This window comes from Rattus norvegicus, chromosome 9, assembly GCF_036323735.1.
Source record: "Rattus norvegicus strain BN/NHsdMcwi chromosome 9, GRCr8, whole genome shotgun sequence".
Lineage (NCBI taxonomy): Eukaryota > Metazoa > Chordata > Mammalia > Rodentia > Muridae > Rattus > Rattus norvegicus.
Window position 1 is genome coordinate 48,431,297 of NC_086027.1, and position 72,089 is coordinate 48,503,385.

Here is a 72,089-nt window from a genome sequence, read left to right on the forward strand (position 1 = left end):
ATCTCAGGTTAGCCCCGATACTCCTGCCTGCACAGTCCACGCACTCAGGCTCCACACGACTTGGCTTCCTTACAGCAATGCATATTTTATTTCCATGTTACTGGATCCATCCAGAATCATGTTCAGATGTCCTGGCAATACTATTGCACGGGATATAGAATATTTGGGTGTGTTTTAGGGGATTTGCGGGGTAGGATGGTCATGGGAGTGGATTATAACATCAAATATTTTTCTTTAGCTCTCAAAATAAATTATACCAAAGTCTCTAAATTTTGCATTCTTATGCTTCTACCATGACTGAAAAGTCTCTCTTTTCATTTTGGTTTCTGTGAGACACACTGCAGTGACCTCCTCTTTCTAATATATAAAGAATTTTAATTGAACTCACATTTGCTTTTTTCTCTTTCTTTCTTTTCTTCCTTCCTTCTTCCTCTTCCTCTTCCTCCTCCTCTTCTTCTTCATCTTCTTCTTCTTCTTCATCATCTTCTTCTTCATCATCTTCTCTTCCTCCTCCTCCTCGTCTCCCTCCTCCTCCCCCTCCTCCTCGTCTCCCTCCTCCTCTCCCTCCTCCTCTTCCTCCTCTTCTTTCTTCTAAAAGTAAACTAGTCCAAAAGTCAAAACAAAATTGAAAGTGCTCAGAATCAATTTTTGCTCAAATCACATTCTCAAATGGCTTGGGCATAGGAACCAGTCACTGCATCCTGGTCTAACAACTTCCCGCCTGTGGCCACTAAGAGCACCTAAGAAGGGCTGAGGCAAAGGTAGGATCTGCTTGGGAGGTGCCTCAGTAAAGCCTGAGCATACACACTAGAGAGTCATGAGCCCTTGGCTGCATCTCAGGCGGCTGCATCTCAGGCGCCTGCCTGCTTATCCCACCAGGATGCTAGGAAGCATGGATGCTGAAGAAAAGAACTGGGACGGAGTCCTGCTCAGGGCTTACAGTTCTACCCAGATAGCTTGTTTATTTTGTTTCTTCCGAGACAGGCCCTGCTCAGTGGTCCAGGAGAGTCTCAACTGTACCACGCACCACCTCTCTCCCTTCACTCTGCTCTACTCCTAACCTGAGCTAACCACTATTTTGTTCTTTCTCTGCCCATGAAGTGTTATGTTCTAGATATTCCGTGTAAGCAGAAGCACACAGTAGTTACACCTTTGTGACTGGCCTATTTTACTTAGCAGGATGTTGCTAAGATCACCTGCTTTCATCAGTGGAAGGTGAAGGCCTGTGTCTAACCCTTGCTAGCATGTCTGGGAAATTCCTTACCAGTTTGCTGAGCAGCTGCAGAGCACCTCTGCAGTGTTGCTGTAACTTCCTTTTGAATGCGTTTTGCCTGGTTGTTTTCAGAGCTGTAGAAGAGTATTTTAGGGATACCTGCTGTTTAAACACTTTATCTTCCAGAGGAGGGTCACAGGGGCTCAGGGATTCAGACTATACAGAGTTAAGCCTTGAACTTGGCTCTTCGGATTCCTGCCCCAGGGCTTACAGGCCCACTTAAGCTTTTATTGTCATTTATTTTTATTTTGTTTCTTTCTGAGACAGAGTCTCACTAAGTAGTTTGGGCTGGCCTGGAATTTGCTGTCAGGCTCCTCGCTGCTGGGATTGCTGGAATGTATGACCATTCTCAGCAATATCCAGACATTTTTGGACTGGATTAAGAAACCACATGGTACTGCGAGGTGGCTCAGAGAATGAGGGCGCCGGCCACTAAACCTGACGACATGAGTTTATTTCCTGGAACTCACATGGTAGAAGGAAAGAATCAGCTCCTACAGATTCTCCTTTGACCTCCACATGTGTGCCATGGAGTGGCACAGACAGAGACAGACAGACAGATAGACAGACAGACAGATACAGAGAGACAGAGACACATTCATACACACACATGCATACGCATAGAAAGAGGCGTGGGGGAGAGAAAGAAAGAGACAGAGACATAGACACAGACACAAAGAGAGAGACAGAGTCACACGCACACACACACACGCACACATACATGGGGAAGCGGGAGGAAGAGACAGATAGAGACACAGACACACACTCACACTTGCAGAGAGAGAGAGAGAGAGAGAGAGAGAGAGAGAGAGAGAGACGCACAGAAAGACTAAACAAATAAGTAAATGAGAAAAAGAAGAGAAGGAAGATTATTACTGCTATTTCATTGTTGCAGCAGACACAGCTGTATACTCATGGAAAACAAGAAATATCCAGTCCCAGATCCTAGAACTGAGCTGGCCAGGGAGGAAATCCTCACTGCTGATCAGGAATGACATTGCAAGGCACAACTTCTCCTTATTAAAACTGAAATTCTATCTAGAACATTTATTTATATTGAGAGAAGTTGAAGGAGGCCATGGTTCACAAATCTTGGTTTCCATGTCCAGGCACTGTGACATTTTCCAGACCACCGAAGAAGAGGCATGCTCTCATAGTCTGGCAGAATGCCTTATCACTAGACAGCCTGTGAATGCTATTAATAGAGCTTGCTGTTGGCTGACTAAAACCCGGCTGCTTCACTGTGGCAGTGTGCAGTGTAAACAGCTACCATCGTTAAGTGGGTGGTTTAGTGGTGTTGAGGACATTTGTAGCAGGTAGCAACCACCGCCAGCCTCTCTAGGATCCTTACTTCCTCTCAAATGAAATCTCCCTCCACGTTATACTTAATTATTCGCCATTAGCCTCCTAACTAGGCACTTATATATTCTAGATAGTCTGTATGAGTGGGGGGCCTCGTAATTCCCTCCCTTTATAAGTCTGAGTCATATTTTATTACAAGGCTATATATACACCATAATTTGCATGTACATGCATCTGATGAAGAACACACATTGCCTCCATCAATGTTGCTGTAAACACGGGCGTGCTATAATATCTGTGGAGTTCTTGCTTTTAGTCCTTTGGGTGTACACACCTCAGTGGAATGCCCAGTGGGTAAGTCCATGTTTAGTAATGTGACAAACTGAACTCTTCTCTTCTAAAGAAATTTTACTTTTTTTTTCTTTTTCTTTTCTTTCGGAGCTGGGGACCGAACCCAGGGCCTTGCGTTTGCTAGGCAAGCGCTCTACCACTGAGCTAAATCCCCAACCCGCAATTTTACTTTTTTACATCCCCACCACCAACAGAGCCAATAGGTGAGCACCTCAGTTCCTTCAGATCTTTATCAATGTTTGCTGTTTCCCACAATGCTGTTTGGTTTTAGGGAACTAATCTAATTTCTTAGAGCTTTCCCACTTTTATACTACTTTTAATATACCATAGAAGTAGAAATGTAACAGGCTTTCCGGAGGTCTTCACATTAGCCTGACTGTTTTGGGTTTTTTCCCCCTAGATTTATTTATTTATTTTATAATGAGTACGCTGTCACTGTCTTCAGACACACGGGAAATGGGCATCGGATCCCATTACAGATGGTGGTGAGCCATATGTGATGCTGGGAATTGAACTCAGGACCTCTGGAAAAGAAGTCAGTGCTCTTAACCGCTGGACCATCTCTCCAGCCCCCTAGCCTGACTTTCTTGGTTCACATCTACCATCCTGTTCCCTGCTCTCTGCTGTGATTCACTGGTCACCCTGTTCATTTAAAGTAGCTCTCGAAAGCACAGTGCAGGGATGGCGAGATGGCTCAGCACTTGAGAAACAATACCTCTCTTCTAGAGGACCTGAGTTCAGATCCCAGCATTCCTTACTATGAGGAGGCTCACAGCTATCTGTAACTCCAGCTCCAGGGGATTCTGTGTCCTCTTCTGGCCTTCATGGGCACCTGTACTTATGTGACCATGCACTCTCTCTCTCTCTCTCTCACACACACACACACACACACACACACATGCGCGCGCACACACACACACACACACACACACACACACACACACGATACATATAGTTCTTTTTTTACTTAAAAAAAAAAAGCCATGGCTCCTTGTTGAGCATTCTTTCTATAGAGCCAAGCAAGCCCATCTCCACACCATGTCCTGGTAACTTGTTAGCTGGCAGGCATCAGAACAGTGCTTCCCTGTTACCTCTGGGATTTTCCTCTGAGCAGCTGATCTCCATTCTGCCTGTTTTGATACTTAAGTTTTCTACATCAATGTCTACCCAGGCAATAACAATTACACCATAACCATTAGAGAAGAACCTAGAGTGTCACTGAAAGGCATATCTTAATTCTAGAGAGGTTAAAGGAAGCAAAGAGCATGCTTTAGAAGTGATGACACGTATTGATAAACCACACAGAGATACATCTGTGCATGGATCAACGGACATGAAGACTGTGCTGGAGCCTGATGCCTCATTTTGAAATTGTGATTTAGGTATTTAGTGATCAGAGTCAGGATCTGCAAGGACAGACATGGAGAAGACATCGAGTTCACAGAGTGGTGCTTTGAAGAGAGTTGGTCCTGTTCTTCTAGCCCTCTTGTGAAAAGGAGGCTTACGTGTTCCATGAGTACTAAGAATTACTGTGAAAAGGAGGCTTACTAAGAATTACTGATAGTTACAGAGGAGACAGATGGCCATTGCTTGTGTACTGAAGGCGTCTGCTTGTATGTTCCTGGAAGGGTCACATCTTGTTCTAGCAATGCTTTGGGGACAGGTTAACCTTTTAATTCTTTCTTGAATTCTCTTCTGGGTTCCTTTGGCATGAATAACCTTGTAAAGAAGCATGCCACTGTGAGGGCCACATTTAAAATGTTCTTAAGGTGTCAGAAGGAGTCACTGAAAATAGAGAAACGCATAGAACAATTGCAAACAACAAACGCAAACAAACAGAATACTGGCCCCTAGAGAAGGGAATTTATAAAATCCATTTGACCCATACATTATGAGTTTATTTTAATTCACTACTGGAAAATATAATGAAGGTAGAAATTCATGATAACACATTGTCGTACATTACAACACATTGTAACCATGAAGCTACTCAAACCACTGGAATTCAGTTTTTACTAGGTCGGAGTGTCTAATTACATCTACAATTTGATGGTAAAATTATATTCTTTCTTTTTTTTTTTTCGGAGCTGGGGACCGAACCCAGGGCTTTGAGCTTGCTAGGCAAGCGCTCTACCACTGAGCTAAATCCCCAACCCGTAAAATTATATTCTTAAAGATGTCTTATAGAGCATGGGGAAATCAATTTGGTACTGACCCGAAAGCTTTCATAATGGTGGAAGGTGCTATCCATGGTATAGAGGAGAAGGTCAACGACCTTACCCAGCTGCAAATCCTGAGAGCTCCAATAACTCCTGGCCTGGAAAGACACATCCACTGATGTAATCGTGTCACAGAGACCGAGGGAGTAACCAACAAGGGCTCAAGGATCATTGTGGAAGAGGGGGTGGAAAGACCATAAGAGCCAGGGGCTGTGAATTACTGTAAGGAAACTGTCTTCTGCACACAGGGGCCATTTGCGCATATGAACCTATGCCAGCTGTGACAGTTGTGTAGAAGACCTGTGCACACTTCAACCAGATGTGTGTATGGTGGTTCTACTTTTCTGGTTCATTGATCTGTCTTGTGAGACTAGGGTTTTTATTGTTGTTTATTTGGTTTTTTGGTTTTTTGTTTTTGTTTTTGTTTTTGCTTTCTTACCCACAAGGAAAGAAAGCAAGAAATGTAGAAATGTTTCTTCCAATGGGACTTATAATCAGCAAGAAACTTTCGTAGAAAACCCCATTCCTCCATTGTCTGATTAGCAAATATAGTAGTCATTTCCTTATCCATAGTTTTGATTTCAAAGAATTGAGTTACTTCAGGTCAATTGCTGACTGAAATTATTATATGGAAAATCCCAGAGGTAAATAATTGACCAGTTTTAAATGGCATATTCTTTTGAGAATCCTGATGAATTTCCACACCCTCTCACTCCATCCTGCCAGGACAATAACCATCTTTTGTGCAGCATATCCACACTGTGTATGTTACCCAACACTAACCACTTAGCATCATGTCCATTCTCAGATTAACTGTTGTAATGTTATAGTGTCCTGTCTCATAACCGTTGCTCTATTGTAGCATCGTGACCTGTAACTGTTCGATATTGTAGCATTGTGTATCAATAGCCTCAATTTACTTCACAGTGGCCCAAAGGAAAAGAATAGGGCTCCGGCAGTTCAGATGTACCACAGAGAGCTAACATGATTTATTCAGCGAAAAGATATGTCCTCACTTCAGTAGTGTGGAAGAAACAAAAATCAAATGTTGAAGTTGCTAAGACCTATGGCACAGTAAGATGTGGAAAGAAGAAACTCATTTGCATAATCTTTGTCGCAATTATTCAATTTTATTATTAACCACTATTGTCAACTCTTTACTATTAATTATTAATCACAGTTGGACAAGACGTAGTTGTATAGCAAACATCAGTGATATTCAAGTCTCAGGCAACGCTTGGAGTATTAACTACCCAATTGAGTATTTCTGCCAGAAATGGGGTTATCGTGCCAGGCTTAGATCCTGCTAGGGAGGAGCTTTCTCTCCCATTCAGTCTTAAAGAAGTATGGCTGGTGGTGAGCCAACCAGCAATGCCTACCACACTAGACCAACGAGATCCTGTATCTCTCACACTGCTTGCACAGTCAGCCTCATCTGCTGCCATGTCCCCCTCTCATAATGTTCCTCAGCTGAACCAAACCTTCGCCACTTCTCAGATGGCTTTGTTTGAAGTGCCCAGTCACATTCTTGTACCTGAACTGCTTCTTTCATTGGCCCTCCTATTCTGGCCCTAATACATACACCTCCCTTCTCCCCTAGCTCTGACTCCTTAACCTGGTCAACTGACTTATCTTCAGACCAGCAGTTTAAAGGAATGGAAACAGTGTGTGTGTGTGTGTGTGTGTGTGTGTGTGAGAGAGAGAGTGTGAGTGAGTGTGTATATGAGACTGTGTGAGTGTGAGTGTGTGAGTGTGTGAGTGTGTGTGAGTGTTTGTGTGTGAGTGTGAGTGTGTGTGAGTGTGAGTGTATGAGTGTGTGTGAGTGAGTGTGTGTATGAGAGTATGTGTGAGTGTGAATGTATGAGTGTGAGTGTATGAGTGTGTGTGAGAGTGAGTGTGTGAGTGTGTGAGTGTGTGTGAGTGTGAGTGTGTGAGTGTGTGTGTGAGTGTGTGTGAGAGTGTGTGTGTGAGTGAGTGTGTGTGAGAGTGTGTGTGAGTGTGAGTGTGTGAGTGTGTGTGAGTGTGAGTGTTTGTGTGTGAGTGTGAGTGTTTGTGTGTGAGTGTGAGTGTGTGAGTGTGTGTGAGTGTGAGTGTTTGTGTGTGAGTGTGAGTGTTTGTGTGTGAGTGTGAGTGTGAGTGTGTGTGAGAGAGTGTGTGAGTGTGAGTGTGTGTGAGTGTGTGTGTGTGTGAATTGTGTGTGAATTGTGTGTGAGTGTGTGTGTGAGAGTGTGTGTGAGTGTGTGTGAGTGTGTGAGTGTGTGTATGAGAGTGTGTGTGAGTGTGAGTGTGTGAGTGTGAGTGTTTGTGTGTGAGTGTGTATGAGAGTGTGAGTGTGTGTGAGTGTGTGAGTGTGTGTGAGTGAGTGTGTGTATGAGAGTATTGTGAGTGTGAGTGTGTGAGTGTGAGTGTGTGAGTGTGTGTGAGTGTGTGAGTGTGTGTGAATGTGTGTGAGTGTGTGTGAGAGTGTGTGTGAGTGTGTGAGTGTGTGAGTGAGAGTGTGTGATTGTGTGTGAGTGTGTGTGAGTGTGTGAGTGTGTGAGTGAGAGTGTGTGATTGTGTGTGAGTGTGTGTGAGTGTGTGAGTGTGTGTGTGAATGTGTGTGAATGTGTGTGTGTGTGTGTGTGTGTGTGTGTGTGTGTGTGTTGAGGGTTGACAGTGCTCTGAGGCTGCAATTATTTGAAGTTTCCAAGACTGGCTTTAGTGACCTTGACTGTCCCCTCCCAGTTTCGATTGCGTATTTTGCTGCATGTTTACCAAGCGACACCGAGCACACATGTTCTTGTCAGCTCTCTCAACACTTAGATAATACATTCCTCAAGGGTCATGAGCTCATTTGTCTTCTTCCTAGGTCTGTCCTTATCATTGAAACCAGCCTCCCATGTAGGAGCTGAGGCTGCCCCAGAGAGAAAGGTATTGCCATGCTTTCAGTTAGTTTGGAGATTTGGCTTTGATTCATTTGCCTTAGTGGATTTGTCAGTGATTTCTATACATGTGAAAGTTATGGTTTCATTTCCAGCAATTATCATGCAAATGCATGTGTGGATCCAGTCACCTGTGTAAATCAGCGATGCTCCCCAAGACAGGGGTCATCTGCAGTCAATACTGGGAGTCAAAAGCCACCAGAAGTACTGATTTGGAAATTTTGTTTTTGTATGAGTTGCTTTTTATTTTAGCTGATAAAATCAGGGTAAGTGTTGATGTGAAAGGATGTGACCCAGAAGGTGTGAGAGCAAGCATAGCCAGCTGTGGGCATCAGGAGAATGAGGCGACTGGTGGCTCTCATCTCAGAAGACCCCAAAGCAGAGAGCATATAGAAAGTTCACTTAGGCTAAAACATCTCAGTCATCGAGAAGTGGTCTGCGCTGTCATTGAGACTCTTCATAGGTCCTATAGCTTTCATCATGGTGTGAATGATGTTGCCCCATAGGCTCATGTCACTTGGTCCCCAGCTGGTGGCGCTATTTGGGAGGTAGAGCCTTGCTGTCGATGTACAGTGATACAGGTGGATATTCAGACTTCATGGCCTTGTTCCCACTTGCTTCCGGGCCTCAGGCTGTCTTCTCTATCCTGATGAATCATATCTCGTCTGGAAATGCCAAATAAACTCTTTCTCCTCAAACTTGCTTTCTATAGGGTGTACTGTCACAGCCAAATAAAAGAAACTAACCCATGTCTCAAAACATTGTCACCAGCTGGGGGCCAAGGGTTCAAACACAAGTGCTCACAGGACAGTTCATATTAAAATATCACAACTCTGTTTTTGTTTTATTTTCAGTTTCCAAGTGTATTAGCTGGCATTTACAAATGTATAAGCGTAAAATCTATAAGAGTATAATTTATAAGAGTAGCTATACAGAAGCAGCAGAAACTGTCTCTGTGATGGATTCAGGTTTCTGTGTCCCCCTGAAATAAAGAGACTTTCACAAATGCCCTCCTCCCTAAGCACAACTTCTTAGAAGATAAAGTGTGGATTATCTGGCTTTGCTATTTACAAATGTAAAACACAGAAGATTTTTGAAGATTATTATGTTTGTCACACATTACAGGGAAGGTGAATCATATGGGGTCAGTTTCTGTACATTAGGGAATCAAGAAATGGTAGATGTGGGAGTGGATGGGGGGACTCAAGTGTCTGTCATTCAACTGTGAGCTTAGGATGCTAAATCTGAAACAGTGTCCACTGTGGCTTAGATGGTCAATCTTAAAAACTGAACGTATTCTACATGGACCAAATTCTATCTGGCTCAAAAATGAGACCAAAATATGGTTCTGTATTTTATTACCTTGCTACTATAAATGTATGGGTCAGATATGGTGCCTGTCTCCAGCTAGGGACAGACTGGCAGGTATGTATTTAACATGCAATCATGTTCCAGGGCTCAGGGTTCTGTAGCAGTACTGAAAATGCAGAAGATACTTTCTAACCATCTACATTGGGGAGCACAGAATTAACACACAGCATTGTGCAACTGGTCCCTGGCCAAGAGCAAGTGTCTTCTGTTGCACTCAGCACACACAGTAAAACACAGTTGAAGCTACAAACTTTGAAAGTAACGAGTGTCCTTTTAAAAGGCTCCAGTGAGATCTTTTAAAGTGTTTGCCAGGCTGGAGAGATAGGTCAGTATCCCAGCACCCATACTGCCTGTCAATCTAGCACTAGGGGATCCACCACCCTCTTCTGGCCTCTGAAGGTACATGCATGTACACACACAGACATGCATGCATGCACACACACAGACACACATGCATGCACACACACAGACACGCATGCATGCACACACGCACTGCACACTAATAACATAAATCTTTAAAAATTATGTTTTAAGGGGTTGGGGATTTAGCTCAGTGGTAGAGCGCTTGCCTAGGAAGCGCAAGGCCCTGGGTTCGGTCCCCAGCTCCAAAAAAAAGAACCAAAAAAAAAAATTATGTTTTAAAAGGTGTTTTTGACCTGGACAATTTGATTTATGTTCACTTCTCTACTAGTTTATGTTAATGCAGGTCAGACTCATGGAAGATATTCTTTGTATACTATCATTTTTTAAATATACAGAGCCATAAAATGAATAGTTTTTATCTATGTTACATGCAGCTCCAAAGGATAAAGGATGTCTGGGATCCACTGGTTGGGATGGAGCTGTGGCAACTCCTTCACATGTGGAGTTGATGGACGTATGGCCTCTAGAAAGGCTTCTGATCTTGGCAAATACAGAGCCTTTGTGACTTAATTTCTCAAAGACTATAATAAGATGAACCACCCTCCTGCCCCTTGCTTGTTCATAAGTTAAAGAGGCCATAGCAAGGATATGCCCTGGTTCTTGAATCTCATAGAGTAGAGTCTGAGAGAGGAGAAAGCAGGGAGTAGGCTTGAACCCATTGCCAAAGGAGGGACTTTCTGCACAGAACACTGATAGGACCAAGAACAGCGATTACAAATGGAACCTCATGAAGCCAAGAAGCCTTTGTATGGCAAAGGACACCATCATCATTCCGGCAAAATGGTGGTCTGCAGAACAGGAAAATATCTACCAATTATATGTCTAATGGAAGATCAGCGCCTTGCCCAGTCCTTATGGGAGAAGCTTCTTTGTGTAGTAAGTGGGAACTAACCCAGACTCACAACTGGACAATGTGTGGAGAGAGAGAGAGAGAGAGAGAGAGAGAGAGAGAGAGAGAGAGAGAGAGAGAGAGAGAGTCAGTTACAGACACAGAGAGAAAGACAGACACAGATACAAAGACACAGAGAAACAGAGAGACACAGAGAGACAGAGACAGAGACATACAAAGAGAGACACAGAGGGAGACAGAGTCAGTCTTCAGAGCACTCAGTCCTAAATGGAATGTCTTCATCAAAGCCTTCCCCTCAGTGCTCAGGGAGCTGTGCAGAAGAGAAGGCCAAAAGGCTGTGAAGAGCCAAGAGTGATGGATGACCCCGAGGAAACAGGAGTGATACACACATGAATTCACAGAGACGATGGCAGTGTGCACAGGGCCCACACAGGCGCAAGCCAGATGGGGTCCCCACACTGAAGGAAGTAAGGGGACATGGACTTCCACTGCTAACCAAGGGAAAATCAGTGTTCTCTAACAGTCTCAGTGAGTATATTAACCACACCCCAGGCATGCCCCAGGCCCAGCAGTAGAAACCATCACAAAATGGGCTCCATGGCACTTTCGGGGACTTCTTGTCTCAGTTTACTTTGGGGCATTTTTTTTTATCTTCTTGGTCTTTTGTTTATTTTGATTCATGTTTCTATGGTTTTGCAGGTGTTTCTTGCTTTGTTTTTTAAAAGACAGAGAAACAGTGTAAAGTTTGGTTTGTTGGGAGGGAAAGGGGCAGGAAGCAGGATCAAAACATATTGTATGAATTTTTTCAATTAAAAAAAATGTCCAGGTGTTTTGTTAAATAATACAAAAGGATACACCATCCCATGCTAGTGCTGGCTACTCTCTGGCCCCGGCGGCCTCGCTGCCTCCATGGCTAGCCCCAAGCAGAGACTGCCAATCTCATGGCTCTCTTGCTGGGGACTCTGCTCACATTCCCAGCATCCTCCCCTGTGGTTACAGTCACAATTCCCAGTAACCCAGTAAAATCAAAACTCTAGAGGCTTATAATTTATCAATCAGATTTATATCAATAAATTCTCACCCCACAAAATGTCCACACAAAAAACTCAGAGCCAATTGATATTGATATAAACTACCCACCTAGATAAGACAAATGGTCCTGTGATTATCCATCCCTTGTAAGATATTCATAGCTACCTGTGGCTATTTAAAGCCGCACACATCTGGGTGGTCCTTTTCTTCCTCCATCTCCCTTCCCTCCCTGCTCTCCTATTTCTCCCACCTCTCAAAAACTTTATGCCCGCCTGCCCGCCCTCCTTTTCTACTGTCCAATCACAGGCTCTAGCCTTGTCTTTCACCTGCCCTTCCTTGCTTACAGACAGCAATCTACATCCAGGTACACTGGAAAGCACTTAAAGACAAAGGCCCATTCTTTTGCTCTCTGGTGTGTCCTGGGCATCAGGGATGCACGCTAGCTTGGACTGAGATACCAGAAACTGGAAAGGACAGGCTGGGGCTTTCACCATTAGCTCAGGGAGCACTAGCCCTGCCTACCAAAGTCAGCTCGAATAGATTCAACAGGAAGTATATGCAGGTACAGTCCCTAGCTGATGTTGGCGGCACCTCGAAGATCCGGGGGCCGTGAACTCTGTTCATTCAGTAAAGACGGCACAAAGATGGGGAGCCTGACTGTAGCCACCTGAGCTGGGAGGCTTATCTCGCATCCAAGTTAGTTGCCCTGAAACAAGAGGGCATTTACAGTCCTAGTCTCCGTAAAGTGGGTTTCATTGGTCCCCAGCCCTCCCTCTCCATCTTGATTCTCAGTCCCTAGCCCCAGTGTCCTTCCAGAGAGCTTACAGCATTCTGAGGCTGCTCGCATGCTGCTCTTCGGAGCCCTTTACCTCTGAGACCAGGAACATTACCATTGTTTTGATAGCTTCCCATGCCTCTGCCCCCTGAGAGGATGGATGTGATGTAGCCTTTGTGGAACTTTTGCTTTGGTTGGAATCTTGATCTCCCTGGCTAAAGCTGATCAATCAGAGAGATGTCTCTGATTGCCAATGTTGGGTCCACCTCTCTGACTCTACATAAATCCAACCATCAGCATCAGTTAGGGCAAGGGCTCTTTCTGTGTTGAGATTTAAAAGGATTAAAGTCTCAAATGTTTTGAGTTTCACAATGAACTTAATCCTGTAAGGATCATTTTCCTCCTCTCTCATTCTGTTACACACACACACACCCCACATGCACATACTTACACACACACACACACACACACATACACCACATACACACACTTACACTCACACGCACAAGAACACACATATACTCACACACATACACATATACACCACATATACTCATGCACACACACAATACTCCTGTACACATATATACACATATACATACACACACATACACATATACATTTACACCACATACACACATGTACACACACTCATACATATACACCACATACACACACTTACACTCACATGCACAAGAACACACATATACTCACACACATACACATATACACCACATAACACACTCATGCACACACACAATACTCCTATACACATATATACACATATACATATGCACACATACACATATACATTTACACCACATACACACATGTACACACACTCATGTGCGTGCATGCACACACACACACACACACACATAGACACACACATAGACACACACACACAGAGCTCGATAACTGCTTTCACTTAAATCATGCCCTCTCGTAGATTCCAAATAGAAACTAAAAAGCAGTAGCCTTTTTATCCCCCCTGGTATGGCCTGTGTCCAAGAGAGCAGAGCTGAATTATTTCTTTCCTATATGTGGGCAGCCTGCGGTGCCCAGTTCTGGGGTTACCACAACACCCAAATTCTTGTAAACTCCTCTTCCAATTGCAGATCCTTGAATGCATAGCAGGATTAGATAAATATGTTGTTTCTTCAAATCCTCCTGTGTTTAACTCTAGACCACGACAAATAAGGAGTTTTGAACTCAAACCTATTAAAGAGATTTATGTGTGACTCTAAAAATAGAGGAAGATTCATTCCATTCTTTTCTTTCAAGAAACTGTATGTGCTTTGCCAAATATGTCTCAGGAAATGTCTTTCCACTTGCTGTCATATTTGCTATACCCCTGGCAGGGCAGATTAAACATTCAACAATCACAACATGAGGGGAATCATCAGGAAAATGCCATCTTAGCTCAGAAACACACAGATATATTGCTTTAGGGAATGAAGATTTTAGCGGACCATAGTGGCACAAACCTTCAATCCCAGCATTCGGGAGGCAGAGGCAGGCAGATCTCTGTGAGATCCAGGCCAGCCTGATCTATACGGCAGGATAGCCAGGGCTATGTGAGACCCTATCTCAAAATAACAATTCAGCTCTGCTCTCTAGGACACAGGCCATACCATGGGGGATAAAAATATGGATTTTTAAGTGACTTTTCAGTAAAGCAACTAAGGCATGATTTATGAATTGGACTAGCTCCATAGTATAGATGGTGGCAGCTGACAGGACAGGGACCTATCTATGAGTGGGCCTGGCTGTGGCTCCAGCAATCAGTAGACCTTGCCTGTGTGTGAGAGGCCAAAGCCCCGAGACTGGAACTCGACTCCTCTCCTAGCATCTTGTGCTTTGCAGTGTTGTGAGTCCAAGGCGAACAGTAGACAGTGGGATGTACCTGGAAATGGCCATCAGAGAGCCCTTGCCTTGAGAACGATGTGCAGTGTTTGTGTGGTAATCAAAAGTACAGTTGAGAAGAAGAAATCTTCATGTGCTAGAAAATTCCCATGTTGAATGAGAAGCTTCCTTTTGGTTGCACATTTGATCCCACCCTCTTTAAGGCTCCGTGGCCTTCGCCATGAGGTAAGGTCTAATGTTCTTCTTCTCTAGGCTCACCACTGGAATCCATTTACACAAGAGCCACAGAAGCCACCATGGTCATTTGCCTGGAATTAGTGGTGTCTGGTTTATGTTATAAACTCCCTAACTTCCACCTTCAACACTTCCCTTCCCAGGGCCTCGGTTGGTGGCTGCTGGGCCTTGGATGTGGTTTGCCCCCCCAAATTTATACATTAGAAATATTGTCCCCAGTATGACCATATTGAATTGTAATGGCTCTTTAAAGGTTGGGAACTAGCAAGAAAGGATTAGATTACAAGGGCATCATGCTCTGAAAGGATTGATGCCTGTCTAATGCATCTGCAAAGCTACCTCAAGAGTAGATTTTCATAAACCAGGCTTCTCATTCCTAGCTCTTGCTTTCTCACCTGTGACCTCTTTTATAAGAATGCATAAATGCACTTTTATAAGTGGCGTTTATGTTGGGGTCCTGTCAGAAGTTGGAGTTGGTACCATGGTCTTAGACCTCCAGGAATGGGAAATAAATAAATCTATTTTCTTCACAAACAACTCAGCCTCAAGTATCCACACAAGACAGGCTGAGATAGTGGTTATGCTTGAAACTCAATGAGGAAGGCAGTCGTCCAACTCGGAAACACACAGCTGAGTTTGCGCTTTAAAATGGCTAGTCTTACGCAAAATTCTGTCTCAATTAAAACAAAAGCTATGACATCTCTCACCGCTGTGACCAAAATACCTGTTAAGAAGCAGCTGAAGGAGAGATGTGCTTTGTTTGACTCTCGTGGTTTGAGGAGATGCAGTCCACTGTTGAAGGGGAAATAAGATACAGGAGGGTCTGTGGCAGTAGGAGCACACGTGACCTGCATGTTCACATGTCTGCAGATCATAAGTCACAGACCACGTGGGGATATGCTGTAAACTTCAACCTCTACCTTGGTAGTCCTCTAGACTAAGTGTTCCTGTTCACCCTGAAAGAGAACCACAAGCTCAGAGCCATGCAGTCCAATACATTAGCCTATTGGGAACACTTCCCCTACAGATCGCAACATTCTAACCCTCCCACTAGGATTCCCGCAAACTTATAATGCAAACTGTCTTCAGTTCAATGCTTCAGAAGTTCAAAGTCTGTTCTGAAGCTGTCTTAGGGTTTCATAGCTGCGAAGAGACACCATGGTCGAGGCAACTCTTACGAATGTTTGCTTGGGGCTGGCTTACAGTTTCAGAGGTTCAGTGCATTATCATCATGGTAGGAAACATGGCACCCTACCGGGTCACATGGCGCTGGAGGAGCTGAGAGTTCTACATCTTGATCCGAAGGCAGCAAGGAGACTCTTTTCTGCATTCGAGTAGATTTGAGCATAGGACCTCAAAGCCGTCCCCACAGGGATGTACTTCTTCCAACAGCCACATCCACCCCAAGGCCACACCTCCTAACCCCAGTGCCACTTCCCAGTGCCAAGCATATTCAAAGCACCACAGAAGCCAAAGTCTGACCCTTAATTGCGAGCCCTTATGACAGCAGCTAAATCACACATTTCCAACATACACAATAAACATGCACATTGTAAAGAAAGGAACAGAGGTGTAGAAAGCAGGACCAAAGGCCAGCAGAGAAAGTGTTAAATCCTGTAGATCCATGTCTAAAACCTGGGACTCTTGGTGGCATTATCTGCAGTCCATGGGTCAATATTACCCATGACATAAGTGACCTCTCTCTAAGGTATGCCACACTCAATGCCATAGACCTGGCATCCCTGTGGTCATCGGTGTAACCTGTAACACTTTTCAGATGTTCAATGCAGGTCATCTGATTCTGCTGCATGATTCCAGGCCTGAAAACTTGGTCAAGTGCCAACAATCTCCTTACTCCTGCATAACCAGCACTTCATTCAAATTTCTCTGTCAGTTCAAGACATAGCCTAGAGCCCTTCAACCATGGATACAGCAGCCTCTGTGTGGTGGAGCAGCCTCCGTGTGGTAGAGCAGCCTCTGTGTGGTGGAGCAGCCTCCGTGTGGTAGAGCAGCCTCCGTGTGGTGGAGCAGCCTCTGTGTGGTGGAGCAGCCTCTGTGTGGTGGAGCAGCCTCTCTGTGGTAAAGCAGCCTCTGTGTCTTTATGGTTTTGTTGTCGGCCCTGGAGGTTTGTTTTATGCAAATATTTTCGATGAAATTTTTTCAATTGCATTTACAGTGTTCCTGTGTGTAGTGCTGAGTGGGCGGGGTCGGTCTTCGAGATACTTTTCTCATTGTCCCAGCTCAGAGTTCAAGTTTCCTTCTTCCCGATGCTATCTTTTTTAACAGTTACTACTATTCTGTCTACTCATGCTCCAACCTCAACTTCAATAGAGGTCACATGTCTTTCCTCATCAAAGTGCACATTTTCTCATGTCATTCTACTCCCCTTTCTGCGTTCCATCATTGTAAAATCTAGGTAAATGCTATAAGCAATAATCGTCCAATGGCCTGAATGTTACACAGTCTTGAAATTTCCTGTCAAGCAAATTGGCTCATCATTTTAAAACTCATCCCCATCCAAGTTTTCTGAACTCAACCCAGATCCTTCCAGGATATATTTGCCCTCAGCCCAGTTCCTAGCTGAATTCCTACTCTCTTCTGAAACGTAGTGAGAATAATATTTTCCACCCTCCTTTCTCCGGGCATTTTGATCTTCTGAACTCTTAACCAGGATCATGAATTAAAAGGGAGCAGTTCTCAACCTTCCCAACACTGAGACCCTTTACCACAGTTCCTCCAGTTGTGGGGGCTTCCAACCACAAAATTATTTTTGTTGATACACCGTAGCTAATTTCGCTACCGTTACCAATTGTTATGTAAATCTTTTCGAAGACAGAGTTGTCAAAGGGGTCCCGACCCACAGGTTGAGAACCACTGCTGTAAGACTTCTCACAGCCCTAGCTCTCCCACATTCTTCCTAAGAACCAATTCTAGCAGTGTGGTAACCATACAGACAGTCACTGGGCAAGCCTACTCCTCCGAATTTTCTGCATTGCTTACTTTGCAAATTACTCTGTCCAAAACTTGAAAATGAACAACTTGGGAGAGGAGACGATTTTAGCTTTTGGCTTGCGGGATACAACCTGTCACAGTGGGGAAGGCATGGTGGCAGACATCATTGGGACACAGGAGCGTGCTGCTTCTGCTCGCTCACGTCCCTGCAGATCAGGAAACAGAGAGTTGAAAGAAATTCAGGCCAGGCCAGAAAACCTCAAATGCCCGTTCTCAGTGTGGTTCTGCCTCCTAAAGGTTTTACAACCTTCCAAAATATTGGCACCAGCTAGGAACCAACTAGTACAACACATGAGCCTACAGGGGCCCTTTCACATTTCAACCATTAATTCCTCTTGCCAAGCCCCTCCTCTGGGCGGGGCCAGCTCCCTGCCTCCCTTCCTTGGACACAGCCAGGCCTCTATTTGGGGTGTCAACATTTTCTCTTATGAATATCAGCACTGCGGGACTGACTCTAATAGGAAGAGAAGAAGAATATGACATTTTTATCTTACTAACTCATGGAGTAGAGGACCTTGGGTACCAAGAAATGTTTGTGTTTTTCATGATCCACTGGTATCTATGGAATTCTATCCCTAACATGACTAAAGCTCCGAGGACCAAGGGCACCTAAGAGTAGAACAGGTAGACAGATGTTTCTGGTTCTGGGCATTAAGTATGTTGCAAATCAACTGGAATTTTCTGCATTGCTCACGGGGGTACTCATAGCGGTCTACAAAGCACTTTTGCCACAATCTCTTACTTGTTTTAACAACTGCTCCAGGAAACAGATTCCACCCTCATCTTCACAGACGAGAAAGCTGATAGTCCAGATGTTAACTAACTTTGTTCTGAGACGCAGAGAAGCCAAGAGTTGAACGCAGGCCTTCCAGTTCTTTGTGGGAACTCCCAGGTGGAATCCTATGAACTGTGCCAATGTTTTCCTCAGCCGAGCTCTACAGTTGTGGCAGAAACCTCCTTAGCATGCTGGTAATCTGTTTATATTGCTTTAACTGGGGGGTTAGGGGTAGCATAGTTCACACATATCCTGCTCCAAGAGAGCCACTGTTCTCCACGAGGCTGACCAGAGCTCTGCAGTTCCTGCAACGCAAGATCCTGGGGGCAACCAGTGGAGCACAGCTGGGTCATAGGCAGTCAGCGCACTGAGCTCTGAACTTGCACAACTCAGAAGGACGCCTGGTTCCCAGGCCTCAGCTCAGTGTTCCTGTCTGTCTAATGGAGGGCGACAGAGGATGAAACAAGGAAACTGTAAAATATTCAATGCTGCGTCCACAAATGTTATTGCCATACACACATAAACAGCTGTACTCCATGAAGACCATCCCCAGTAACAGGTAAACTGGAAATTGCATCAGGTAAATTCTATGTATTTTGTGCTTCGTGTGCAACTAACTTACTCTAAGTTGGATGCTCTTAATCTTCCGTACCTATGCACAGATCAGATCCTACTCAGTGATTAAGATACCATCATATTGAATGACAGATGTCATTCTAGTTGAGTTTCTTTCAATACTTAGGTACAAAAGAAATTCACAGGAGGTTTAGTCATAAAATATTTTTATCTTTATTTCAAGTATTTTCATATGTATATATAAATAGCAGATATATCTATGTTTGTATATGCATATATTTCTGCATGTGTTCACATGTATATATCAATAGACATATACGGATATGCTGATATTTGTGTACATATACATATACATAAATCTGACATTTGATATGTATATGACATTTCAGTAAAACTGTGTTTTATAACTTTAAAATTATATATATATATGTATGTGCTAAAGTTTTAATATTAAAAATCTACTAAAGTACAATAAGCTAATAGTTTAAAAAGACTAAATAAAATGTTTATCTGTCAAAGAAAGATATTTAAGTATATATAAGACTTGGCAATGTTTCTTAATCTGATTTTTTTTCTCAGTGTTTTCTGAGGAAAAATTGAGGTGAGATAGTCTTCTAGAATACTCCTCAAACGAATTCTGAAGGGAAGCCACATTTGTTTATGACGGCCCATTGGAGAAGCCGCCATTTTTAATAAACCTGACTAATGGCTAAGTGTGAATAAAAGAGATGTGAGTAACCAGGCAGAATTTATGTCGTCCTAAAGCTGGAATAAAAATCTACGGCATGGAAAATGCCTTTCCAGGCCTGGTTGAGTTCTTAAATAAGCAGGGGCTGCGCTCAGGATTCAGCATCCAGTCGCACAGAAAAGCCTATTAAAATTAACAAAATAGTTTGAGAGACCGTTCTCGGCGTTATGAATTGGCAAATGGCAGCGAGCAGCTGATCAGGTGACCGGTTCGACTCTTAATAGCCAATTGTAAAGGAAATGGACCCCAGCTGCTTCCCGACACTGGTGGATGTCGATGTGGGGACGGAGGCGTGGGGTACATCTCAATGTAAGGATCAGTAGTTCTCCAGGGAACAAACACGAAAGCCTGTCAGAACGGACCAATCTCTGACAGAGTGCTTTCTGGTATCAGGATTAGGTCTGGCACCTGGAGGGGCAGTTTATATGAGAAAGGATCTTAGGGTGGGCAATCCCAACAATGGGGTAAGAATTGCCGGTTTAATCATTACCAGACAGCTTAATGCTTCGGAGTTGTTTCGTTTTCTCCTTAAGCCATTGTATTAACCATGGCTTCCCCACTCCCTGTGTCTCCTGACGTTTTTACATGTTGTGAGGGATGGCACATCCACATCTCCCTTAGTTAAGCTATCATGTCCAACAGCACTGCCCCTTCATCCAGAGCCAGGCGACAGGCAGGCAGCAAGAACCTCTGTTCGCTGAAATCGCTCAAACTGCTCAAATCTGAGCCTGTTTATCTTCCCTCACCCACTTCTCCCCTCAGAAGTCACCACCATAAACCTCTGGTTCCAGAGCCACAGCTGCCAGACCCCACACCCTCTGTCATCTCCTTGGCACCAGGGAATCCCCACCCACCCGAAGTCAAGATGTTCAGCAAGCTGACCAAGGCTAAAGCCACCAAAAAGTGACCTCGGTGGGCTTTGTCCAATGTCTTCACAGTATTCGACCAGCCCTAGATCCAGGAGTTTAAAGAGGCCTTCAACATGACTGACCAGAACTGTGGCAGCTTCGTTGACAAGGAGGACATGTACGTGCTGACCTCTCTAGGGAAGAACACTGTGGAGGAGCAGCTGGAGGATCGTCAACCTCTCCATGTTATTCACTGTTCATGTGGACAAGCTGAGCAGCGTGTACAATTGGGACACCATCTGCAAGGCCTCCCCCTGTTTTAATGAGGAAGGCCTTGGGTTCCATCCATAAGGACTGTGCTAAAAAGGCCCACTCATCCTCAAAGGCAACAGTTTATCGCATGAGGAGGGGACAAGGTGTACTACAAGGCACTCATTGGTAAGAAAGGCAATGAGACAGGGCACCAAAGACAAAGAAGACAGGCAGCTCCTAGCCTTTCAGTTGCTCAGGCCCCACCCCAGTCAACGCCCCTGCCCCCCAGCAATGTACCAGCTCTACATCATAGCCACAGCCATCTCCATGAGGAGTTAGGGTCCCAACTCCCAGGGAAGGAAATGAGCCTCCAAATTCACCTGCTCCTGGCACTAGAAAGGGTCTCTGACCCCCCCCCCCCCGAAGGAAGAACCATAGTCTGCCAGAGAAACCAAGGAGGGACCAGCAGGTGTAGGATGTCGTACAGGTGAAGGCAGGTACAAGATAGAATGAGGCCTGTCATTGGACGAGAAGGAAGGATGGGCGGGAGAAAAGTTTTAGGAAGGGGAGGAGACTGAATGGGAAGCTGCCGAGAGAACATGGAAGCCGATGTTAAGATTCCCCTCTACACCTTTACAGGTTGTTGTGAGTGTTCTTAAGGGGTGGATGTGGACAGGGCTTTGTGTGTCTAGATGAGCAAATTAGATCTTATCAATTGGATCAGAGGTTATTGTGTTGTGTGTTCCTTCATGTGGCGATTTAAGTTTAAGAGAGTTTATGGTGGTTGAGACACTGGGCCGCCACGGAATTGAGATGCGTATTTCTGGCATGGTGGCAACCTGCCTTGGGAACTGGATGGGTAGAGGGATTGCTGCCAGGCTCAGCGAGAAGCCATGGGCAGTGGGATATGGGATGGAGCAGAGCAGGTGAGAGGCTTTGCTGACTGAGATGAAGACGTCTACCAGATATCTTGGGGCACTACAGTGCCGGATCTAGTGCAGGGTAAAAGACAGCTTTTATTTTTTATAATTTTACAGCAACAAGCAGGCATGAAGGAGGTGACGCTGCAGATATGGGTCACGCCTTCACATTCCCAAAGCTGCCTTTGGGAAGAAAGCAGCCACGTCCCCGTGCTGAGCCCCAGCTCTCAGCATCTCCACAAAGATGCTCATATCTGCCCCTTTAAAGGATGGCAGTCCTCACATGCCTGTCTGGTCACCAGAGCACACTCTCCCCACCTGGGGATGCTGAGAATGTACACACAGAGGGTGACTGTCGGAGGGGATTCAGTCTCAATAAAAGGCTGAGCTCAGCAAAACAACAACAAAATCCCCCTGGTTCACAGTTTCCTTCCTGAAAGGTGCTGGTGTGTCAGCTGTGGCTCTGGGTGGCATCTCCCCCTTTGAGGATCCTTCTGATGGCTGATCAGTTTCTGATCTTGCCTTTTCCATACCTGAATAAGAGTGAAACCTTCACGTTTAAAAACAATCTACATCAAAACATCCTCAGTCTCAAATAGTATGCATGAAGGAAACTTCAGTGCGTTAAGGGAGAGCAAAACTGAGAAGCTGACTTCGAACCGTGTAAGACAAAGTGTCTGGTGGCTGCTGAGACACCACGCCCCATTCCTGTGTAGGGGAACATTGGCAGATGTCTGAGCAGAGAGCCAGAGGTTGGACATAGTCTCGTGCGACCCTGAATCCACATTGTGCCGTTGGTTACACTGTGGAGGCGGGAAGCCCCATGAGGGAGGCTGCTGTGGCTGCCTAGCGAGAGGCTAAGACCAGGTTGATGAGCTGAAAGGGACCCTGCAATCGGAAAGGACAGAATTGCTTACTAATGAGATGGGGGAGCAACAGACGAAGAAGCCAACTGACCCAGCATTTTCAAACTTTGGACTCGTGTAGGCAGTAGGACTCAGGTAGAGGGACGCCGGAAATAGGAAGTCGTGGGCTTCCTCGAGCCCTCTCTGCAAACCCTAGTGAGAGAAGCCAGTATGCTCCCTCCCAACAAGCACTTTTTGTAATTCTTCCAGGTTCTGTGCCAAGAAGGATAAAGTGCTAAGTGGGCAAAGTAACCGCCTACTGCAAGCTAACAGTCCGGGAAGAGGTACGATTACAGGCACGATGCTCTGTCACTAGAGAACGTCGTGGCCCGGGACAAAAGCTCACCCACGTCTGCATCGCCAGTAGCTTGCTGTGCGTTTACCCACGAGAGCATGTCCACACCTGCCTCGTCAACCTCACTGCCCCTAGCACCAAGACACGGTGCGAGGTTTCGGCAGGCAAGCCAGAGTTGGTTCTAATCCACCTAGAAATCCATTCACTCTTGTTTTCCCTTAAGTTTACCGATGTCTGTTGTTGAAGAGCCTCATACATGACAGGACCAGTGTTTTTGACTTTCTAGCAAGTGTAGAAAATACACTTTCAGTTGTTACTTATCCCCAGTACCCAGACCAAGTTGCCCTTCAGCATGGCTCCAGGGATCCTCATCGCTTACCCGATGTTAGGTTTGCTTTCTTTCTGTCTGCCAGATAATCTCTTCCTTGACACAAAATCTGGTAGTCACAGGTCAGTAGGAAACAGCAACTTGGTCACAAATTGGAGTATATTCATGGCACACTATAACATGTTGGAAGCTTTTCCCACTGTCCACCTTCCTACACCCTCTCAAGTTGGAGGCCGGCATCTGTGCTTACGTGGGTAAAAGCTGTGGGTATTCGCTTGATTGGCCTAAGTGCTTTGAGCAGCTCCATCTAGCTTCTCCCATTAGGGGTGAATTTAGGTAGATTCGAGATGGGTGGAGGGGCGGGGGGCAAACGGAAGGTAAAAGGTTTCATCACTTAATAATGCCAATTTTATCATCACTTAGCATAACAACTTCCATTAGGGTAATAAGACATTAAGTATATGTTGATTGCAAATAAGCCGGTTACATTTGCTAATTGTAAGAAGACTGATTTTTTTTTTCTTCTCGCTATCCAAGTTGTAATTTCAAACCATCTCCGTTTCCTAAGAACAGGGCACATCAAAGGAAGGTGGCGCATGGGCCATAGAGACAGAAAATGAGATTTTGGAGGTATTTGGCAAGTGACTGATTGCATGACGAAAATAAATGAGAATTCGTCTCCGGAAATGAAGGATGTAAACGGCTCGCCCTAGCCGATTCGTTCTCGCCTTCTCTCCCTCGGGGTCAAATTAATATGTTTACTACCGATAAGCTGATTTAGATCTCCGAGGATGTTGGTGCTACATACAGTCGCTCGGTACTGGGATCTCCCCTGAACACTTCCACTGAGATGAAGTCGCCGGCCTCCGCACTTCAGGAATTGTCCATCACTGTGAAGTGCTGGTCTGAGGAAAAGTGAGGCTTAGGGACATGAAGTTGTTTAGGATTGTCACAAGCAATCCTGTACATACAACTAGCCAGCTCTCAGTGGCAGCCACCGCTCTGTGGGAGTAACATCCCCTCTGCTACAAGTGAGGTGCATCTAGACTGTCGGTCCACATGGGCCAAATTCAAATGGTTTGTTTCCGATGTGATAAAATACACCCCTGACTGTTTTCGAAGATCCTAAATTATAAACGTCTGGAACCCCTGAGTAGAAAGCAGACTTTTCTGAGCATTGCTGGCCAAACCTCCCAAGGAACAGCCACACCAGAACCTGGGTCTTTTTAAGAGTGGCTCTCAGTGTTCTATCTGCTAAGCTAGGGCTGATTTGAAGGGGCAGCCTAGCTCACCTATCTCTTGCCTCTGCACGACTCCTATCAGATCAATGTGCGGAAGCGCCCAGGCAGCCCCAGGTGTGGGGTACACTTTAATGCCTGCAGGGTTACTGCAACACTACTATTGCCAAGAACCCTGATAGGCAAGTACAAGGGCCACCTGCCTACTAAACACACTTGGCCACGTCTCCCAAGTTTCTCTGGCTTCCTTTCTAGAGCTAATGAAGTGTGAGCATAAATTTTTGCCTCCCTGCAAGTTTCCAGAGCTCGGTAAAAAGCTTAGAGTATGTCAGATTCTAACACTCCCAATGACCCACGGACGCTGCTACTGTGTGCAGGGTTTACCAAGCTCAAGGTCTAAAAAGTGGAGATCCAGAAGGTCCGAGCCCAAGAAAGTCCAGAAACTTCTTAAAACAAGGGTTTTCCTTGATTTTGATCATTTTCATTCACATAAAGTAATTAAATGTGTGCATCATTTTTAGAGATTTCCAGAGACCTGGTAGAAGCAAGGTTTCTGTACTTCTCGGGGAGCTTGACCCTGGATAGAGATGGTCCCTACTCTTGTCCCCAGTCCCTTCAGACTGCAAGTTGTATTGTAAGAATCTAAAACCAGGGGCTAGAGAGAAGGCTCTGTGGCCACTGGCTGTTTTTCCAGAGGTCTGGGTTTGATTCCTAGCAAACATGTGACAGCTCACGACTGTTGTCACTTCAGTTCCAGGGGATCTAGCATTCTCTTTTGACCGCTATAAGCACCGGGCATACATATGGTACACGACATATATGCAGGCAAAACACTCCAATACTTTAAGGAAATGTGTACAAAGGAGGTACACCCGCCTGTGTGGCTCAAACTGCCTGTAGCAACAGCCTTACGGAAGCCTATATTCTCTTTGGTCTCCATGGGTGCTGAACTCATGTGTGCACTTCATTAAGCATTAAAAAGTTGCCTGAATGCCAGGCAGTGGTGGTACATGCCCTTAATCCCAGCACTCAGGAGGGAGAGGCAGGCAGATCTCTGAGTTTGAGGCCAACCTGGTCTATAGTGTGAGTTCAGGACAGCCAAGGCTACACAGAGAAACCCTGTCTTGAAAAAACAAAAATAAACAAACAAAAAGCTCCATGGCTTCCCCAGGTGGTTTTGGTGGTGGTGAGGATAGTGGTGGAGGTGGAGGTGGTGGTGGAGGAGGTGGAGGAGGAGGTGGAGGTGGAGGAGGTGGAGGTGGAGGAGGAGGTGGAGGAGGTGGAGGTGGAGGAGGTGGAGGTGGAGGTGGAGGAGGTGGAGATGGAGGTGGAGATGGAGGTGGAGGAGGTGGAGGAGGTGGAGGTGGAGGAGGAGGTGGAGGTGGAGGTGGAGGAGGTGGAGGAGGTGGAGGTGGAGGAGGTGGAGGAGGTGGAGGAGGTGGAGGTGGAGGTGGAGGAGGTGGAGATGGAGGTGGAGATGGAGGTGGAGGAGGTGGAGGAGGTGGAGGTGGAGGAGGAGGTGGAGGTGGAGGTGGAGGAGGTGGAGGAGGTGGAGGTGGAGGAGGTGGAGGAGGTGGAGATGGAGGTGGAGGAGGTGGAGGAGGTGGAGGAGGTGGAGGTGGAGGTGGAGGAGGTGGAGGTGGAGGAGGTGGAGGTGGAGGTGGAGGAGGTGGAGGTGGAGGTGGAGGAGGTGGAGGAGGTGGAGGTGGAGGAGGTGGTGGAGGTGGAGGAGGTGGAGGTGGAGGAGGAGGTGGAGGTGGAGGTGGAGGAGGTGGAGGTGGAGGAGGAGGTGGAGGTGGAGGTGGAGGAGGAGGTGGAGGAGGTGGAGGAGGTGGAGATGGAGGTGGAGGAGGTGGAGGTGGAGGTGGTGGAGGTGGAGGTGGAGGTGGAGGTGGAGGAGGTGGAGGAGGTGGAGATGGAGGTGGAGGAGGTGGAGGTGGAGGTGGAGGAGGTGGAGGAGGTGGAGATGGAGGAGGTGGAGGTGGAGGTGGAGGAGGTGGAGGTGGAGGTGGAGGTGGAGGAGGTGGAGGAGGTGGAGGAGGTGGAGATGGAGGTGGAGGAGGTGGAGGTGGAGGTGGAGGAGGTGGAGGAGGTGGAGGTGGAGGTGGAGGAGGTGGAGGAGGTGGAGGAGGTGGAGGAGGTGGAGGTGGAGGTGGAGGAGGTGGAGGTGGAGGTGGAGGAGGTGGAGGAGGTGGAGGTGGAGGTGGAGGAGGTGGAGGTGGAGGAGGTGGAGGTGGAGGTGGAGGAGGTGGAGGTGGAGGTGGAGGAGGTGGAGGTGGAGGTGGAGGTGGAGGTGGAGGAGGTGGAGGAGGTGGAGGTGGAGGAGGTGGAGGAGGTGGAGGTGGAGGTGGAGGTGGAGGTGGTGGAGGTGGAGGTGGAGGTGGAGGTGGAGGAGGTGGAGGAGGTGGAGATGGAGGTGGAGGAGGTGGTGGAGGTGGAGGAGGTGGAGGTGGAGGAGGTGGAGGTGGAGGAGGTGGAGGTGGAGGAGGTGGAGGTGGAGGAGGTGGAGGAGGTGGAGATGGAGGAGGTGGAGGTGGAGGTGGAGGTGGAGGAGGTGGAGGAGGTGGAGGTGGAGGAGGTGGAGGAGGTGGAGATGGAGGTGGAGATGGAGGTGGAGGTGGTGGAGGTGGAGGTGGAGGAGGTGGAGGAGGTGGAGGAGGTGGAGATGGAGGTGGAGATGGAGGTGGAGGTGGTGGAGGTGGAGGTGGAGGTGGAGGAGGTGGAGGAGGTGGAGATGGAGGTGGAGGTGGTCATGGAGGTGGAGGTGGAGGAGGAGGTGGAGGTGGAGGAGGTGGAGGAGGTGGAGGTGGAGGAGGTGGAGGAGGTGGAGATGGAGGTGGAGGAGGTGGAGGAGGTGGAGGAGGTGGAGGTGGAGGTGGAGGAGGTGGAGGTGGAGGTGGAGGAGGTGGAGGTGGAGGAGGTGGAGGAGGTGGAGGTGGAGGAGGTGGAGGAGGTGGAGGAGGTGGAGATGGAGGTGGTGGAGGTGGAGGTGGTGGTGGAGGGAGAAATGGTGGTGGAAGTGATGTGTGCAATCTCTCCTTTGCCACCTTTTTGGGTGGTGACAGTCTTGCCATGTGGAACAGGGCTCAAAAGCACAACGCAGACCCTGCTGTTCCAACACTGACAATCTTTATATTAACAAGAACAGAGTCTAATTATTCTAAATTCTGCCAAAATTAGACCCAACTGTTCAATTTTCCACGTGTTCTTCTTAATTAGGAATGAAATGAAAGAGAAAATGAAACCATCAAAATTATATAAATAAAAGCAGATGGAATCCAGTTTGGGGAGGTCTGCTCTGTAATAACATTCCCTTTAATAAAATTCATTGGTTAATTTGATTGATAAAAGCAGCGCTGAAATTAAATAAGAATTAACATACACTTGGGTAAATATTTGTAGCTTTCTTCATGTGCTGCCCTGATAAAGGTAATTTAGCTTAAAAGCAGCCGTCATCTCTCTCCATAACTGAGAAGGCATTACTAATTGTGTGTGTTAATACGGTACAATATGGGATTGAATAGGGATTTTATCTTAATAACATCTCCATTAAATTAGAGACAGTGTTGTATAACAAGAAAGATAAGTCTGTTTATTCCAAACGAGCAGAGCCAATGAACAACTGTGGGGGATGCTGGGATTACCATTTGGGCATTCCAGCAAACAACACCATTCATCGCTACTGTTGCAAGCTAGGATTTTGGGGGATAATCCAGTTTCATTGTCAGAAGTGATACTTTAATTACCGTGTAAGAGACTCTGCTCTTTCCCTTTCCCTGTCTGGAGAGTATTTCTGAAAAGAAGAGTGGGAAACGACCAAGCCCTGTTGCCATGGCAGAAGCAGCCCTCTGGGTAACTTTACCAGCCCTGTGGACACTGGGGTGTGACTGCCCAAGCTCCTTCAGAGGAGGCTGAGAAACAAGGTTAGCTGACTACAGGAATGGCGGTGGCGCAGGGCTCCAGTGCTGCACTGCCACAAAGTATCCTGGCTGTCACTTGCATGCCCAGCCTACCCTCCTGCTCCATGGGTGCCATGCTGTCCTCAGCAGTGGTCTCACCTGGACAGAATGCCAGGATCTCCCCCATCACCCCACCTCTGCTCCAAACAGAATGCTAGGGAGCAGAAGCCCAGCCCTGAAGGAGCAGGGAAGTCATCCAGAAAACCCAGTTCCCCTCCACACTTGAGCCTGGGAAAGTGTCACTCTGGTTAACGCAGCATGGGTACTACAAGCTTGCCCTGGAGGGCCCGGAGGGCATAGTATTGAACCATAGTTGTTTTGTCTGCTACTTTGTTTGTTTGTGTGTCTTTTTGTTTTAAATAACATGTCAAAATTTTCCTATTCAGAAACTGCAGCTCTGCCCTGAACAGAAAGCCACAGTGAATTGACAGGACACGCTCTCTGCTGTCACCTACCTGCCTCGAGGAATACCCACAGCCCCACATGCATGTACAGGACTTAAATGCATTTCCTAGCTTTGCCTCTAAGCAAGCACACACATGCACACACACACACACACACATGTGCACAAGCACACACACATGACACATACCACACACATGTGCATGCACATGAACACACACACACAGACACACACACCTTCTGACAAAAGATAGCATCAATAATCAGAGCCAATATTCAGGACAAGCTCAGCATGCAAACTGTTTGGGAGTCAGTACAAGCCTCCTCCAGAATCCGCTGTCAAGGGAGTCAGTCTCCAGCAGTAGACGCCAACCCTATTTTTATACCAGCCCTACTGAATTCTTGATATCCAGCAAAGAAGGGAGGAAATCACAGCTTAACATAAAATGGAAGATGTAACGAAACCTCACCAACAGCTTAGTATCATAAGGAGACAGATGGAAAACTTCTCTCCAAAGATGGCTGCTTCTAGAATTCCAGAAGGAGCTCGGGGTAGATTGGCCGGTGGGAGGCTGCGAAGCTCAGGTCTGAATTTCAATGAGATAGGAACACTTTTTAGTTTAAATGCAAGATTTCATTTATCTCTCTTCTAGGAAACAGGGAGATCACACCATTCATCGGTTTCATCTAGGACTGAAAAAGCAACAGTCCAAACCATAGGCTCTCCCTCAGTGTCTGAATCCATCAAAGAACAGAAGAAGCTGCTGGCGCTTTGTTTCCTGTAGAAGCACCACAATGCCATCACCTGTTCAGGAGCAGGAAGGAAGAACATTCCAGGGTGTTATCAGGGAGCCAGACTGTTTGGATGAAGAAATTATTTCCATGAATAAAAACACTGCCAGCTATTGGCTCACAAATGGGTTGAGAGGCCAATAGCTACTTCTCAGGGTCCCAGGGGTCTAACATCCCAAAATGCAACGCGGTCGGCATGGTTCAGAACCCGGAAGAGAGTGCTGCCGAGCTCTACTATGTCATAAGACAGCCCAGATTATGCAAACCTCGTTGTCCTCATGGGAAAAGAAACCAGACTCCCACAAAACACAGGTCATCTCATTTATGCCAAATCTGGGCCATTTGGCTCTCTGGACCTTCCTTCCCAAGGTGTCCTTCAGTGAAGGACAGGAGGTCCTCTGTAAGAGGCAGATATAAGCCTCGTACTTCTCTCCTCAAACCCCATCCCATCAACAAAGAGCTTCGCGTGTGGACTGCGGCACCTCAGTGGTTTATCCAGTACCCATCATCCTGTCAACATGACTTCAATATTAGAATGGCTCCACGGTCCTCAAGGCAAAATTTGCATAAAATACCCTGATTAGGGTTTGGGGATTGTCCAAAGTACATCTCTTGGATGACATTCTTTGGGGGATTTATGCTAATAGGTCGTCCAAATCTTCACCATAATTATGGGCCGTCGCATCCTGTGGCCCGGTTCCTCTAAAGCCTAACTCACTTTTTATGTGAGTCATGCATTTCAAAACAATGAACGCTCGCTTCTCCTGGAAGTGCTACAGACAATGGGTTGTTCCAACCTACCCAGCATGCTGCACCCGACTTTTTAACCCACTACGCATTAGAGTACAAATGAATCGTGGGCATGAACAGCCAAGTGCAAATTCCAAATGTTAAAAGATAGAGTCGGAAAAAAAGTGAACTTACCTCTGAATTACAAGAAAGCATAGGAAATGGTATGTCAAAAATACATTCCCTCCCCCTTTAAACGAAGAGAAGCAGCACCATGAGAAATTAATAACCGAACGCTGTGATGGTGTCAGTTATTCTGATGTCGGGCTTGAGGATCATTCATGGGGAGATGCTGGAAGGGGGAGATGGATTCCCCATCTTTTGGCGTTTCTGTGACCATGGCATGTAGGTAAGGGTAGTGATGGTGTTCCAGACAATAGAACATCTCGGGGCTTTGTTCTCAACGTGTCAGAGTAATTGCTCCTTATGTATTCTTTATCTAGAATCTTAAAATTCGTCACATAGACATCTCTCTAACTTGCCTTATAGGATCTTATTTTTGGAGTCTTTCCAGGGAAAAATGTAGGTATAACCATTTCCTATGAACTTCAGAATACGCGTCTCACGGAAAAGGACATTACCATACAAGACACATTTAAAGACAGTTCAAGGGCGACTACAAACCCAACAGCTTAAGAGATCTATCTAGTTATCCTGTAGCTTGTGTGGTATGAGGAATCTGGCCATGCCTAGCTGAGCTCTCTACACAGGGCTGTAGAAGGCTAGAGTCAGGTTGTCAGCCAGGGTCACGTTTCCATCTGACGCTTGACTGGGGAGGAATCTGTCTGTCTGGATAGAGCTCAGTCCTTACAGCTGTAAGCCATATACTGGAGGCTGCCTTCAGTAGCTGGAGGTCACATCTCTCTCTCCCAATGTACCCAACCCACACATGGTAACTTGACTTTTCAAAACCAGCAAGGGAGTAAGAGACCCCAGCAAGATGGTACTACAGACTCATGTTATACCAGAGTCATGCATGGTGTGTATGTAGCCATCAACCTCCAGTTAGAGAGGAGAAAGTCTATTCTTTAAAAGGTGTCACACAAGGAACCCCCAAAACTGCATCCAGGGATTGAGGCTGGCACTGTTCTCAGTATAACCGATGACAGCTTGTCTTATGCTGGTAATATTAATTTGATCATTTGATGAAGGTAAATTATAACATGCGTTTCATCCATTAAATTTACCAATTTTTCCCATTGCAATTACTCAGTCGCAGCCGGTTCCTTGAAATAAGTGACTCTTAGGCTGGCCCAATGCTCACACACTGTGCTGGTTGCTAAACTGTGATTTTTGAAACCATGTATGTTACTCCAGGTTCTCCAAAGGACAGAACAGAGAGTGGGAAAAGGTACACTAATATGTTAAAATGGTTTTATTAGACTGCTTTACAGGAAGGTGTCTGGGTAGTTCAGCCTGACTGTTCTACATCAAGAGGCTGAGAATCTATAGTTGTTCAGCCCATGAGGCTGGGCATCTCAGCAGCCCCAGTCGTATACTAGACCCCTGGAGGGCTGCCAACCTTCCATCTAAATGAGAACCCTGAAGAAGTTGGCTCCAATTCCAGTAAAGGAATGCCTCAGTACTAGCATAGATGAACTTGTCGGCCAGCTTAAGGGCAAGCAGGCAAAAAGCAAAACTTCCTTCCTTCATATGTTTTTGTTTTTGTTTTGATGCAGGCTGCCACCAGAAAGTGTGGCCCAGAATAAGGGTGGGTCTTCTTGCTCCAGATAAGCTGATTAAGAAAAATCCCTCACGGGAATGCCTGAGCAAGTGCCACTTGGTCTTAGTTCATTTCAGATGCACTCTAGTTGACAACCAAGATCAACCACCTCCACCCCACAATCCACGTTTGTTGACATTCTGCAGTGAGGAAGGGTTTCCCATCCTCCTGTACGTTTACACATTCCTAATGTTCACTGAGGAGTCAGGTTGTGCTGCAAGATGGGGTTTAACGTGTGCCCAGATGTGGGTGCAGGAGTTATGCTATTCCAATGGATTAAAATAGAATAATGTCACATTTTTACTTTGGTGCTCAAATTGCTCCAGATTTGGTCAGTGGCAACCTTTACAGATTGGCTTCTGTGCTTTAAGTCTGTTGAGCGTGCCCTGACAATTCTCCCAGTACTTCCTGGTTGCAGACTGACCGGTTCCATCCTGTCTGTCTCTGCCATTTTCCCAGGTGTCTCTGGTCTCTGGTTCTGGGGAGTGATAGTCACAGACCAAGATCAGTGTGTGTGTCAGAAAGTTTGAGGTAGCAGTACGGGGTCAGTACAGTGGTTGAGACTCTGGATAACTGTTCTAAAGTCCTTGAGAGACTAAGAGGTAACCCAGGGACGAAGTTTCTCATGCAAATAGAGTAACATCTAACTGATTTCATTCTTTCTACTCACTGACTCTATTTATAGATTGATAATAAAACAGTCAGGGGGGTTTAGATGTCCTTTATAAAGTATACACTTGGGTAATATAGAGGATTCATGGCCTTGAGGCCATGCAGGCCATTGTCTATTAGGCCAATGAGACCCCTAGAACCCCAGTAAATGGGCGATCATAGAACCTGGTCTAGAAGCCAGTTTTCCAGGCTTCCTCCAGAGTCCTCAGTCCCACTTGAGATACACAAGACAATCCGTCTCTTTGGATTGAAGCTTTCCACAACCCCTCTGTGTCTTGCCTTGCTGAGGAGCTGAACATCCTGATCAAGCCCGTGTGGATATCCATTCCTTGCTAACAGTTATCAGTGTGGAGTCTGGTGGGTAGTCTCTTGTCAACAGAGTCCTGCTAGGTCTTGTGAGCTCTGAGCATTCTCATGGCTGGTTTCCAATCTGTCCAGCACACTTTTAAAATCGCTGACCACTTGTATGAAGCTTGTAATGTAGTAGTGGGGGGGGTATGTAGGTATCCAATTTTGCCCTGAGGTTCTCTGGGTCTTTCCCTGTGAGAGTCTGTGGTATTGTTTCCTCACTTTTTCAAAACTAAAGTTTTCTTTAAAAAAAAAAATCTGAATAAAACGGAGTTACAGAGATTTTAATCTGTGCCCAGATTCCCCACCACCACCACCCCCACATATTTCGGCTGTAATCACCTCAGCCACCTTGGAAGGGGGACTATGGTTATCTTTTCCTTTCCAGATGAAAAACTTGGTACAAAGGAGACAAGCAGCTTTGTCTGAAGCCACACTAAGGATGTGGCCCTGAGAGAGCTGGATAATGGTCCCTGATCTGTGGCAAAGCAAAATCTTCTATCCTAGGGAACTCAAAGGAGTTGACACCCTAAAAGGCTGAGGCAAGAGGTCTAAGAACTCACTGGGCTTCTCAGCCCCTGGGTTGACATGAGTTCCCAGACACAAGAATGCTCCTTGGTGCTTCTCCTGATCTGTTTCCCAGCCTGTCTCTCTCCCTATCCATTAACCCCCAAGAGAGCTCCTCGCTGGCGTCAAGCCCCCTCCGCTTATAGGAGTAACTTCTTGGACTCCCTGCCTCTCTAAAAGGACTTATTTCTACTTTCCTGCTTCTAATTTTCAGCACATTTTTCTGGTGGAGCCAGACCTCAGTTTGGCTAGAGGCAGACAGTGAGGCACCCTGGAGGTTTCCCCTTGCATATTTTGGAAGTGAGCCCAGGGACTGCTAAGGGCAGTCTCACCCTCTGCTGTGAGTGCTGTGCTCCATAGACTTCGACTCCGATCCCAGCATCTGTCCTGGGAAGTACTTAGGGGCAGTGCCTAGGAATGGAAACACTACCACTCAGGGCCCAGCCAAGTTTAATCTGCACTGTGGGACAGACATTCAAGTAAAAACATTTTAATGACTCATAATCGGGCTTACAGCAGGGGTTCTAGAAAGTGATTAAGAAATGACAAAGTTAGAGCCAGGTTCTGACACGAGGCCGGCCTTGTTGGCTGTGGGACTCAGGTGCCTCACCTAACTTGGAGAGAGGTTAAACATTTGTGACACCCTCTCACAGGGGCCACTTCATTCTGAAGCTAATGAAGGTCGTGCATTTTGAATTTCATTTTATACAATTTGTTTGAGAGGGCACCTTTCCTTACACATACTTGAAAGACACAGACTCCCTTTGGCCCTGTGTACCTGTTTTTGTGAGGAATCGGATATAATAGCACCAGTAGCCACGGCTCCCACAACTCGGATCCAAAAATTCTTTGGAAGAAAACCATCGCTGCTGTATTTCTCCAGCACAAACTTAACCTTTTCACAACTGTCTGCTCCCCTGAAACCATGTAGGTAAAAGTGCTTGGGAATGGCCAAGTTTTGTTTGAATGTTGGGGGGAATGAGCCTTGCTTTGGGGACTTGCTCCTCCAGCATGGTAGATCAAGCAAGAGCGTTCCAAAGGCAGAGATGCCCAGACTCAACTCCAAGCCCACTGACTATCTGGGAGTTGGATCCAGACCTTGGCACTGAGTTTATGTCTCAGATGATGCTCCCATGCAGTCAAGGCTGAAAATCCATGTTTCAGCAATCGTCCTGGACCTCCCAGACCTTGAGCTTCTGTAGCTTTAAGCTGTTTTCCCTGCCGTTCATTTTGTGCTTAACAGTTGCTTCCTGGTCGTTTGTCTGATTGTTTCTCCCTTCCGAATTGGAGGTAAGGGCCTCAACAACATCTTCCCTCCCATCTCTCCAACACCATCAGGCACTGAAGCATCTCCAAGACTGAGATCAGGAGAAGGCAGTTGTCAGCTTGTGTGAGAAGACTTTCTTCTGGGGAAACATAACACACAAAGGAACTGACCCCAGATAGGGAGCCCAAGACCAGAGTAAGGATACCACCAAAGTCCAACTTGGTGAAGCAGTAAGTTTTATTGAGGTTACTTACAGGAAGTATGGGTGAGGGGTTACTTACAGGAGCAGAAGTGACTCAAAGACAGCTATATTGACAGGGCCCACCCTGGCACAGGAGACAGCTTGCATAGCTGGGAACCTGAAGCACACTGCATAGTCTGTGGTCAGCTCAATAGGTTGGCGAGTGTCCTTTCTAAGTGACTCGGTTGGTGTAAACCTCTTTTAGGCAGCTCTGTTGGTTTCTGCTTCTTCCAGGCAGGTGGTCTTGTCTCAAGAGACTTCTTTGCAGCTTTGCTTGTCTGAGAATAACTCTCAGCTATCTATTGCTTAGTCTTTGGAGGGAGAGTCCTAATGAATTTGTTCAGCCTCAGGGACTTCCTGGAGCTATTTTGAGTTGTCTTCTGGCATAAGGAGCCAATCTTGGAGGAAACTACACAATCATGTGCTGAGGTTTAGCTTTGCGGGGCCGCTGGTTCAAAGTCTAATTGTGTTTTAGGAACCCCCATCTTGCCTAAGACCCATAAAACACCTGCAAAGGAATAGGATCATCTGGCCTCTATTCTACAGGGTGAGGAGAAGCTTAAAGAAATGAAGTGTCTTGCCCAAGGTGATGGGGCTACCTAACACTGGAGCTGTGTTGTTCACCCCCCCCAGTCATGTCTCCTGAAGACATATGTTTGTCTCTGAAGCATGGTGCTCTATGTCTTTGTCAAAGAAAGGAACTGTGTTGGGTACAAGGTTGAAGTTGCAGCTCAAGTGGTGAATACGAGGGTCAAAGTTGCCCTACTGTCTCACTGCTAAGCCTGCCTGCTTTTCTGAGGTCTCGCTCAAGAAAGGATTGATTTTCCCTTTTCTTCTTTCCTTCTCTTTCAATACTCAGCAAAGCCTCAAGGTGCTTGCACTGACTGTCTTTCTTTCTCTGAAGACCTACCCACCCCTAAATACATCTGCTTAACATTGCTAACCTACCTGCTTTCTTAGACCCCTGATTCAAAAAGTCAAGGCTATCTCTTCTTCTGATCCATCTCTCTCTTCCTGGCAACTGCTGGAATCTATACCTTGTTTGCCCTACGACTCTTCTCTCAAACCCAAATAAAATGTTCTTTGAGTTGCCAAACAAACAGAAAAAAAGAAAAGAAAGAAAGAAATTTATAGCTTCATCACTCAGTTCCTGACATAATTCCTGCTCTCTGTAGGGTCAGGCTTAGCTCAGCTATGAAGTTTGGGTGTTTTCCTGTGTTCTACCTGATATAAATTAATATTAAAATGACCAGTGCTTGCTTAGAAGCTGATTGGAGGCTTTCCTTTTTCTAGAATGAAATCATCATTCTCTAATCATATCATTTGAAAGTTCCAGATACTCTCTCCAACCTCCTGCATTTCTTTTCAGTACAACCTCTATAAACTACTATTTGAAAAACCATCTACCTGAAATAACAAGGCTGGACAGGAAAAGCATCTAAACCTGGGGAGTCTCTTCATTTTGCTGGGACAAGGACGGCAAACTAGTTCAAGAAGATTCAGGCAGTGGTATAAATCACCCCTTTGATGATGCTTGTATCTGTGAAATATATACCTTTCCACACTCCCATGTTCTAGCCTCATACAACTCGGAACTTAAAACTTGCCTCGTGCCTGTGACTTGAATCAACAATGCAAAGTTTATCTTCTAAGATGTTGTTCTTTAGTGTTTTGGGAGAATGGCATGAGGCATGTTTTAAAAATGTCCTTTGGTGGATGAGTGCTGAGGCCAAAGCATGGCTCAGAAATCTAGCATGAAGAAATCTAACATATTATACATCGTGAAATACAGATAATAGACTTAGTATCATAGACCAAGCTACTGCAGCACTGCCCAATCCTGCCTGCTTCCTTTCCTATGAGTCTCCAGTCTTATCTCCATCAGTGGAGGATTTCTGAACTCTTCTTCGTCTCCCAGGATCAGCGTCCAGGAGAAAAACAGGACAGAGAGTAGGTAAGAGTAGAGTAGGTAGCATCTCAGCTATGAAGCTGTGTTGAAGGCCTCAGCTAACCCCACATTGAGCTCTGGAGTGAAATGGGCTCCTATCTCTGTTCTAATCATTTACCTGGGAGTGTCTTGAAAGCCATGAACAATCTTCCAGTGCGAAGATTTGACATGGTTTGTCCTTCAGAGGTTCAAGTTTTATATGGTAAACCTTGTCTCTAGGATGGCAGACTGGGGTGGTAGAACTCTTGAAATGTAGGACCCCGTGGATGGCATTAGGTCATAGAGTCCTAGCCCTCAGAAGGGATTAATGAAGACCCAACATGACTATGCAAGCTTTCAGAAGAGTATGTTATTATATACAAGCCTGGTGTGTCCCTTAAAGTCTTCCTCCCCATTCTTGGCTCCTCATTCTTATTCATGCTCCCTAAGACTGTGTTACCATTCCTCCAGACATTCACCAGAGCCAAGGAGATTCTGGTGTAGGGCTCTCAAACTTCCAGACCTAAATGAACCAATTTGCTTCTTAACATGCTCAACTTCTTCATAGCAACATAAAATGGATCCAGACACCCAACATTTGAAGGTATCAACCTTTCAGTCATGAAGGAGACCTGTCAACCATGAAGATGACCTGGGGGTGGTCTTTCACAGTCTATCATGGTTCTCATTACTGTTCAGCTTTCTCGCTTTGGGATTTGGTGTAACTACACATCATAACCTTCCCTGTGTCTGAGGAAATCTAGAGCCTTTCTTCGTGATGTTTGCTACCCCCAAAGTCATCCAAATGGGCTCTGCTGGTGTTCTGTACAAGAGCCATGTGATACTTGAAAGCAATGATCTTCATGTGGGACCACAGCAAAGACGTGGCAGATGCATTCCTGAGGGCTCTTCTGAGACGCTGTGTAAACTAAACTCTATTGAAGACATTTCTATCCTCTCCACGGTACCCTTAGAAAGTTTCCAGTCAACCTTTATAATTAGCCACTAAGTAGACCCTGTGTAGCTATCATTCCACTTTCCAGACAAAGAGAATTAAAAACACTCAGAAGGTCAAATAAGTTGCTAAAGGTCTTGACTAGCCAGTGGTGGAGCCAGGACACAAACAAAGGAACTCTGATCCCAAATATCTCATGAACTTCAGGAACACTCACCGTGAAAGCGGGAGCCGGGTCACAACTGAGAGACGCAAACTGGCTACCATGGCCTTGTCTCGGGAGTCAAGGTCTTGGCCAGCTCTGCTTGGAGGCAGAGGCTTTACACCTTGCGTCAGCAGGAGGTTTTGGCCATTCCTACCCTGGCATCCTAACACTCCATGGTTTCTTGAAAGAGGGTCCTCAGTGAATACTCTATGCATCACATTGGCCAGTCTAAATCATGTTTTGCTTACGAAGGAATGGAGGTGCAGAGAAACGCAGTCACATGGCCAAGGTCATTCCATACAATGTTCTTTGCATGCTCAGGAAATATCATTCTCTTACTGTGTGTGTTTACGAACCTCCCCAGATGTCTGCATAAAAACACAACGATACACTTCTCCTCATTTCCCACAAGGGCTTTACTCCAACGTGGATGTTTTCGCAAGCACAGGCAGGAGATCCCAAGATCACAGAAAAGCTAATTAGCAGATATATAAATGTCCTCGACTACATCTGGCATCCTCCAAGTCTTAACTATGGTTAGAGGATCATACCCCACCTCCCTGGGATTCTGATATATAGAGGACGAAGAGACTGAATCACATTGCTAGAACAGCTGATGGGGTGGGACATGGAGTTTACATTTCCGTGAGACCCTCCCTCCAATCTCAGTTCACTGCTCGTGACACTGAAAGGCCCCCTTGCCAGCCAGGGAAAATGGAAACGGGGATGACAAAGGCCCGGTGATAAAGGTGATATTATGTTTCATGCTTGCTTATAAAAGTTTGACCACCCCACTTTTATCCAGGTGTCCTATCCTGCCTTCCAAGGTCACTGCTTCTCAGTCCTGCCTGCCAGCAGGACATATTTTATTCTTGTCTTTCTCCCACACTCACCCTTGCATCCTACCCCTCCCCCACCTCCATGCTTCTAAAGCAGTCATTTGCTCAGGCACTAAAACCCCGAGTACACCAGAAAGACACAATTCTGATTATTTTAGCTGTAGTACGAACCAAGCCCTTAGGTAGGCAATGACCTACATAGTGCTCAATATGGAAATGTAAGAATATTTATCTTTAAAAGCTCACTGACCTACTTCCGTGGCCACTGTCACAGGTGCTCTTGGGTGAGGTAAGGCTCTGCATGACTCCGAACAGGGCACATGCGAAAATCATTAGCGTTTCTCTTATGTAGTAATCCAGTCCAAGCATACAGCACCGGCCTCCAGCAACTCGTGCGCTCCTACGGCATGCCTTAATTCATTTGTCAGAAGGTGGCCTACATTAAAACAGAACATTCTCAAGCGCGGCCTCCTGGCATACCAATCTCGTGTATCCTCCACCAGATGTGGCCTCTGGGGGCAAATGTCTATGCTAAGCATCCTCAGGTTGGATTTACGGAAGGAATGCTTGTTGTCCTCTTAGGAAGTGCTGTAAAATAATTCTTAGATCATTATGTCATACTGGAAAGCACTAGATGTGATATAAAATCTCTTTGAGGTAAGTAGGTGAATTCTGTCCACACAGGTACAGGAGTTCAGGAGTACGAGGTAGAGTTCATTTGATTGCACATTACCTTGGATAATTGTGCCCTGTACTTTCTCCTCAGAATTGGGATGACATTTCTGTTGCTTTCACTCCCCTATGCTGCTTTCTATTATTGTGATAAAACACCATGACCAAGGGCAACTTGAAAAGGAAAAGTTTACACATCCCAATCCCAGTCCATCCTGAAGGAAAGTCAGGGAAGACACTCAAGGCAGGAACCTGGAGGCAGGAACTGAAGTATAGGGAGGGACACTGCTTACTGGCTTGGTCCTCATTGTTTGCTGAGTCTACTTTCTTTCATACCCCAGGATCACTTAGCAAGGGATGACACCACCCACAGTGGGCTGAGCCTTCCTGCACATAAATCACCAGTCAAGAAAATACCCTAGAGGGTTGGGGATTCAGCTCAGTGGTAGAGCGCTTGCCTAGAAAGCGCAAGGCCCTGGGTTCGGGCCTCAGCTTCAGAAAAAAGAAAGAAAGAAAGAAAGAAAATATCCCAGAGAATTGCCTGCTAGAATCAATCTTCAATCTGATAGAGGCATTTTCTCAATTGAGTTTCCCTCTTCCCAGATGACCCTAAACTTATGTCAGGCTGACAAGCTCCAACCAGCATATTCGCTGTCTAGAAAGACCAACTAAATCCATATTCACATTCCACTAACTACAAACTCGGTCCGAGAGTGAGTGAGTCTTCTCACAGTTTCGACTCACAATTTCAGGAACTGAAGTCAACACTGAGATTCAAGGAAAGCTCCCGCCCATACGTTGCCCTTTGCTTCCCGACTTCCAGGGAAATTTTTAAAAGATACCCAATCTCTTGATATTTCTGTTTGTGTAGTTGTAGGTTGAATATGAACTGTCCTCACCCCCAACCTCCCAACCCCCCACGGGGCTCATTTTCTAAACCCTCAGCCCAGCTGAGGCACTATTCTGAAGGCATGAAGCTTTTGGGATGTGACTACAGTTGACAGAAATAGGTCACTAGGGAGAAACTCTGAAGGTTATTTCCACCCCCGGTCCCTGCCTGCTTGCTATGGCTTTTGGTGGCTACACGTGAGTAACACCTCTTACCCTGAACTCTAAGAGAGGAAGTGATCTCTCAACCATGCCTTCTTAACCACAATGAGCGGAAACCCTCTGAAACCCTGGACCAAAATAAACGTTCCTCCCTCGTTTGATCAGAAAGTTCATCCTAGGGAAGAACCACCAAAGGTAAGAATGGAGCGAGCTTGATGTCAGTCATCCCAATGGGTACTTGTCTCTCAAATGCACGCTTTCTAAGTGTATTTTAAAGTGTATTTGAATTGCTGAGGTTCTTCAGGTAGGGGGCTGGGGGATGGGAAGTATATCGGACTCTGAATCCCACCAATGGTTAGCTCTTTACTTCTGGGAATTGAAGGACAGTCTTCTGAGTGGAAAGTGTATGATCTGAATTGGACATTTCCCAGTACGAATCCTGAAATGGCGGCCCTCAGGATCAATTTCTGGACCTTCTGCCTGTTGAGAGTTGTCCTCTCATGACCTTGATGGGGACACTGGTTCTATCACCCTGACTAAGACTCTGTGCCCTGATGTTGCATTAAACCAGGAGACAGCAGTGGGGCCACCCTTCTAGTCACCATTCTAAGTGACGTGGCTTTCTCAGCTTTAGTTTTAGGCTGTCAATCACAGGCAAATAGAAACGATTGTTTGGTTTTTTTCTATGTTGCTTTTTTATCCTGTAACTTCACTAAACTTTAGATGTTTTACCTTTTTTTCTTTCTAACCTAGATGCCTTTCTTCTCTGTCTGTTGCTTGATTGTTGTGCCCAGAGCCTTGAGCACAACTGTAAACAGATGTGATGTGAGCCATCATCCATGTCATGTCCTGGATAGTATGGGGAGCTTTTCCCCTTGAAGTATGAAGCTGACTCTGAGTTTCTATAGGTGCCCTTTATGAATCTGAGATCCTCCTCTTCTGTCCTCATTTTGATGAATGTTTTTATAATAAATAGAGTGTTGAATACTGCCAAAAGTACTCCTTGCTTCTATGGACATGGCCGTGTGGGTTTTGTTCTTTAGCCATAATCTGTAAGGCACAGATCTGGTTTTGACGGTAAAACAACCATGCATCCTTAGAACAAGTCCCAGCCCTCTGGTGTGCTCAGTTTTATGTGCCAGCATGACAGGGCCAGTACATGATCAGATACTTGGCGAAACATTAGTTATGCTTATGTCTCTGAGGGTTCCTCTGGAGGAGGTTAAAGTTTGAATGTGTACAACAGCCAAAGCTGATTTCCCTCCCCACTGTGGGTGGGCCCCATTCAACTCATCCAAGTCTTGAATGGGATAAGAGGCTTAGCAAGAAAGACATTCCTTTCTCAACCTCATGAGTGGAGACATCTGCCTTTTGTTGCTGCTGGACTTGGAGTTGCCTCAGACTGGAACCATTCCATTGACTCTCCCCAGTTCTGCCTTCTCAAGTCTTCATGCTGTGCATGGGGCAGCTAAGCTTAGACCTTCTTGAACCATGGTTACTAACGTCCTACCTCCAAGGAACATTCTTTCCCCACTCTTTCTTCTCCTAGTTTATTCCTAAGGGCATCATTTGTCAAACTGTCTCCAGATAATTGGACTTTCCTTGTCCTGAGGTCATATAAGTCTCTGTCTGAAGAATGTTAGTGCATAGAGGGAAGGGCCTTCTGGCTTCCTCTCCTGACCAAGTCACACCTGCTCTTAGCTAGGTGTCTGTGGTCTCTAAATTTCTTTCTGTTTTTACCCTTGCCTACCTGGTGTTCTTTCTCATTGCACGACCGAGGGAAGCCGAGGGAAGCCACACCTCTCAGCTGCTGACAGCCTCAGTCCTTTCTTAAGCATACTGGAGATACTCATGCCCCTCCATTTGAAATCCCCTCCATCTGGATCATTCGCTTCCCCCACAAAGAGCACACAGATTCACCCCTTTACTTCAAATGCTTAGCTAAGTGTTACATTGAAAGTGAGGACATTCCAAAGACTCATATCCGATGGTCACCACTCGGTTCAATTCTTTTTCCTCTTCTGAGTAGACCGCAGGGTGCATGAGGGTCGGTGCCTCGCTATTTGGTCTTCGCAGGGATTGCGCTCAAGCGTGTCCTCACAAAACCTTGCGTGCCGTGGCTTGGGCAAAGTTAACTGAGGTTAAGTGGAAGCGGACTATTAATGACACTGTGTTGTCACACGCTCTCCCTCAAAGTTCCGCCATCTCAAGGCATCACTCTTGTTACTGCCAGAAGGCTGGGGTGTGGAAGAAGCTGCAGGAGGGCGGAGGGTCAGCATTATTTTGTGTATCTTTGCCTCCTCTTACTGCGCTTTGATTCCAATGGGAACTGTCACTCCATTGCTTATGCCCTGGAATACCGGCCCTTTTGTCCCACCTGGTATAACTCTGATGAAATCCGTCTTCCACATACATGCAAGTGAGTCAGAAGTGGGGCCCAAGAGAAACACACATCCTGCCACCAAGTGCGCCCTCTTAGTCACCTGGTCACTTCTTAGTCCAGGTGACACCTTAGCAAGCTTCCACCCTCTTTACCCCCCTACACCCCGCTTGCCTTCCTATGTCCTCACTTGCCCTTCACTTGCCCTCCTACACACCCCACTTGTTCACCTGTCTACACCATGCTCACCCATCTACACCATGCTCACCCGCCTATCGACTCCGTTAACAGCTGTTCACATTTTCTCCCCCAGCATCCTCTCTGATGATGAACTTTCTTCCTACTCCACTGAGACAAGAGAGGCAACCAAAAAGGGACTTTAAATTCTCACCGATGAACCTCTGAACTCAGTTCCATCTGGTCCTGGATACTTGCTTGTCACTGCTACTCAGACTTGACAGGGTTCCTGCCCTAGCCCCACACTTCCACTTTGTGTCTAGTTGAATGCCCTCTCCTCCCTCCTGAGGTCTGTACTCCAGGAGTTCTTGCCGTCATAATTACCTCTCTCTATACACGAAGGCGGGTGTGCTGAAATATCTCCCAATTAAATTTTTAGAAAGTTTCTCCTGTGGCAAGCACTCTCCCCTGGGAACCATGACATTCCTCTGTTGTCCCTTATGGCCAAGCCCCTCAAGACAGGATCTACATACAGCTGCACTCTCTAGTTTGTGACTCTCTCTCCCTGCCAGTCTGATGTGACCTTCACGCTCATCATTAGCTCTGCCAGCATCTCCATGTTTTACCCACGTTGGTTCTAAGCCTTCATCTAATTGCACTAGTTCTTCCTCACAGCTTTTTCTTGACCTTGTTCTCAGGGCATCGGCACCTCCCTGTGCTCTGTCTGTCTTAAGGTCCCTTCTATATCGTCCCTCTTCATCACTCTGACCTGGGATGCCTGGGGCTTGGCTCCCAACCTAGGCTCCTCTCTGTACACATCCCCTCCCTGGAAGGGGTTACTATCTATTTCATTCAGGATGTGCAGAGCAACCCTTTTACAGGGGAAACACTGGATACAAGTATTGCTGTGGATACATCATGCTGACTGTATCTATCTCTGAGCTCCGCCCCAAGTCCTTCCTTGCAGCCTTCAAATTCAGATCTCTGGCCCAGGGCACTTTCAGGGCTGGCAGACTCATAACCAGCTGTCTGCTTTCACACTCGTCTGGCTCAAGTATCATCTCCAGCTTCCTAAATCCAGGACAGGATTCTGGAGCAATTGTGCCCATTTCTACATCTGAAATGAATACCACAGTTCTTTAAACAAAATGAAGACAAACAAAAACAAAGAAAAACAAGTAAATCATGTTCAACTGTTCCTGACTTCTTTTTCTTTCCAATACTGAGGGCAGTCAATTCCTCAAGGTACATTAAAAAAGTAACCACTTGTCCTCGCCTTGGTAGGATCATTTCTATGACCTCACTGGCCTCCTGGCGTCCCTTACACCCCTCTATAATCTGCTAAACAGGAGGCAGAGAGCAGGGACTTCTGTAAAAATGCTCTCTGTCTTAGGTCATTCTACAATGGCTTCATATCTCCTTACCGGGTCCTTGGCCAGCTGTGTGATCTCCTTCCTGACTCCTTCTCACCTGTCACATGTCAGACACAATGGCCTCCATGACTCTTCTCTCATGCTTATATGAAGGCCTTTACATCTTCCATACCCCATGCTTGGATTCTAACCCCACTGTCAGCTCCCCAGCTTGTTCCCGGAATCTTCCTAGAGTCTAACCAACCAGATTGGCTCAGGGAACATCCTCTGTAAAATGGAGTGCACTCCACCGCCCTGACCATCTTCACTTCCTGGCATCATTTTTTTCCACAGCACACTAATCCTATCGATTTGTTCATACCTGTCTGACATCTCCTTCTTACGGGGGTGTGTACACACTTCAAAGACGGTCCTTCTTTCTGACTGAATTACTACTACAGCCATGGTGACTGACACAGAATCTACCCTCCCCGCCATGGGCTGTGCTGACACGAAGGAAGAATCATCTACAAACTGCCATTCATCAAAAATCTATTCCTCGTGGCAGAAAGAGGACTCAGTAAATTATATCTGGACTTCTTGAGGGAGATGGGCAGACATCAAGGTGGGAGGAAATGCTCACAGATGCTACTCAAATCATAAAGCAATTTAAGAAAAAAAGAGAGTTCTGACTAGGGAGGACTTTAACCCACCTAGCAACCCAGGGAAACAAATTAAAAGAATTCTGGGATACCACTTTCCTGATAAAAAAATTATCACCTATTTTTCTTTAAACACAGCAGCACTGTGTTCTGCAGAGGCATCCATTAGTGACCCTTACTCCATGGGATGTAATTTCATGCAGCGCCTTTGGGAAGAAACAGATGGGTGTATGTTGTTCGCCTCAGAATGTTCATTCTTTTTGCTCTGCCAATTCTCCTGGGAACAGCACTGCAGAATATGTCTGCAGCGGGGGAGTAAAGGACAAGAAAGATAACTACATGTGTGGTAAAGGCCTGGAAGTCATGCTTGTTAGGAGGTGGCCACACGGGGTCTGGAAAATGCCACACACGACCTGAAGGAGCCCGTGGAGTCTCAACTTCTGCACAGAACCATGGGCTGGGTCTTCTCCGACTGCCTTTTCAAAGGCTTAGTTAAGCAGCTCTTCTGAAAGCACTTGCATTTCCCGACTGCTGTCCTCAGCACCAGGGGGACACGCAGCTATCATTTAAACATTTTAAATGTGTTTAGCTGTACGCCAGGATTGAGCATATTACAACACTTTCAAGGGTACATGTAGCACACTATTCAAATTCATCAATTCTTACCTGTCTTATTCCTCACTTCCCCATCCTTCCATCCCCTTCACTTAGAGTCCTCCTCCTTCTGTGATGTCTTGATCCAAGTGGACTTCATAAATGAAATAAAATGAATACAATATGTGTCTTCCTGAGTCTGGTTTATTTTATTCAACACCATGGTCTCTAGTTCCATCAAGTTTCTTGTAAATGTCACAACTTTGTTCTTCTTTATGGCTGTATAATACTCCACCTGTCTATCTTTTCTTTACCCATTCATCTGGGAATGGGCACCAAGGGTGACTCCATATTGTCATTTGTGACTTATATAATGGTAAACGTCTGTACATACATCCTGTTAGAAGTCCTATGCTCAGTTTTTGATAAATAACAACACTTAATATCTACTCAAGGGCATTAAGGCATATGAAGTGTTTATCTTTTTACTAAAATGCATCCATTTTTTTCAGATTAGGAATAACCCATTCCTGAGAAGTATGGTCAATAGGAGAAGCTCCAGGATGGGCAAACTATTCTCAGGATCAAGGCTGGCAGCTCATGAGATGTTGGACTCTGGAATCCAAAAGGGGGACATGACAGTGAGTCTGTCTCTTTATCTATGACCCACCAAATCTCCTTTTAAACCTATGATCCAGAAGCATGTGAGCTGATGTCCACAGACAAGTTGTCAGTAGCCACATAGTATCCTTAGGTTATAAGTACTAATGTACTGAATGGTACGAATGTGCATCTGCATTGCCAGAGCCCAGCTTCAGGTTACCAATGACCTCCACTCAGGTAATTTAACATATTTGAGATGGTCTTAGATCCAAAGTGACACAGAGAGGAACTGTACCACAGCTGCCCCTATAGTCACATTTTGCAATCCAACCAATAGTACAGTACCCTAGACATAGATCAGATCCAAGGATCTTGGTGGGATTTGTTTGAACGTGTGTGTATGTGCTTAAGTGTGCATGTCTATGTGTTTGCCTGTGTGTGCCCATGTGTGTGAGGATACACACCTGTGTGTGTATGCCCCTGTGCATGTTTGTGTAAGTGCCTGCAGATGGGTGTCCGTACCTGTGAGTCTCTGAAGGTGTGTGCTGTATGTGCGTGCCTGTGTACATGCATGATGTATGTGTGTATCTCTATATGTTGGTCCTGTGCAGTTTTACACAATTGTAGATTAGTGTGTGCATTACAACAGCAATTCACAGAACGGCCCCCTCACCACAATGAGCCTTTTCTAGGCATGCCCACTTTTGCCCTGTGACCTCTTTCTCTTACTCTAGCAAGCACTAATTTGTTTTCCATTCTGTAATTAGTTCAACCAAATTAAGTGAATGAAATGATAGAAAAAAGAATCGTTCCGGCTTGCTTTCCCCTCTCAGTCTGCTTACTATGGGAGGGATTTCCCCAGCCGTCATCATGTTTGGTTCCATTTGTTACACAGTAGCACTATGTAGCACGTCAGTTTGTTTAACCACACATTCACTGGAGGGCATTTGTTAGTCTTCTTGAACTATTCCCTACTAGCTGCACAAGCATTGATATACAGGCTTTATTATAAACTCAAGCATTCCTTCCTCGGGTATAAATGTCACATGATTCAGTCACAGGATCACTGTAATCTGTTTTGTTTAGATGTTTGTTTTTTGTTTCAAGAGATTAATTTAATTTTTTTTGGTTTTGTTTTAGGTAATTTGAGACAGGGTTACCAGGCTGGCCTTGACCTCCCGGTTCTCCTGCCTTCACTGCCCCAGGGCAGGGGTTACTGGTATCCAGCTTTGGTTTTACTAAAACCTGGCAAACTCTTTGAAGAACGCTTATACCCTTTTGTGCTCCCTCCAACAGCATCTGGTATGAGTGACTCCATTTCCTCGTGACCTTGCCAGTGTTTGGTATTGGCGCTACTTTTTATTTTGGCTATTTTGAGAGTTTGCAGAGGCTTTCACTGGCCTTATCCCCAAAGTTAATGATGTCAAAGATCTTTAGTGGCTTATCTGTCACCTGTACACTTCTGGTGAGACGTCTCTCTCTACCCGTTACCCATTTTCCAATTGTGCGCACACGTGTGCTACTTTAGCGGGTTTGTGTTTTCACTTGGCTTTTATTCCAGAGATGTTTGGGGATTACAGCAAAATTGAATGGGCAAAAAACAAAACGAAACAAAGCCAGAGTGACCTAACATCCTCTCCGCGTTTAAGCATTCCCAGCCTCTCTGTTGCCAGCATCCCCCAGCAGGCTGGAGCTCCCGTTGCTATGATGAACAAACGCAGAGGCAGTATTGTCACCTGAAGTCCATGGTTTATGTCCCTCAGTGCTGTGCTTTGTGTGGTTTGGGGCGAAGGGACCAGGACAAATGCCTGCCTACTGCAGTTTCAAAGAGTAATCTCACCATTCGAAAACTCCTGTGCTCCTCCTACTTACCCCTCCCTTCTCCATAACTGCTAGCAAGCAGCCAGGCAGTGCCTGTACATACGTGCATGTGTGTGCATGTATACATGCATGTGTATGCATGTGCACTAGAGCACCACCTCCACTGACAGTCTTCAGGTGCCATTCATCTTGGTTTATTGAGACAGGGTCCCTCACTTGTTTATTGAGACAGGGTCCCTCACTTGCCTGGAGCCTACTAATTAACCTAGGGTGGCTGTCTAGGCAGCCCCAGGGATCTGCCTGTCTCGCCTCTCCATTACAGCAAACACTGCCACATCCAGATACTCTTACAGGGTTTTGGACGGTTGTGCTGAGGCCGTTATGTCTGCAAGGCAAGCACTTTACTAACTGAATGTTTTCCATCTTTATCACTGCCTTGGCTTTTATTTTCTGGAATACTATAGAACTAGATAGAACTGGATTTGTACAGTCTCCTGCCTTTTTCAGTTTGACTTCTTCTAACTGGTAATATGACTTTATATTTCCTCCCTCTCTTCATTTTAGCATTGACTAACAATCCAATACCTGGATGGGGCACCGTTTACCCCTTTGCCTACTGAAGACCATCTTGATCCCTTCTGCAATCACAGATGAAGTGACTTTAACCAATCACGTTTGGTATTTCTTACAGATAATCATTTTTAGTACAACCGGGTAAAGGCCAAGGCATGTGATTAGACCGTCTGCAGAGACCGTGTCTCTAGAAAAACAGCTGTCTTGGCCATGTTTGCATCCCCAGCAACAATGAGTGAGCGGACCCATTGCTCAGTGCTTGTAGCTGCTGGTGTCTGGAACTATCCCTATGGCTGGTTTAACTTGTGATTCCTCTAATTTGTGGTATTTGGTCCTGAGTATCTTTACATCTGTCCCCCCTCCCCATGTCTACATATGCCTTTGCAAAGTTTAAAAATGAATTTTTTTTAAAAGATAGAGTTTCTCTGTACAGCTCTGGCTGTCCCAGAATTCTCTTTGTAGAGTAAGCCGGCCTCCCAGTCAGATATCCACCTACCTCTGCCTTCGAGCACTGGGATTAAAGGTGTATGCCACCACGTCTGGCTCGGTTATGCTCTTATTCTTGAGTTGTGGGAGATCTTCGTATCGGGGTGTTTTTTGTCAGGCACATCTTTCGAGTGCGCTCTCTGGGTCTGCAGACCCACCCTCTCAGCTCACGGTACTATTTGGTTTTGTGATACTATCCCTTCACAGGCCAAGAGGCTGGCTTGGAACTACTTTCTTTCAGTTTGTAGTTAGTCTTTTTATTTTTTATTTTTTCCCATCGGGGTCTTTTGTAAAGAAAAAAGTTCTTAGTCCTTCTCTCTATCTCCAGAGGCTTGAAACTCCTCCCTTGTTCTGAGATGTGGGTGACCACCGGGTGACAAGTGGAGAGTCTCTTCCCCAGGAAGTTCTCTGTATTTCCATTGGCCACAGAGTCCCCATGCCCACATGCCCAGGTCAACTCCTTCCAGGCAGCTGGAGGGATCCCTGGATTTCATCAGTGCCAGATAAACCCAGTAGAATCACGAGCCCAGAAAGGCTGGGGAAAGGAAGCAGACAGTGTAAGCATGGCCCAGGTAAGTACCCAGTACCCCCAAAACCTAAAACAAGAGTCTCCTAACTTAACAGTCAACCTGTCCAAGATATAGCAACAACAAAATCACCAGTTACCGGCAGAACCAGGAGACTCGAGACTTGAAAGAAAGGGAAAGAAACTAAGTCTTATCAGCGGAGAGATAAGCCACTGCCTGTGACTCCGATTTTAAAGCTGTCATTACAATCGAGCTTCCATGGTCAATGACAGATTCTGTTGACAGAAATGGGAAAGTTGAAAAACCTCAGCAGGGAAATGAAATACACAAGCACACACACATATAACAAATACATAATTAGATACTATGAAATTGAAATTTTTCTTGTTATTGGTTTATAATTAAAAAACAAAACAAAACAAAAACAGCGTTGAATGAGCTCAGCAGGAGACTGGGGTGGGTGAGCCAGGGCAGAATCCACACAGGAAGAAGTGCTTATAGGTGGGGGGAAGGGAGGGAGGCTGCCCTATGCCTCAAGGACCTGAAACAGCCAAAGATCCCACTTTTATAGGCCAGCCCCAGAGGACCCCAGAGCTGAAAGAGATTTTAAACAATAATGAATGGCCGAGAGCTCCCCAAATTTGGCAAAAGACACAAAGCTCTAAAAGCCATAAAACGGCGGAGGCAGGCAAGCTCCAAATAAAAATGGACCCAGAGATGTCCATTCCAGAACAAAACTGTAACTGAGCTGCTAGAAAATAAAGATGAACTGAAAATCCTTGAAAGCAGCCAGAGGAAAATGCCACATCCCCCAAGGCGGGTGCTAACCAGAAGACAGACAATCTCTCAGCCCTGGGACTCTGGGGAGGCAGGAGGCAAATGGCCCATATTTCAAATTCTGAAAGAAAAAGACTGCCAACCACAGATTCCGTATCTGGTAAAACCATACTTCAGGAATAAATGGGAGACGGGCTGCTTGTCAGATGACAAAATGCCCAAAGAATCTACAGTTTGAATGGCCAAGCAAGCTCTCCAAGTGGAAGTCTAACAATAAAAGAATCTTGGAGCGTTGAAGAAGAGGAAGAGGGGAAGAAGGGGATGGGGAGGAGGGAAAGGAAGAGGAAAAGGAGGGGAAAGGGGGGAGAAGGGGGAGGAGGGAGTAGAGGAGGAAACAGTTGAAAGAGAAGTTCTGGGAGATATTTATGAATCTTATAAATTGTGTTTGACTGTGGAAACAAAATTGGCCGTTTCATACCTAAGTCAATGTCGGAGATAGAAGAAATTGGCAGTAAGGCTTGCACATTCCACTTGAAGTGGTAGAATAAAGACCCCAGTAGACTCTAAGGCACATGTGCATGCCCCACATCATAGTTAGCTTCAGGTGGAGTCTGGCACATAGCGTCACCTTGGAAGAGGTGAGTTTAACTAAAGAATGACTTCCACCAGATTGTGGGCATATCTATGGAATATTTTCCTAATTGCTAATTGATGGGGGAGGGTCCAGCCCACAGCGGGCGGTGCCATCCCCAATGCAGGTGGGCCTAGACTGTATAAGAAAGTTATCTGAACATTTTGAGCCCGGAAGCAAGACATCAACATGGTCTCTACTTCAGTACCTGCTTCCAGGATTCTGCCTTTAGTTTCTGACCTGGCTTCCCACAATCACGGACTGTAACTTGTAAACCAAATAAATCTTTTTTTCCCTTCAAGTTGATATGGGACTACTACAATGTCCACAGCAACACAGAAAAGACACACTCGGGAACACTAGAAACCAGTCAAGACAGAACCCAATGCAGATAGTCTACAGGAAGTCAACCAATGAGAAACAGAGACTGAGTAACAGGAAACAAAACCACGGCAGATTTGAGGTCTTATATACCATGACTACCTTAAAATAAATAGTATAACTACATCAATTAAAAGGCAGGGATTGGCTTCATAGATTAGAAATCACTATATATCGTGTACAAGAAAATCCTTTCAGAATCAATGACATATGGAGGAGGAAATCAAATGTGTTGTCAAAGATGAAGCACACAGGTTTTAATAATACAAACCAGTAATGACCCTGTTTAGATCTGATAAACTAGATTTGGGGGCAAAGGGACTCACTATGGAAAAAAAAAGACTTTGCATAAACAAGTATCATTGGGAATGAATAATGACCTGTACAAACACCAGATAATGAAGTCTCAAACTTTTATATACATGAGTGTAGCTGGGGACTGGGATGTAGCTTAGGTGTAGAGTCCACCGTGCACAGAGTCCTCAGCTCAGTCCCCTAAATTCCATAAATCACGTGTGGTAGGACACACCTATAGTACCAGCATTTGAAATCCTAAGACAGGAGGATCAGAGCTTCCAGGGACTAAACCACTACCCAAAGACTATACATGGACTGACCCTGGACTCTGACCTCATAGGTAGCAATGAATAGCCTTGTTGGGGCACCAGTGGAAGGGGAAGCCCTTGGTCCTGCCAAGGTTGGGCACCCAGTGTAGGGGATTGTTGGGGGAGGGGGGGAAATGAGGGGGAAGGATGGGGAGGGGAACACCCATATAGAAGGGGAGAGAGAAGGGTTAGGCGATGATGGACAGGAATCTGGGAAAGGGAATAACATTTAAAATGTAAATACACAATTTAATAAAAATTTAAAAAAAAGAGATCCCTGGTTATATAGGAAGTTCAGGGCTAGCTAAACTAATAAATCAAAAAAAGCCGACAGAAAATATAAACATGCCCAACTTCTAGAAAACAAATTAGTCAAAAAAAAAAGGAAAATACATATACGATACACTAATATATTATATATATAACACACAATACAGACTATTTTATTCAAATACAATGAAATCAAACTAAAACTCAAAAGGGCAAAAACAAGGAAGGAAAAGAAGAAGAAGGAGGAGGAGGAGGAGGAGGAGGAAGAGAAGAAGAAGAAGAAGAAGAAGAAGAAGAAGAAGAAGAAGAAGAAGAAGAAGAAGAAGAAGAAGAAGAAGAGGAAGAAGAAGACCAAACCACCACTACCAACAACAAAATCAGCAAATCTCTAAACTTTTGGAAATCAAACGTATATGTAAATCATCCTTCAGTGGAAAAGGGCCATTCCAAAGTCATGAGAGCAGGTTCAATGGCTTGCAAATGTTCACCAGCTTTTAGCTGCTCTTGGAAACGAGGCTCCTCTCTTGTGTAGGGTTAAAATAAACCTAAACACTTTTCATTATATTATTTAAATACTGAGCTATGGATACCCAGTCTGTCAGTTTTCAAATCAAAATTGTCTAATGTGACTTTAAACTGCACAATTCGAAGGGGCTCTAGAACAACAACACATCCCTTCACGAAATGACATAATTTGTTGATAGAGGGTCTGTGCCCTACTTCACATGTGCCTCAAGCTGTCTGTTGGGAGACAGAAGCCTGTGGTTGGGGTATAGTGTATGGGCCTCCTTTTCTCAACATTTTAAAAGCCTGGGTGATTTCTCAAAGGGCCTTTCTCCATTCACACTGCCTTCTCCCAAGTCACCTCATCCACTTCCGTGGCTTTAAGTGCTTTCTAAGTGTTAATAACTCTCAACTAGACAGCTTGGCTCCCAATCCCATAGTCTCTCATTCAGTCGCAAATCTGCTCTTATCTACCTGCTTGCCTGATGGTCATTATCCTGCCCATCCACAATAGAATTTCCCCCTCAGACCTGCTGCTCCGGCTGCGCCTCTCACCTCTATGTTGACACCTGAATTTACCTCGTCACAGGAGCCAGAAGCTTGAGAGCCACACCACATCTTTCTTCATTCACTTATCTGCAAGCTCTAAGGACCTAATCAATGAACCACCTTGCCTCCCTTTTCCCCAGGATGATCCAAGCCGCCATCTTGCTCTCAGAGTGCTGTGCTGAGCTAAGCACCCACCCTCTTCCCTCACAAATAATCCCTCTGGTGTTCTTCTCCATATGGAAGACCATTGCGCTAAGGGCTATGATGTTATTACAATGCCGTGCTTACAAACTACACTGGCTTCTTGTCACAGTCCCATTGGTTACACATCTACTGTGTTTTCTTTACCTAGAATACAGACTCAGTAGGTCAAGACCTATCTGCTAACAGGGCACTCCATGGATCTCCGTTGGATGAACTGATAGAGTGTGTGATGATAACTGTCCTTGGGCTTCGTGTCAGAGTAGAATAAGATGCTGTTCTAGTTAGGTTTCTGTTGCTGTGATAAAACAAAGATCAAGAACAATTTGTGCGAGTATATGGTTCATCATGGAGAGAAACCAGGACAGGGACTGAAGCAGGAATCTGGAGGCAGGAACAGAAGAAGAGGCCATGGAGTATTGCTACTTACTGGTTTGCTCAGCCTGTTTTCTTATAGCAGCCAATACTACCTGCCCAATAGTGTCTCTGCCCACAGTGGGCTTTATTTCCTACATTAATCATTAACTAAAAAAAGACATTCAGGAGCTGGAGAGATGACCCTGTGGTTAAGAGCACTGAATGTTCTTCTAGAGGTCCTGAGTTCAATTCCCAACCCCTACATGGTGGCTCACAACCATCTTTAATGGGACCTGATGCCCTCTTCTGGTGTGTCTGAAGACAACTACAGTGTACTCATATAAAACAAAATAAATAAATCTAAAAAAAAGAAATAAAGAAAAAAGAAAAAAAGAAGAATACCTCCAAGGACTTTCCCACAGGTCAATTTGATGGAGGCAATTTCTGAAGAAAGGCTCCCTCTTCCTAGACATGGCTAGGTTTATGTCAGATTGATGAAAACTAAGTAGCACAGATAGCTACTGTGTAATCAGATAACCTGACCACAACCACATGGACACATTGTATGTGCATGGATACATTGTATTGCAAAGGCTGCATATAAATAAATAAATAAATAAATAAATAAATAAATAAATAAATAAATAGGTTAATAGCATTGTCTTTGGGTGGTAGGGTTATGATGACTTTTTCTCTTTTCCCATTAAAATTTTATTCTCTAAAATTAGTAAGAATAATTTCATAATGACAAAAACATAGATGGACCTCATTGGAAGCTACTCATCAAGGTCTTCCCCAAACTGGATGATTCTAGCATCTTCATTTTAATATTAGAGCCATTTGAAGTCAGGACCTTGTGCTTGCTTGACAAGCAATCCACCATTGGGCTACACTCTCCGTCTGATACCCCATCTTTGAATATTATGTTTCTTTATTTCTCAGTTACCTTTCAGGCCCTTTGTACTCCAATCTCCCTGGTTCACCCCAATCCTCAGCCAATTTTCAGTTTCATTTTTTGGTGGGTAATATTTGTCAGGTTTTACAAGGAAAGGACAGAATGCTTCCTTTTACATAAATGGTATCCCAGAACAAATGTGTTCCACTGTGGTAATAAAGACCTGGTTTGGGGAATGGCTCCTTGAGAGACCTGGAAAGTTCTGGTGGGATATAAAAACTGGCCATTAATTTCTGAATGAATGTTGGGGAAACTCTAATGAGCTTCACGTGTTTCCTCTTTTTGAGAAAGAGGCTGAGTAAGTTATGTTATTCACACATTTCAAGTGTGAATCTTAGTGAAAGTGGGCTCACTTATGTTTAGGCCAAGTGCTGGGAAAGCCAGACACAACTAAACCTACAGAAATTAAAAAGCAATGTTCGGAGCTCCTCTAACATGGGATTTTTTTTCTTTGGTTAACAATGTACAGTAAATAGTTGCCGGGTGCATGAGTCTACACAAATTCACCTTCCGTCAGGCAGGGACCCCAGAGAAGGTGGTGACATATTAATTCCAGGAATACGTGTCTGAGAGGAGAGACACAGAGCCTGTTTTGTGAGCAATTCCTCTCAGGGGCAGAGGTCCAAGTCTGCTCCGGGGGTGGTCTTGAGGCCACCTGGATAAATTGGGTTCCTTGCCAGTTTCTCAACTGGCTCATTTCCAAGCTTCATTAGGGGAGGTTAAAATGGAGAAGAGGGAGGGGGGGAAGGAGAGAGGGAGGGAAGGGAAGAGGGAGGTCAGGCTGTCTGGGGAATCTGGACAGAGTGGACACCCATGAACTTCAGAGCCCTTCAGATTCAGGATAGAGTTAGACTGTCCACACACGCTGGTCATGTCAAAAGTCTGCCTGGGATCTGCAAGCATGTGCCCTGGGCTGGATAAGAAGTTACTAAATGGGGCAAAAGTGGGAAAAGATTGGAGAATACAGAAGTAGCAATAGAGGGGAGACTCTGAGCCAGGCGTTTGCCAGTGTGGCCTGCTGTGGGACAGCATGCTGTGGGATAGCATGCAGTGGGAGAAAGATACCGAGCTATGCAACACCCTTGGTCTTCAGGGTTCTTAGTTTCTCTGTTCTCCTTTGCATTGTTTCAAGGAACCAGAGAGCTGCTTGGGTGTGAGTTTTTTAATATGATTTTTGTATCTGGACATAACGGTGTGTCTGCGCCTATATTTGGAAAGACACCAGCTCTGCAGGCTACGGTGCATTTGGTACTGTTTGCCTCTCTGCCTTTTTGTGGGCACTTGCCTTCCAACCACTAAAGGGAGGAAGGGAGGAAAAGAGGGTGTGGATATGCAAATTGAGTTGCAGTGACCTGTGCTTCCATTTCTCAGGCTGAGCAAGCTGGAGGAAGACTGAGGAACCTGAGTGTTCGGGGCACACGCTGCTATACACAGTCACCGTGGCTGTAAATCAGACAACCTTCTTTGGATTACATTTTAGTAACCGAATGCAGATCTTTTTGTAATTCGCCCCAGTGGTTTAGTCTTTGAGGTTAGAGTCCCTATAACTTCCTATAAATGCTCAAACTCTAGAATGCTCTCTGCCTTCATTTAAAAAGTTGGACATGGAAATGTGCAGGACTGAGCCAAACAAACCTGGAGATGAATGTTACACGGTGTATCTACATGACAGAATATTATACACACTGTCTTGAGAACATGCCAGGACCTGTGAGCTGATGTGCAGAGTCAAATGTCCCAGCAGCCTTGACAGGAGAAGTTCATGCCTAGAACAATCAACAGCCATAGGAATAGAGACCTGCACACCCATTCTACCATTATTCTCTCTGTAAGTTGCACTGCACATGACTCCTATAAATGACCCAATTTTATCAAACTTTGTACCGTGTAATCAGAGACACGGAAGACTCATGTTCGTTTACTCTGAAACATGCTTTCAACCACCAGACACAAAACAAATGGGGTTGTATTAATGCATTTGAAAACATCCGGGCCTATGAGGAGACACTTTACAGAGACTAGGAGAAATACATGTCTTTCGTGAGTAAACAAGAGGCAGATAAGCGGGCCAGGTTTACTTAGAAGATGTGTGCCCTTAGGATGAGTTAAGTCTAGCCAGGTGTGGTGGTGTATACCTTTAATCCCAGCATTCCAGAAGCAGGTGGATCTCTGAGTTCAAGGATATTCTGGTTTACAAAGAGATTCAGGACAGCCAGAGTTTTAAGATAAAGAAACTTTACCTTAAAAGAAAGACTGAGTGAGAGCGAGAGTGAGAGCAAGGGAGAGCGAGAAAGAGAGGGAGAGACAGAGACTGAGACAGAGAGACAGACAAGAAAGGGAAAGAAAAGGAAAAGAGAAAAAAAGAAAGGGGAAAAAAGAATAGTTAAGCCTCTGCAAGTTAAGCCTTCCTCATCTGTAGTATGCATTTGTGTGGGCCATCTCCTTTAACCTACTCTCTAGTTGCAATAGACACCATACATGGTCAAACAGCATGGAACTGGCGTAAGAATGGCTCCTAGCAAGGCCAGGTGTCAGGCACATGCTGCTAACATCCAAAAGAGGCAGGACCCCAGACTGGATGGGCCCCCTCACAGACTTTTCTAGAATGACAAATAGATTGATTATTTGTCCCCCCACCCCCACCCCAACTCTTGGACTTCCTCTCACGAATCCCAGGCTTCTGCTTCCTCATCTCTCCTTGATTAAAACAAATTTCAGGGAAAAGGTAAAGAAACAAACAGACATGCAGACAGACAGACATGTTGCTGGGAAGAAGAGATGAATAGGGAAGGAGCTTGGCCAGTTACAAGGGAGGGCAGTCAGAGATGAGGTGAGAGTTGTGCTAGCAGAAAGTATGAAAAACAGACCCCAGCCCAGTGGTGTGGTGATGACTGACAAACAGCTACAAACCAGCCACCCCAGAGGGCCGCTCCACTCCACAACGTGGTCATTGATCCAGCCCAGGTGTGCACAGCCTCGCTTCTCTCATTTTTCGCCTGCTGGGCCTCCCTGCTGCTCAGGAAGCTATGCAGTCAGTCTGAGCCTGCAGAACTCCTGGCTGAGCCTGCAGAACTCCTCAGCAGGTCAGGAGCACAAGGAGCTGGGGGCCTGGACTGGGTCACACTGTAAATGCAGTATCTGTAGCCAAGGGGAGTTCACAGCCTCAGAGGGCTTTGGGGACAGCAGGCTTGCAGAGCTCACAGCTTTCCTCACGGCTGGGGCTTGTGAGAGAGGACGAAGTCGTCTGGGCTGTTAGAGTCATGCTTGCTGGACACTCTGTGACAGCCTGTCTAACTAAGAATCCATACACAGGACTCAGAATGAGCAGATTGCTCTCATGGGAAGGTCAGGTAACTTGTCTAATGTCACCCATCTAGAGAGTGCCAAATCTGGATTCAAACCCAAACTGTCTGCTTCCTATTGCTACACTATTGCTGCCTTTGAGGTTTACCCTTGGCTCTTACCAGACATAACTCCATCTCCATTCACCTGCCCCTGGCTACCACAGAACTCTCCAGAGCCTATACCACATCAAACCGAACGTTAGATATGCCCAAAGAAGGATTTCTACATCTCTTTATCCCTCAGGCTACTTGGAATGCATTAAGAGGTTAATCTTAATAGATACTCAAAAGTCAATGAGAAACCTTAGTGGTAATTGTGAAGTAATCAGGACTACAATGTCCCACCACTTCTCGGTGCCTGAGGGAGCAAATGCTGTTGCTAGGCCCTCAGCTACCAGCCATTGAGTGTGAGCGGGACCATCACTCACTCAGAGGGCTCAGCCTGCCAGTCTGGTTTCTTCTTCCTGCCTCTCCCCTCTTGTTCACTGTGGTCTGCTCTAGTCACATTGCAGGGTTAGGTGTGGGTCCTCAACCTCTCTTCTGATAGTTGAAAGTAACAGGATATATATGCAACTTTGTATACAAGAGAATCACAGATGAGTCAGAAGTCTGACACTTGTGAGACAGTTAGTATCCGCCCTCCCTGGAAAGTGAAGCTTCTTTAAGATGCAAAAGGTTACATCTCTCAGCTGTTCAGAAACCTGTGGAGGAAGGCGGTGAGGTGGAAGAGGACTTAGGAGGGGAGAGAGGGCAGGAGCTGGGTGGGGAGGTTCCTCGGTCTCTAAAACCATGTAGTCCAAGCAGAAAGCTTCACTGTGTTACGGTTTGAAGGTCGGCCCCCCAGTCCCGTGGTGACTTTCCAAATTCCTGCAATCCTTTGCGTCTGAAATGTCTCTGGACTTCTCATGTCCTTTAAGGTTTGATCCCTTCCCAGTAGCATTATAGGGAGGTGTGTTGGCTAGTTTTATGTCAACTTGGCACTAGCTAGTGTCATTTGGGAAAGGGAAACTCAAGCAAGGAAAAGACTCTGTAGGATTTTTGTAGACAATCTGTGGGGCGTTTTCTTAATTATTGATGTATGAGGGCCCAGCCCAGTATAGGGAGGCAGCACTGCTGGGCAGGTAGTCCTGGACTGTAAGACGGCAGGCTGAATCACCCACAGGAGCAAGCCAGTGAACCCAGTTTCTATGTGGCCTCTGCATCAGCTCTAACCTCCAGGCTCCTGCCCTACGTTCCTGCCTTGCCTTCCTTTGGTGATGGATTGCAACCTGAGCATTATGAGCTGAAATAAGTGGTCTCCTTCCCAAGCCACTTTTGGTCATGGTGTTTTATCACAGCAATAGAAGCCCTAACTAAGACAGGAGGCAATGAAAATCTTTAAAGAATGGGCCTGGTGGCAAGTTTTAGGCACTGGAGGATGTATCCTAAAACAAACAAACAAACAAACAAACAAACAAACAAATCCTGTAGCACACCAGTAGCCTTTTTGCTCTCCTGCTATTGTTGCCCGAGGCGAGCATCTCTGCCCCACCATGCACTCTCCACCACAGCCCAAAACAATTAGACCCACTAAGCATGAGTCGAACGCTTCGGAACTGTGAAACAAATGTTCTTTTCTACTTTATAAGTTGGTTGCCTCGAGTGTTTTTGCTACAGTAACAGCCAACCAACTTTCCATATACCATCAGAACTCGAGCACATTTAGAATAGGCTGAGAGTAGATACAGCGAGCAATGCTGAACTCTGTCCATAAAATCAGGGAAACCTGGGGACTGGGAGAGCAGCTCGGCAGTTGCAAGCACACCCACATAAGTTTGATTCAGTAGCCATATTTTAAAAAGCCAGGCGTGGTGGCACACACTTATAATCCCAGTGCTGGTGAGGTAGAGACGGGAGCATTCCTGGGGCTAGATGGCCAGCCGGCTTAGCTTACTGATGAGCTCTGGGCCCAATGAGATACCGACCCAAAAAAACTAGACTGTATTTATTCCCAAGGATAGTGGCATAACTGAGGTTGTCGCAGCTTCCACATGCAAGTACATACATGTGCATCCATATCTGTATACCCACACGCATACATACATGTTAAGGGGGTGTCTGAACACATACAGAGGTAACACCATGTGATCATGAAGATGCCAGTCTTCAAGGCACACAGAATGGCCCAGAGTCGAGCCTTGGTGTCCAGCAGTGTGTGAGACAATGAACTCTCGTTCCCGAAGCAGTCCATGGTATTTCAACAGGGCCATCCCCAGACACAAACGTAACTGCCCATCTTCCAAGTTCTGCCTGGGGAGTCCTGGACAGCTTGTCTCTGATCTCGGGTGTAAAACTCCACTAATGTGGTGAGGGGTGACTTACGTGCTTTCAGCCTGAAACAGCCCTGGGTCTTTGTGCATTGATCTTCCCTTCTCGAGGATCAGGCAGCTCCGGGCTTTCTGGAGAAGGTACTCGTGTCTTAATTGACAGGTTCTAAATAAGCACAAAACCCCAGGGATCTGATACTCTAAGCACAAAATCCCAAATACTAGATGGTAACTAGATTAAATGCGTGTCAGTTACACTGAGCCATGCTTTATTGGGCTCTGTAATTGCCAGCTGGAAAGATCAACGTATCTGACAAAGTGACCTAACTTTCACTCACCACTCTCATGTCCTAAATCATATTGGAAAAACATGCATTAGTAGGATACAGGCCTCTGAACAAATAGAATCAAGGCGTGATGTCCTTTGTTTAAGGAACACGGTCGGAATTAGGGCCACGAGAACATTCCCCCATTTCGTGGCAATTTACTCTGATGACTTGATTAAACTCTGCGCTCTAATTTTATCTGCAGACATTCTGATTTCTCTGTAATTTGATATGCATTGTGCTGGGTGGAAGTAGAAACATGAATTCCAGATTTGAAGTTTTTCTCACATCACCCCCAACAGCCTGAGGCCTGTGAGGGCCAAGCTCCTGAAGAAACGAGAAGCCGTGGGTTCTTTCATTCGGTGCAGCGTGTAGGGCCTTTGCCCGTGCGCTCAAATGTCTCCTTGCCGTGAAGTAGCACAGAGTTATCCTCTCTGTCTTTGCAGACTCGGTTGTTTGGTTCTCTGTGGATCCCACCACCTCACGCAAGATGACATGGGGCAAGGGCCAGCTTTCCATTTGTCCTCTGAGGGCCCTGGCAGGCCCCTGCTCACAATCTGGTTTTGTTGGGCCCTTCCTGTGGGTCTATGCCCTGGGACACAGTGGAAGGCTGTAATGCAGCCTGTCTTCTCTAGTTTACTGCTTTTGACTAAAATCATAACATTCCCTCTGACGTAATGGACATCAATTACACTTTGGCAAAGGAAACACTCCCATAGAATAGATTTAGTTGTGGGAATGAAAACCTCTCCAGGAGACCCTGAAGCAATGATCTGTGGCCTCTCAGGAGGTCGGGGGGTGGGGGGATAGGGGGAGTGACAGGGTGGGGGTGGGGGACAGATGTGGTGCAGACAGGAAGTCCACAGGGATCCCTGAGCTCCAGCAAGCCACTGCCTGCTTCTCTTACCACAATTCTTTCTATGCTGTGCCCAGCCTGCAGGGCCCAAACAAACCCTAGACTGAAGGCACTGGGGATCTTAACCTGCGAGAAGAATGTCCCTGAGGACATGGATTTGTTTTTTTTGGTGTTTCGTTTTGTTGTTGTTGGGTTTTTTTGCTTGTTTGTTTGTTTGTTTCTTTTCTGTTGTTGTTGCTTTGTTTTGTTTTTCGAGGCAGGAGACTGGATTTCTCTGTGTAGCTCTGGTTGTCCTGGAAATTACTTTCTAGACCAGGCTGGCCTTGAACTCACGAAGATCAGCCCAACTCTGCCTCCTAAGTGCTGGGATTAAATGTGTGCACCACCACGTCAGCAGGGTAGGGACTTTTCTATCAAGCTGTACAAATGCCCAGTCAGGGAAAGACTGTTTCACCCAGGCTATGAGTCTAAAAATCTCCTTTTGAATAGCCCAAGACTTGGGATATCTGTATGGGACATGGCTTGCCTCCATGAAAGCCTGTCACATACAGACTTGGAGTGGCTACTGGGCTATTGTTACAGTTTCTTGAGGTGCCAAGCTACATGTCAGTAGACTTCAGTCTTTTTTTTCTAGAGTGAGTTTGAGACATCAAATGTCATACCACTAGCACCAACAGAGTTAAGTGCTTCCCTCCTGTCTGTCTTCCTTCCTTCCTTCTTTCCTTTCTCTCTTTCTCCCTTTTCTCTTTTCCTTTTAATGAATCTGCCAGCCAAGTTGAAAATCCTTTTCATCCCAGCTGCTGCCCAGGAGGATGAATGAGGTGAGCTGAGCACCAGCCGCAGACACCACAGACACGGCAGACACCTCCTAGTAGCGGCCTTCCCTGGGGATGCTATTAGTGTCCTGGGTTCTTGTACAGAGAGGGAGGCAGGAGAGACTGATTACTATTCAGATCAGCCTCCAGGCCAAGGCTGTCTGGGGCTGGCAACGTCAGGTAAGTAAAAGGCAGACAGTGTGGGCTCTGCACACCCTAGGCCCCCAGAGTAGAAAAGACACAGGCAGCTTCCCCAGGGTGTGTGGCTGATTTCTGGGAAACGCCTCTGGCCAATCCCCACCCCTAAAACAAAACAAAAAACAAACAAACAACAAACTGCTTTTGTCTCTTTCCACCCTTTCTGTGCTACTGTCCTTAGCAGTCAAGTCCCCGCCTCTAAGGAGTGCTCTGTGGAGAGGACCTTCCGCTTGTCTCCTGGGAGAGGGCCCCTTACACAGTGATGCTGTCCACCCACTCATTGGGACAGCTGGGCAAGCGGCAGCAAGGTCGCCGGCTCTGTGGCTGAAGAGAGCTAAGAGTCTCACAATAGTGGCTGACATTCTCTGTGCCAGAGTCTGCTTAGTGTTCATTATTTCACCATAACTCTCCGAGGTGGTGAATACCCTCATTTTATACTTAAGAAAACCCAAGACCCAGGGAGGTTAAGCAACCTATCTGAGCACACACAGCTAGTTAGGATTAGCGTTGAGACAACAAAGGCCAAAGCCTTCCACTCTTAGAGCCTCAAGGCGAGCAAGCACATACACATGCTACATCTACGGTTCTCCTTCCTGGCTCTCAAGGGTCAACACAACCATCAAGTCTTTTAAAGCAAGTCCCTGTCTCATACAAAAATCCCATTTTCTTGAGTATCAACCTAGCTTTATCTAACCTCCATCTTTAAGCTGGCTTGCAGGGAGCAGAAGGGCTCTGGTCTATGGGAGAACATTCAGGGTGCCCCCCCTTCCCCGGAATGTCTGTCTGTGTAAGACTAAACCGAGCTGTATAAATCTTGTCCAGGAAAAGAAAAGAACGGTTGTGCGGGAGTTCCAGCTGCTGGGACCCAGGGCGCACAACCCTGGGAGATCAGAGGGGAGCCAGACCGATTGATTCCCGGCCCAGAGCGCCCTGTGTGAAGCAAACCCTCCTCAGATTTCTAAGGTTTCCAGGAGGGCAGGTTGGCTGGGAGCCTTGTAGTGCCGAGGAGACTGAGGATGCATTCTGCCATGTGGTTCCAAAGATAAAGTTGAGGGCAACAGACTGGATAACAAGCTAGACTCCCTTCTACTTCTGATAAGATAGAGGGCCTCTGTCTTTGAACGTGTTATTAATACTCCGCTCAGTTCTGTGGCCAGTGGGAGATCTGTGAGCCCGTTCCTTTCATCAGGAGAAGCTAGGGCTTCCTCAGGTCTATGGGAGGGGGGTTATAGACAGAACCCAGGGCCCAGGATATCACTCAACATCTGGGTTCTTTCTTGGGCTCCTGGGAGTGGGGGGGGGCAAGCCCCAGCATAGCCTTGAGGCTTCTGCCACAAATGTCTCCCTAGCTATGTAACCAGGTTTAATAAAACATGGATATTGTATAATAAATACTGCATTTTCATGAATCTGCCCGTGAGATCAAGTGCTGTGCTAGAAAATATTATGAAATATGTATCACAGTCTCTTACAGCCTCCTCAGAGCATTTTATATAAATCGCTACCTGTCAGAAGAGTTTGTGGAGAGAACCGGGGACTCGATGGAAGGCCCACAGCTTTTCTCAGTTGCTGTGAGATATTAATATATTATCATAACGTTTTTAAAAATGCAAATCCGCCCCTGGTATTCATATGCTCTGAATGGCACCCTAAGAAACACGCCTTCCAGCCACTTGAGCAATCACCGCTCCTGCCCCAGCCCTGCTCCCTGAAGGTCCCCTTGGCAAATAGCAGCTAAAACACTGCTCGACAGTGCCCTCTACTGGCGGGGAATGAGAACTCGCTACCTCCGCTCCGAGGCTCTCTTTTTCCAAGGGTCTGGGCCACTTTCTCTCATCATCTCCCTCCTTACCTCGCCTTGTTTTCATGTACTGGAACTCGTTCTGTAGACCTAGTTAAGGGTGTCACGGACCCTCTTCCTCACACGTCCCCGTCTGCATCCTCTTTGCATTCTCCTTTTTTGCTTTCTTGCGACTCATTTCCAGCCCTTGCCTTTCCATTTAGAAGCCAAACACCAACAAACCTCAGGAATTTTTTTATGCGAATTTCGTGTTGGTGATGTGAGAGCAAAACCTGTGCCTGTCTTTTGCCACGGAGGGAAAAGCAGCATCGCTTTGGTGCCCTCGGTTTCCGAAGCTCTGGGGAGTTGCTAAATAAGGCTTTTCCCTCTCTCATTCAGCTTCTTCTGAACTGAAACCAACCCACAGCATGGGATGGAGACACACTTCGAATATACTGCTGTACTCCACTTAATTATTTTTCTGCTGACCTCCATAACAAAACCTGCTTGGCTGCTGCTCCCGGATAACTCACCGAGAACAGGAGGGGTCAAGTTATTTGCCAGCTGGTCAAAAATGTTGCAAGTTGCAAAGTATTCCCGGCGTTCTGTCCATATGTGGCAAATTATGACCTGAGGACTACCCAGATCTCTGCTGAGGCCCACAGGTTTAGGACTTCTCTGTGAACCCCCTAAGTTACAAGCCAGGAACTTCCACAGAAGCCTGGTCTTCGAAAGCATTGTGTGAGTGTGAACCGATTCTGTTAGCCACAGCACGGCCCCCTCAGGCCTTCTTTCTGTCTTGATGCTGAAGTATGGGCAGCTCCTGGGGACGGTCTCACAGGTTTTTCAACTTTATGTATATGCATGACGGTCACACCCCGAGACTAGCAGGGGACTCAGGGAGCCTTCTTTTATTCTCAGGTGAACGGTTCCAAAGTCTCATTCCAGAAAATTCTACCAAGAGTCCAAGGGGTAGAACTTGGGCTCTGAACAGAGCCCCAACTTCAGACCACCTGGGTGATGAAGCCAGCATTCCCGTCTGCCCTTTATCCCTCTCCCTCACCCCTGTTCTATAGGACACCTCGTTGCTGAGTAACTCACATCCTCATCAACCTTTGCCCTGCCATGGGCTCAGAATGCTGCTCCCGTATGCCGTAGGCAACTAGGAGGAAGGTGTCTCATTGGAGCAGCAATCTGACAGCCTGACCATGGATTCATTCTGCTTCAATGGTCATCCAAACTAGACATTCATGGGTGACAAACCTCTAGGTTCTCCATTCATACATATTTCCATGAAAACAGTGGATGAATCTTCACGGCTGTCCTAGGATGAAGGCAGTTTATCATCTAGGTAACTTAAATGCAACTACATAAAAATAGCATATATTTTATACACATATATGCCATATATGAATATATTACATATAAGACTATGTTAAGAGATATGTATATATATGTGTGTATATATGGCATCTTATATATCTGATGTGTTTGTGTGTGTGTGTGTGTGTGTGTGTGTGTGTGTGTGTGTGTATCTGATGTGTTTTGGTTTTTGGCAACTGTATTACATGGTAAATAACATCCTGTTATCATGTCGGAAAGTTGGACCCACTCGGGAGGCAATTCAGAGACATTCTAACAGTAATATTTAGTTACCCACATTACCAAGCACTGGATCATCTTTAACTGCATGGGGAGAAGAAAGCCCATCATCCCTTGGTTTTCTCTCTTCTAGATTTTCCTATCCTAGAGAATGTGCACAGAGATGTCCTTTCTAGAACCAAAGTTGAGCTTCAGAAATTTGTTGACCGGAATATGGAGAAAGCTTAGCTCCTTCCAACGCTCTGGAAACTACCTTTCTCTGCTTGGAATGTGGCTCCCCCTACAGGTTGCCCACCTCTGATCATCCCTGAAACCTGGCTCTGATTCTGAGGTTGGGGCTGACCTGCTAAGGAAACTAGCTAGGAGGTTCAGTTCCAGCCTTTTGTTGGAGAGAAAAATGTTCTGAAGAGGTCAGAGCTGAAAAGGGATCCCCCACAGGGCGGAACAGGCTGCTTGGCTCTCTCCAGGCAGTGCCCTGCGGGAAATTCACTGCCTAGCTATTTCCTGTAGCAAATGATGAGCCACAAAGGAACCAGGCAGCCCTTTGGATGGTGTGGTTACTGCTCAGCTCCCCAGGAACCAGCACATGGTGACCTCTCTTAAAGAACAAGGTGGCAGGAGAAAGGAAGGGAAGTCCTTTGGGCAGCCACTCCTGTGCCCTCTCCTCTAGAGAGAGCTTTTTGGGGGTGTGGGGCACAGGTAAGCAAATACCTCACTAGCGGGAGTCTTTTTTATTTTTTTTAACAAATGTATCCCAGTTCCTTGGGGGGCTTGGGGAAGTATAAGGTGTGAGTTACCTTAAATGGAAAACTCAACCTTCCACACTCCAGCCAGGTTCACTTGAGGGAAGCTGGGGACCTCCCTGCTTCCATTCTCCCTTCTGTAAAACTCCACTGACTTCCCTTGTCATCACAGGGCACAGTTGGCCCAGGGAGGTAGGAGACCATGTCCTAAGGAAGTGTGACAAGATGGTTATTGGCTTTCTGGAGGCAGAGGGGCCTTAGATGCTGAGAGGCAAGCAGACTTTTGTGCTTTGGAGACAATGCCTGTAACAAGGCTGGTCTACTTGCTGCAAGTGTAGGCCAGGGAAGGCCCGACCTCACACCTGGCAAAGCCATCTGGGCGGAAGGGGCTGGTGAATGAGGGTTCTGGCAGCCCCCTCTGGGAGGTAGGTTTTCTTTTCTTCACATTTAATCTTACCGGAGATTTGTCAACTCTACCCTGAGCACTTAAGAGGAAAACACTACTTTTATTAACCAACGCAGATTAAGTAGAAAATCTACATTTCTTGACTCAAATTCTATTACTTCCCCCCAATTCTTTGGACGAATTTACTCTGCCCTAAGTCAGGAGTGTGTCTTACAACTGCCTGGTGTAATTATGAGTGGCTTTGAAAACACCCTTTGAAACCACAGGTTCCTAAAGACTCCTAACTCTGGGGGCCTCTTCTCAGAAGAAATACAGCAAGCCCATGCACAAGGTAACAAATATGATTCCAAACTGTGAAACCACCCCTGCCTCCAGTTAATTATTTGGGTGTGTGTTAAAAATCTCTGTGTCCCCCATGATGGATACAAATACAAATCCTGAATCTAAGGATCGGAGACAGTCGAGGAAGAGGGGAGAACAAAGTTTGTAAGATCCAGGGGACCAGAAAGATGGTCTTTTGAGTTTTTGTCTCCTAAAAATGTCAGGGAAGCTACACCCAAGATAGGTCAATGGTACCGCTGCTTAATTAAGACCTGCACAAGCAACGAGACCAATAGAAACTTCATGGGAACCCACCCCTAGACAAAAACAAAACAAACAAAAAGTCGAATAAAGCAAAAAAAAAAAAACCCCACAAAAACTAACAAATTAATAAACAAAAAAAAAAAAAAAAACTACAGACAAGCAAGGAATTCTTAAAGTAAAAGATGCCTCCCCATTGATTATCTAACACCAAGTGGTCAGCCCTGACACCATGTACACACAAGCAACTCTGAATGAATTCAGAAGTATATATTTATATAAGACGTACATGTATGTGTGTATATACATGTGCATATATGTGTGCACGCACATATGGACATGTATGCACATGTATGTACACACGTGTGTATACTCACACATCACAATCACAGCATTTTAAAAAATACTTCAAGAGGAAGCAAGAAGGTTGGAGGTAGTACATGGGACAGAAACTGAAGGGAGAAAGGGGAAGGAAAAATGAAGTTAGATTTTAATTTAAAAAATGTTAATAATGAAAAAAAAATCTCACCTCTGTCTGCGCCTGAGCCAAGCACTGTGGCTAGAAGTGAGACACTGTGTCTAAGACTCCTTTAAAAGCCATATTCTCTAAAAGAAGTCCCACGATCTGTCACGTGTGCTGTGGCTCTGCCTGGAACCGCCACGCAGGCACACTTCCCTTCTCCAGTATCCTCTGGCTATATAAATAACCTTCTTACTCTGGTTTGGAGTGGTAGTCAATGGCTATTTTTTCATAATCCCATGGACTGACCAGGTCCCATGGGCATCTCTTCTTGTGCAGTTACAGAAGATGGTGTTGGGGTTGGAACATTCTAAAGGGTTCTTCACTCCCTTGTGAGCAGGATTAGCAGAAAATGGAGGGGATGTCCCCACTAGGATGCTTTCCACCAGCTGCCTTGGCCTCCTAATGGCCCTGTGTCTGGGGCAGTAAGACTTTTCACAGGGCATCCGCTTCCTGGTGTGCAAGAGTTCTGAAAATCCCAGTGAGTGTTTAGATCTCTGTCTCTCTGTCTCTGTCTGTCTCTCTGTCTGTCTCTGTCTGTCTCTCTGTCTCTCTCTCTCTCTGCGTGTGTGTGTGTGTGTGTGTGTGTGTGTGTGTGTGTGTGTGTGTGCAAGTGCCCATGGTGTCTAGAAGAGGACATCAGATCCCAGGAGCTGGAGTCACAGGTGATTGAGAGTTAGGCAATAGGGACGCTTAGAGTTGAACTCGGATCGTATAAAAGAACAGCAAGTGATCTCCTGAGCCTCTCCAGCCCCAAGCCATGGTGCTTAGTGTTTCACTCAACACCACTTCCCAGACACTTATCCAGTGTCTGCTCTTTATTCAACTTTTGCATTGAGCTGAGTCAATTTTGCATTTCAATTCCTGGGGAAAGACGGTCAGACCTAATTTAGGTTGTGTCTCCATGGGACTTGATCTTCTCCATCTCTCTTTCTTGACCTTGTTACTCATCCCCTTGACAATAACACTCCTCTTTTAAAAATTTTCAAAATACAGATCCTTAAGAAAAAAGCTTTAATATCCTAGGAGCCTGTTGACCATGTGGGTTGACCTAGTCATCTTAGAAGACCCGGGGTTTAGTGATGGGATAGATAGATCCTGTTCAAGGCCCCTCTGCAGTGGCTAGAAGGAACTCCTGTCTCCCAGGTATAAGATAGCAGTAGCTGTGTAGTCACTGATATCCTGGAAGCTGGAAGTGGAACACGGAAACAGGGAATTCAGAGCAGACCCTTAAGAAAATTTATCCCATGGGCCTTAGGGGACGAGGTCAGAATCTGCTACTGGGAAGGGGGAATTGGGAGTGTAATAAGAATTTGTTTCCCTAAATGCGCATGCGCATGCAAATACACACACACACACACACACACACACACACACACACAAATAGGAATGAGCTTTTCTTTTAATCCCAGGTGTGATGTGAGGCTGCGTTGGACCATCCGCAGCAGCTGACTATGATTTGCTTCATGCTCTAGCAGGGGCGTGATTTCTTTTCCAGCGGCAGACAGTTTCTGTGATTGTGTAACATTTGGAATTCTGGAGAATTTTCAGAGAGTATATAAATGCTAGGGGCCTGAGCGGCATGGTGGATTGTTTGCGCTTTGTTGGTTGTTGTTGGTCACAGTTTGTCAAGTAGTCATGAGTCAAAAAAGAAACAACAAGAAGAAGAAATTAGCTATTCTCACAGCAAACATCAAACCTCCCCTACGGAACTTGATGTCCCTAATCAGCAGGAAGTAGTCTAGCTAGAACATTGCCCACTTTCCCCCTCTATCCCTTTTTTCTCTCCTATCTAGTGTTATGGGTTTGAAAAGGGTGGAGGGAAAGAGGGAGAGAAGGGTGGAAGAAAGACCCCTCAAAGGAGCAGCATCATCAGAATGGTTCTTAGAATGAAGTTCTGATCTGGCCACCAAGACGCCATTTTCCAACATCAAGCTGTGGGGGTGGGGCTGGAGCCCAGTCAGCACCATGCAACACACACAAAGAAGCACACATCTTTGTTTCTATCCTTGCTGCTAACTCCTGGCTACTGACTTATGGGAGCTGTTAGAGCTATTGGAGGATACTTTGTCCTTCATACTTCTTGCAAATGCTGCTGTTTGTGAGATCAGGTGATTAAATCTGGCCAACGAGATATGAGAACAAAAAGAGTTCTCCCTCTTCCTGTCACATCCTGTCATCAGAGCCCTCCAAGGTCTCCTTGCTATTCATCCTACGTCTAATGGGACCACGTGGGACACAGCAGCTGCCTCCTAGCCTGGGTCTCAGAGTCTTTTAGGGATGAAGAGAAAGGATCTCCCTGCTGATCTGGAACAGCCAAGTAGCTGGAGGGGCCCAAGAATCTGTGCTGTCTCAGCTATGGTTGTACAAGATGGTCTGTGGGCTTTCTAACTCACCCACCTCGGAAACATCTGTCTCCCATTCTGACTCTTTTTAAAAAGTAGCTGCTTGTTTTAGAATACTGGTAGAGGCTGAGAAGGTAGTGATGAGTTCCCACCCCCTCCTTACTCTCTCCATCACTAATACATCACAAACCATGGCTCCTTTGTCATAACTGATGAGCCAGCACTAATGTGTTGTTATGAATGAAGCTTCATTCTTTTCTCTCATTTCCTTAGTTTCTAGCAAATCATTTTTCTGCCCTTGCATCTCCTTAGTCACTCCCAAATTGGGAAACTCTCAGACTTTTCTGGGGTTTGATAGTCTTTGTAAGTTTCCCAAGTTGTTATGTCTTCCTTTCTCTTACATAGTCTTTGAAAGAATATTAGCTACTTTTCTGTCCCTGCAATAAGGAAACATTTATTTGGTTTAAGCCTCCAGAGGGATATGACTCCATCACAGTCGAGAACTATGGCAGCAAGTAGTAGACATGATGACAATCGTAGAAGCAGAAGGAGCAAACTGGGAATAGCAAGTGAGTTTGAAACCTCAAGGCTCACCCCAGTGACAAGCTTCTTCCATCATGGCCCCACGTCTTAAGTCTTCCCAAACAGTGCCCCCAGCTGGGGACCAAACACCGAAAGATCTGAGTCTAGGGGGAGCCATCCTCATTCAAAGCATAAGAATTTGCTAAATGCAGCCCACGGCGCACACGTAAGCGAAGGAAGAACAGCTACATGCATCATCTAGAGTGCACATGAGGACTTTTCTCTTCTTACCCATGTATTTTATTCAACCATTTGCTTGTATCAGCATGGACTCCTGGATATTTACTTTATCCACTGGGTTATAAAGTGTATAAACCGTATAGTAGGTTGCTACAATGTTTAAAGTATCTTAGCTTT